Source organism: Morone saxatilis, unplaced genomic scaffold (assembly GCF_004916995.1).
Source record: "Morone saxatilis isolate NCDOM2014 unplaced genomic scaffold, NCSU_SB_2.0 Contig1, whole genome shotgun sequence".
Lineage (NCBI taxonomy): Eukaryota > Metazoa > Chordata > Actinopteri > Moronidae > Morone > Morone saxatilis.
The window spans coordinates 8,842,409-8,912,376 of NW_023339651.1; the positions used below are offsets into that span (position 1 = coordinate 8,842,409).

At 40.6% G+C, this 69,968-nt stretch overlaps 7 protein-coding genes across 11 annotated transcripts in view; 2 read left to right on the forward strand and 5 right to left on the reverse strand.

Annotated features, from left to right (window-relative positions):
* Positions 1–14,059, reverse strand: part of LOC118329217 (vinculin) — a 25,295-nt gene extending 11,236 nt beyond the window's left edge. For both annotated transcript variants that reach the window (XM_035663245.1, XM_035663254.1), the window contains exons 1-4: positions 13,892–14,059; positions 4,383–4,453; positions 1,813–1,963; positions 40–148 (exon numbers count right to left, since the gene is read on the reverse strand). In XM_035663245.1, coding sequence (XP_035519138.1) covers positions 40–148; positions 1,813–1,963; positions 4,383–4,453; positions 13,892–14,059 — 499 coding nt within the window. The remainder of the gene's footprint in view (positions 1–39; positions 149–1,812; positions 1,964–4,382; positions 4,454–13,891) is intronic.
* A 5,905-nt stretch (positions 14,060–19,964) lies between these two features.
* On the forward strand, positions 19,965–24,962 carry LOC118331694 (C1q-related factor-like). The gene is made up of 2 exons (XM_035666763.1): positions 19,965–20,955; positions 23,927–24,962. The coding sequence occupies exons 1-2, from the start codon at positions 20,308–20,310 to the stop codon at positions 24,104–24,106; spliced, it is 828 nt and encodes a 275-aa protein (XP_035522656.1). The 5' UTR covers positions 19,965–20,307; the 3' UTR covers positions 24,107–24,962.
* A 10,045-nt stretch (positions 24,963–35,007) lies between these two features.
* dcakd (dephospho-CoA kinase domain containing) lies at positions 35,008–39,076 on the reverse strand. The gene is made up of 5 exons (XM_035666368.1): positions 38,798–39,076; positions 37,818–37,929; positions 37,034–37,237; positions 36,498–36,585; positions 35,008–36,239 (listed from the first exon to the last, which is right to left on the reverse strand). The coding sequence occupies exons 2-5, from the start codon at positions 37,927–37,929 to the stop codon at positions 35,954–35,956; spliced, it is 690 nt and encodes a 229-aa protein (XP_035522261.1). The 5' UTR covers positions 38,798–39,076; the 3' UTR covers positions 35,008–35,953.
* Positions 39,077–39,659: 583 nt separating this feature from the next.
* pus3 (pseudouridylate synthase 3) lies at positions 39,660–42,729 on the reverse strand. 3 transcript variants are annotated; one of them, XM_035666335.1, is made up of 7 exons: positions 42,604–42,729; positions 41,879–42,281; positions 41,518–41,795; positions 41,255–41,438; positions 40,890–40,999; positions 40,592–40,764; positions 39,857–40,128 (listed from the first exon to the last, which is right to left on the reverse strand). In XM_035666335.1, the coding sequence occupies exons 2-7, from the start codon at positions 42,278–42,280 to the stop codon at positions 39,857–39,859; spliced, it is 1,419 nt and encodes a 472-aa protein (XP_035522228.1). In that variant the 5' UTR covers position 42,281; positions 42,604–42,729. The 3 variants fall into 3 exon arrangements, with proteins under 3 accessions (XP_035522248.1, XP_035522228.1, XP_035522238.1); XM_035666345.1 differs by having other exon boundaries at positions 41,879–42,284; positions 42,604–42,723; XM_035666355.1 differs by lacking the exon at positions 42,604–42,729 and having other exon boundaries at positions 39,660–40,128; positions 41,879–42,280.
* Positions 42,730–44,458: 1,729 nt separating this feature from the next.
* LOC118333717 (CD63 antigen-like) lies at positions 44,459–48,258 on the reverse strand. Its single transcript, XM_035669496.1, has 7 exons — positions 48,202–48,258; positions 47,070–47,258; positions 46,662–46,736; positions 46,474–46,578; positions 45,423–45,560; positions 45,241–45,324; positions 44,459–44,696 (listed from the first exon to the last, which is right to left on the reverse strand). Exons 1-7 carry the CDS (start codon positions 48,256–48,258, stop codon positions 44,625–44,627), a joined length of 720 nt encoding a protein of 239 aa, XP_035525389.1. The 3' UTR covers positions 44,459–44,624.
* Positions 48,259–53,047: 4,789 nt separating this feature from the next.
* On the forward strand, positions 53,048–61,404 carry LOC118331816 (myosin light chain kinase, smooth muscle-like). The gene is made up of 17 exons (XM_035666900.1): positions 53,048–53,421; positions 54,254–54,403; positions 54,536–54,688; positions 54,810–54,944; positions 55,330–55,368; positions 55,464–55,594; positions 55,703–55,859; positions 56,156–56,467; positions 56,565–56,661; positions 56,783–56,986; positions 57,169–57,386; positions 58,068–58,191; positions 58,769–58,921; positions 59,218–59,347; positions 59,496–59,577; positions 59,744–59,884; positions 60,736–61,404. Exons 1-17 carry the CDS (start codon positions 53,256–53,258, stop codon positions 60,939–60,941), a joined length of 2,598 nt encoding a protein of 865 aa, XP_035522793.1. The 5' UTR covers positions 53,048–53,255; the 3' UTR covers positions 60,942–61,404.
* A 164-nt stretch (positions 61,405–61,568) lies between these two features.
* coasy (CoA synthase) lies at positions 61,569–69,385 on the reverse strand. Of its 2 annotated transcripts, XM_035666919.1 has the most exons (10): positions 69,211–69,385; positions 67,248–67,988; positions 66,931–67,145; positions 66,327–66,458; positions 65,109–65,298; positions 63,955–64,019; positions 63,774–63,858; positions 63,302–63,399; positions 62,957–63,103; positions 61,569–62,834 (listed from the first exon to the last, which is right to left on the reverse strand). In XM_035666919.1, exons 2-10 carry the CDS (start codon positions 67,933–67,935, stop codon positions 62,775–62,777), a joined length of 1,680 nt encoding a protein of 559 aa, XP_035522812.1. In that variant the 5' UTR covers positions 67,936–67,988; positions 69,211–69,385; the 3' UTR covers positions 61,569–62,774. The 2 variants fall into 2 exon arrangements, with proteins under 2 accessions (XP_035522812.1, XP_035522803.1); XM_035666910.1 differs by lacking the exon at positions 61,569–62,834 and having other exon boundaries at positions 62,894–63,103.
* Between the last annotated feature and the right edge of the window lie 583 nt (positions 69,386–69,968).

The window sequence follows — 69,968 nt, forward strand, 5'->3', positions numbered from 1 at the left end:
AGCAAAGTAATCTTACTCCTGCTGTATCAGCAAACTGACCTGGTCCCAGGTTCTTTGTGTACGTGATCAAGTCCTCCATAGACTCCACCACCTCTGCCACTGTCAGGTACTCCAGAATGCCTTTGCACACACGGATTATTTTGCGGACCTATGATAATAATGGGAAAAAACAACAACAAAGGCTAATTGAAAAACTATTTTGCATTGCCAGAAAAAAAGTGATTATGCAAACAACCCCCCACCCCACTTTCCATTCACATTCTCCCTAATTACACCCTGATAATGCTGCCTACTGACATTCCAGCCTCTTTGTCTGCTTCACTCCAGCTTTATGTGGACTGCTGGAGTCACCACCCCACTATACAGAGCGATGCCTGAGCTGCATTGGGAAACATGATGGCACCGGTGACTGATGACTCTTGCTGAGTCTTGCTGACTGCTGCGGACAGCGCTGGGACGCCTGATGTCTGCTCCCAGAGAGCTGATCTGCAACTTTTTTATTCTACTCTCCATCCCTGAGAGGAAAAGAAAGATGGGCCTGATAGATGATACTCCTGCCTGGTTCAAGATTTAGGAAGGCTTTGTGCAAGAAATATGGAGGAGTTACACTTGCAGCGTATTTATCTACCTCTCTGTGTTCTTTATAAGCTGTACAGTACCGGGAATAGATACTGTCCTTCTTCAGCAGGGCCACTTGCAATGCTCAAGTGGCTGTTAAAAACACATTAAAAGCCTTTCAGCTCAGCTGCTGCTCAATTAAAATGGTACAACCTTTAACGCCGTTACAAGCTGTAATAGTTATGTTCTGTCCATTTCTTTTGCATAGTGGTGTTTTGTTAAAGTCAGTGTTGGTAGGTCTTTTGCACTATTTCACGCCCATTACCCAGAATCTATTTACAGCCTGACCTATACTGGATTTTTGAGGCCGATTTCATTATTTGAGAAAAATAAAAATCTGTTAACAACATAGCAGATGAGTTACTTTTTTGTAAGTAACATAACCATTCAAATTTGGTCATTAAGAGATAGGGTAGAGATATGTCTCTGAAGCAGAATATTTTAAAAACTAACTAAGAAAGATGAACAGCAAGCGTCAATGTAAATTAATTTAGGTTAATACAATTTTAATTAAACTTGAATTAAAGTTAAAATAAACAAATATGCTGTGTAAAAACTATTAACTGCTGCCATTTTGTGCATTGCAATTATTTTTTGCATGGTCAGGCTCTAAATTTGGCAGCCTTGTTGAGCACATATTTGACTCCTTGGTGGTGAAGTCGTAATCCCTAGCGTGGCATTTTAGTATGTGGGTGCAACGTAGTTATCGCAGTAACACAAATTCTGCTTCATACTTATGTTTATAACGAGCCAAGCACAGAAGAAGTGACGTCATATTGACGTATTTCCAGTCGTCTGTAAACATCATGCCACTCCAGGTGGGAAAAAATAAATAAATCAAAGCACATGTAAGCCTACACCATTTTGCACCAATGCTTTATTAATACACTGGGAGAACTCCAGAGCACAAGATGCAGAGAAATCAATTCTTCAACCATCAGGTGACTCAATAAACCATTATTAAATTCACATGTGTTTCTGAAGTGTAGTTAGGGGCACAACAACATCCTTATGCATGAAATCACTATGTGAGAGATTTGTTAGCTAGAATACAGTAAACCTCTCAAACTGATGATATCTAGCAGTGTCAACTGATCAATATTTCTTTCCTGTAACAGAATCTGCATTCTGACCTTGCTCAACGAACTTCTGCTGGTGAATAGATAATAAAATGAAGAATGAAAGAATGAATACCTCGGCTTCATCAAAGGTCAGGAGCAGGTCAGAGGTCCCAGAGAGGATGCCCCGGGAGCCATCGATGAGGTAATCCCGAGCAGGAACAGAGTATGGATCGGCTTTCAGCATGGAGGCGGCCTGTACCAGCTTAGTGCATGCATTCTCCACTCTGTGGAAGACAGAAGATGGTTGATTTGAAAGGCAGAAAAAAATAAATAAATAAAAATAAAAACAAGTCATGCTGATGATATGAAGCCTTTAAGAAGCCAGATGGACATTAGGCATGAAAACAGTAAATTGCCTACAGCAAAAACAGATGGAAGCCTGGAGATACAGCTCGCCATAACATACAGTAGCTGCTGTCTAAGTATGACTTTGTGTCATTTGCTCTTCTTATATTCCTCTCGTCACATTCTAAGCAAATGCTGAAGCCAATTTAGATGGATTACGTTTTATATCATATCCCACACAGGGGTTAAATTGGGAATAAGGAAGGGGGCAGCCCTTATTTATATACTGATGCTGGGTGAAATCAAAAATAACCAAGGCATGAATTAACATATCTTAGCCCAATAAAAAAAGGCTGCTGACAAGATTTCATGTTTACAGGGAGTTCACACATCATGTGAGCAGCTCATCCTAAAACTACTGTCAGTAGTTTCCTTCCTGTGCTACAGCTATGTGTGTGTGTGTGTGTGTGTGTGTGATTATCAGCTTGTACGTTAACCAATCTTGTTCAAAACAAGCACGGCATGCAAAAAGACCAAACTTCGTTCTTTCGTGAACAAATTACGAATACATACTTTTACAGAATCATAAGGATATTGTGGAGTTCCTAGTAAGTAAACATCTCCTGCAAAACACAGTTAATGTGCTATATACAGCCAACTGATTGTGAAAATACATTTAAAGGAGTTAAATATAATATATATATATATATATATATGAAGGAGCATTTTTGGATGATTTTTAAGAAATGTGCAGATCTATTTTGGGAATTAATGAAGCATGAAACACGATGTTTTCACAAAGTAAACTGTATGTGTTGTAGTATTGTTACTGCCCTGAAGAAAAAACCTAATGAATTGAGCTTCAAGGCTCATTCTTGACCTTGGGAATAGTATCTGTGTGTGTCTGGAGCTTTCAGTTGCATTTTGTGAGCTGAGAGCTCCAGAAGAAATCTACTGAGACAAACCTGAGTTTATATTTTTTGTCAAAAGGTCAGTGGAATAGATATTTAGTTTAAAGTGGGATAAGGGGAAGGAAGTTTGGGCCTGGTTAAAAATGAAGCACACTATTACTGTACATACTGTAAAGCAAATTTGTGATTTAGGGCTAAATAAAAGTGACTTGACTCTCACAGGATGTGATTTGGACCTCAGGAGGCAGAGCTCCACTCTAGCTGGCTCCAGCCCAATTTAACCCCTGTTTCCACAGAAATGTAAATGATTGATAGTTGCTTCATGGGTGTGATGCACTCAGTGAACTCCAGAGCAGCAAAACCCGCAGGCTCAGTCCTTTGATTCAGCATCACACATGCCACCTGCATAGTATCATAACAGCCATATTCCACATAGAAACGGGCAACAAGCCAAGTGTTGAACACATGTTCTAGTTCCCACAGTATACTGTCCCAAATGTTACTGCAGTAACAAGAGATCACTACTGCTTTTTTCCACATTTTTAGGCATTGCAAAGGGGCCAAACAAGAGGTGTTCAGTTTCCATTCTTCCTGAAGGAGCAAGTCTCCTGCAGGATAAAAGCTAATGTATGTGCATGACATCAAGGCTGACATGAGTGTGTGTGTGTGTGTGTGTGTGTGTGTGTGTCTTTGCAGAGCCAGCCAGCAGTGTCCTTCAGCGTGCACTAGCGAGAAACAGCCATGCATTAACCGGACCCCGACAGACACTATATTTAGTGAGAGAGTCGCATTCCAGCACATGTGCTGATGGATGACGACAGGGTGACGATGTGACTTCGAGGCGCCAAATGTGTTGAGCCTGATGACCTGTGCCTGCCAATGCGTTTCATCCCTGACCTTGGGGGGCTCCCGGGTCCCGCCTCTCCCTCCCTCCACTGTAGTCTCTCATGTAATAAGGATCGGTGAAAGACTGTGATACGCACAGACAGCAGCTGGGGACAAGTTAATGATTTAGCCGATGTGGTGTGAGCCAGGGAAACAAATACATTGATTAAATATGTACATCTGTCCTTTGCTACGTCAGTATGTAAACTTTTTTTGTTTATGTTTAAACATGAACCAAAAGCAGCAGCAGCCAGCGGCTCTTATGTATAATGACATGTACAAGTTTGTGGCCTTTCTCCTTTAGGGTGAAGGAACTCCTCCGTGTGCAAAAAAGTATTTATGTTACACCGGGGCAAGATTCTGAGGCACTTAACATGCCATGTCTGACCTTTACTTGGGCACAACCAGCCATTACTGCAACAGATAAAGAGAGAAAGAGAGCCAAAGAGAGGCTAGTGGGTTCCACATACTGTAGAGAGAAAGAAGTACTTCATCTAAATACACTTGAGAGGTTTGTTACTGTATGAAACTGAGGGCTGCAGAGAGATCCTTCTGTGCTTACTTGATAAAAGCTGGTTGCATGTCCCTTTTCATGATCTGATCTTCTGTGGTTTGTACAGTCTCCTTCCCCACCTGGAAAACACAGATTATTTATGAGTCAAAATCATTCTCAAGTAATGTATAACCACTAACACACACACACAGACATTTGCAAGCAATGATTTAACATCAAAGAAATCATGAGATTCCATTTTGCATGCACAAATTTGTGACCCAATTCTTCCCAATAAATCATAACAACAAATCGAAATAACAACTGAATCAATGTTAACCTGTTCCTCTAAAACAAGTGCTCAATTTGACTCATCGACTATGTGTTTAACTTACTTCACCTGTTTGTCATTTGTTCCTTTTGTTTTATCTCTAGTGTCACAGAGGGACAGGGCCAGTCCCAGCATGCACTGGGCATGTCATTTGGTTCATTACAGTGTCAACACGGATATTGCATCACTTTCATATACCAGTTTAGAGTTGTTGGTGGACTGGAGGAAGAAACTGTGGTATGTAACCACCGTGTGACCACCCACCATGAAACAAAGTTTGGAGTAAACTCAAATGCTTAAAAACTGAGCCACCATACGTGTTACTAATATTATGTTATTAATTTGACTGAAAACATTCACTTGAATCAGGCTTTCATTAGTGTCTAATTTGTTGATTTTTTTTATTATTTGTTTTATTTCTTTGGATGCTTATCAGAGCATTGTCAGTGCTGATAAAACATGTTGAGAAAACTGTAAAATTGCAACAGGAAACGGTTGTTTCTGGTTGGTAGGGCAGAGTCAGTTGCAACTCAAATATAGTTGAGATATTTAATAGTCTAAATGCCTTTTCCACATGAGTGCTTAAGGTTAAACTACAGTAACTATATAAACAGCACAAATGCGTGTGACTAATTCAATCATGAGCTAATATGAGAACACAGCTTCTCCTTTTTCCTTTGATTGGTGACCATGGTATGAACCTAATAATGCACCCTGTGGTTTAGCAATAAAGAAACGAATGGAGTAGAGTTCCCTGTCAGGAAATATGACTAGGGTTACAATTTTGATGATGATTTTGATTTTAATGAATTTCTGTTCATTACATGGAATTACAAAAGAAGTAACGCTTTAACGTCACTGCTTTTATCGTTAGATGACACATGTTCTTCTTTATTAATGGCAAGCCCACTCGCTACTCATATGTCATATTTAGAAACTGGTAAAGGCGGCAGCAGGAGTGGTCAAACAGTCTCCAGTGGAGACAGGAAACACCCCCCCGGCCCCACCGCAGCCCCAGCCCTGATGACTAGCTCATCAGTCATGAGGATTTTGTATCACTCAACACTTAAAGCTCTAGCAGTAAGTATCAAAGGAGTTGTGCTGCCTCAGTAATATTCAATTCCAAAGCTTTAATGCAACTTGGATGCATATTTTATACATCAATAGCACGTCATACGCGTGAGTAAAACACTCCACCACAACTCTCCCCCTAAGGGAGTTTTGTCTTTAATCATAGTTTTCCAGAATGATGTCCTGTTACTTGTCCGGCGGACCATTATTTCAACGAGGCAGCTGCTGGGGGGACGCCAGGCCCCTTATAATGTGTAAAGCAGCTGAACGCCTCCTCTGCCTCAAATGCCAAAATGACTCACCTCCCCCGTCGTGACCTCAGCTCTGTAGAGAGGCACAACTCACCCACGTCGAGTTGCCATGGGCGAGAGATCAGACGCGTTCATACAGGGACACGGATCACACTGACTGGGCTAAATGAGCTGCATCTCTGCCCAGTTGGGAGACATTAAACCTTTATATTGTTATTATGACAAATATTAACTACATGAGCGATTACCTCACCGTGACATAATGTAGCACTATATAACATTTGTCTCACTGTGCTGCACAACCTTGTACCTGCTAAGTGATGGGGTATAAGCCAGCCAAGGTTTAGCCGATATTCATTTTAGGCAACCGATCATAAATTATACAAGATGGAAATAAGTGCTGAAACAATTAGTTTATTAGTCATATGGAAGGAAAACCTTTTTTATAGGCAATTAATTGTCATTTATATAATTGGAAATTCGATATGTTTGGGTTTTGGACATACGGTTTGATAAAACAAACTATTTAAAAGGGCATTACTCTGGGGTCTGGGAATTAATGGCACCGTTATTGGCACTTACTTACAAATATTTTATAAACTAAACAACTAATTGATTAATCTAAACATAATCAAGCAGCCCTGCTGGAAATTACAAAAAAGAAAGTAGGTTCTGCTTTCATTCTGGTGCTTGGGGATGTAGTCCTGATGCTGTGGTGAGCACGCCCAGTCTGCTCGTCAACGTGTCCCACTACATGCAGAAGCAGAGCCGTTCCAGGTGGTTGACGTGGAGGCTGTAGTGGAGCGGAGCAGACGTGCATCTCCTCGCTCTCTTTTCACCGGACCGGAGGGACTCTGAGCAACTGAGGGGTTATAAATTAGGGCCAAAGGTTGTGCCAAACTAAAACAGGAGCTTAGCAGAGGCTGTCCGTCTCAGAGCGTATATATGCCACCCTGACATTCCACCAATGAGTGGCTCTGAACAAAAGCCAACAGCAACAACTAAAGCTGTTCTGTCCCGTTCAACTAAAGGGCAGCGGGGCTACAGGGCACTGACAGTGTAGTAAACATGAGTGAGGGGGGGAAAAAGTAACACAAAGACCTTATAAACTCCTTATAAACCTCTAAGATGTATGATGGTACATGGATTTACAGCTAGAACTATTAATGGTAAAATCAATCAATGGCAATTTTGATACCAGTTAAACATTAAAGACATAGAAAGCATTTGCCATTTGTTACATGTGAGGGTTTGTTTGGCTGGTTTCTGTTTTTTTTTTAATGTTGGTCAGGCAAAATATGCGATTTTATGGGCTCTGGTCAAACTTTAAGGCTAATCACAGATTGGCTTATAATTAAAATATCCACTTGCCGTCGTAAAATAACAGCACTTCTTCTAAGCTGCTAAACTGCAGTTACAAAGATAAACTTTCTCGAGGAGTCGTAGTAAGATTTATACGAGATCAAGTCAAGTTTAGACATGACCTAAACTGAACAAATGAGAGAAGACAGACTGCACCATAAGCCAACAATGTGGAGGCTAAAAGAAGAGCGCATACTGCGTTTAACGAGTGTTGAGTCATATTCTCCCCAAAGCAGCATGCAGGAGCGTCAGAAACCAAGTCGAGCTGAGGCCCTTGGTACTGTATTCAGGTCATCACTGTCTTCCATTTCCTCCTCCCTGCGTAGCCTCTTCCTGCTGTCTGAAGTTCAACAACAGTCTCCAAAACAATTAGCTGCAGAAATAGAACTGAACCGAGTTTACAACTGCTGTTGTCAGGCAGTTCACGATGCCTGGCCTTATTTGCTATTTTGAGCATCTGTCCAAATTCTGTACCACATGCTTATGAAAGTAACCGACCAAGTTTGACATTAAGGCTGGGAAAGGATTATTTGAACGACTGATTCATCCACATGAAAGTATATATTTTTAAAAACTGTAAATAAAATGTTTTGTCTGACCAAAACTGATGAAATAAGTGAATTATTGGCATTTAGCCTGAACTGGTAATTGATAGTGAAGACAGGGAACATGTGGGAGAGAAGATAAAGATGACGTGAGGACGGACTATCCCGTTCCTTGAATAGTTTCTAGCAGACCGCTTTAAGGAAGGCCAGTTGTTCACTTCCACCTTCTTTTTAAAAACCTTTCACAGATTCAGTGTCATCTTCTTCCAAGCTGTCACATACCACGCTACAGGCCGGCGGTCTCATTTACCATTTGTGTCTGGAGTGGAAACACTGACACTCCTTTTACCATCCAAGAGTGCTGTGTGGAAACCCTGTGTTGTGAAGGAGCTTGATAAAGTAGCTGCTCCTTTGGAACAGACTCGGCTTTGTTGACGGCGGCCCATCGCTCTGCCGGGAGAAGAAAGGCCACTCTGAAAGCTGCCAAGACACAGCCTGCCTTTCACATGTTGGGTAGTTTTAGCACAATGCTGTGTTAGTCATGGTGACCGCAAAGATCTGTAACGGCGAAATTCTGGCAAGCGCCGTCACTGCTGCCCTTAGCAATGTCCTACAAATAAACTGTATATCATTCTGCGCAGAGGTTTAGTTCGTCAAAGTGCGACTCAGACGCTGACTCGCACTCTAAGTGACTTTGTACTGCGATCTGATGAGACGTGTTCACACAAATTGATGCCGCAGCACTCCATTAGCTACTTTTGATCAATAGTCTCTGGCGTTCTGAGATATTAAATTACTTTTGACTCGTCAGAGGTTGTGCTGAAGGTCAACGACTTCATCGTGCATCTGTCAAGTGGCGACGAACGTGGTTTATCAGTTTGGTTCAGGAAGTGGCAACCTGCGGGGTGTCCGAGGCGATGAAAGTCACAAATCAAAACGGCCTGCTTGGGCATGGCGATACAGACCCTGCAGCCAGAGAGAATATATCACAACTATCTATCTCAAGTTACAAGAGCTTAGCAGCTCGTACAGTGTTACTGGGGAGGGGCACTCATGAGGGCGAATCCTCCTCATAAAAAAAAGACTGAGTTGATAAAAGGCTCGTCATGAATGAGCTGGCCTTTTTTCTCCAGAACAAGGATTGCTAAAGAACAGAGATAACAGGAGATTACTTTTATTTTTATTGTATCTACTGAGAGTTGTGGAGGAAGTTACATCAAACCGAAGCATCCAATCATGTGTTTCTCCTATACCGTTTATACTTGAGAGCAGTGGCTCCTTTTTCTTTATTCTCCTATGTCTCGCACGGGATAAAGACTTAAAATACAACACAGCAAACCCGGGTTGTGACAGCCCTACTGCTTTGTATCCTTTGTCACGGTCCGCAGCTGTAAACATTGTCGAGGGAGAGGGGTTTCCCTTCACTGGCTCACACTGTTCCTGAGTGGGGCCAGCAGCTGCCGGGTCTTCCTGACTTGGCTTCCTGCATTTCCTCATCAATTCACCACTCCTCCAGCTCCCCCCTCTCCTGACAAATTCTCATCTGACTGATGACAAAAAATAGACTATCGGCGCAGTACGAATCCATAACTCAACAATGCACGTCTGTGACGACGAGATTATCTCTTTCGTCGGAGACCACGCGAACATGTCAGACTCTGCGATCCTTGCATTGTTGCCAAGATGACAGAATCGAATGGTGAGCAGGATGAAATGATTTCCCTTTGACAAATTGCAGGAAGCAAGAGTACCAGGTAATAGGAAGCATTTTCTTTTGTATGCCTTTAAGCACTTTAGTTAATGAACACATTTGTTTCCAATCTGTAAAGGATTTAAGAAGTAGGTGCTTGAAACGACAGTTCGAGAGCTTGTGTGTTTAAAAATGTCCTTGTGTTGTATCAGCAGTATTCCTCTCAAAGTTTAAGAAGTTGAACACTAACAACACTTCTATGTCGAATGAGTAAAAGGAGACACAGACTACCGTTAAGCCCAACTTCCAGTATCTGCATTTCTCTGGTGTTGTTGCGCGATGATGAACGATGCACAGTGGTATTTTGAAACCTCAGAAGTATTGCAGAAGATGGAAGAAGAGTTGTTTTTTTTTTTTTTATCCAAAGATCAGCTGTACAGTCACTGAGTGTTTCTGCACACAGGATCATCTCTACGAGTCACGTGAGCCTTGTGATCTGTGCAAACAGGAAGACCAACACTTACTACTTGATCCGCTCCAGGACCATACATCACTGGCATTCTTCTCTTTATCCCACGACTATAAAAAAGAGCTATAAAAGTAATGAAGTACAACAGGCCTGTGTAGTCAACTCAAAGGAATGACTGCTGACACAGAGGAGCGTAATTTTCATGCATTTAACCCAGTAAGAAAATATCTAAACTCTCAGATTCACTTAATATGCAGTATAAACATTTAAAATATAACTTTACTCTGAATGTTTTAGACGTTTCATTATGATTCAAACAAAGAAGGATCCCCCCTCGAGCACTGGAGCCATGGAGCTGGTTCTTTATGTGCAGCTGAGCTGGTTTTAAGCCTTGCGACTAAGTTATTGTTGCACAAGCCATTTGTGCAATGAGCACTAGGCATGGGTGTTGCACAAGCATTGAAGAAATATTTCAAATACACAATTTACCCACAGGTTCACTGACTACGGTTAGCCACATCCTGCTGAAGAAGACATTCACCAGCTTGAAGCTGTTGGTCAGACACGTATCGCAGACGAATATGAAGTTGACACAAAGACGTGAGAACGCAGGCTTTTCTCTGGGATACCTTGTTGATTGATAATCATACTCAGTATTTCAATAAAACGGTTCATTCAAAGGATTAGCTCAACCCCCCCTCTGGGCAGGGATGCATTCCTGTTTGCTGGGAATTCCTCACATTCCTCACATTCGTCTTTAATTGAGGCCTGGCTCATTGTTTCAATCAGGAAACACGGACGTGAAAGATGCTGAGTGCTCATGAGGGGTCTCGGTTAGACCAGACGTATTTGACTCGCGATGGTTTGTGGTCGTGCTAGGCTTAAAATACTGGCTCGGCGTACAAGGGCTGCAATTTTATCTCCATGCATCTGGAATAATAAGATTAGGCCCTTTCAAATGAGTAATTTAAAAGGTCTACGCGTTTGTCACAGTGCATCAGATCTCTTTAGACAAGCTTAAGCATCCTAAAAGCTCATCTTCCCGTTCTCTGTCTGGACACAACCGTAAGTATACGTCATTCGAAAGGTGCAATCATCCGTCATCCAAAATCCAACCCGTGTTTAAGCTTCTGGCTCAAGAGACTTTGAACAGGATTCAGGAGGGAGGAAGTCTGTGCAACATGTGGTTTTCTGGGCAACACGGACAATGAAGTAAATAGCTTTTCTTTGACAGAGCCCCGCCCTGAGGATGTCTAGAGAAAGGCCATTAGACAGCTTCATCCCTTTCCCTTCCGAGGACGATCCTTTTCCTTGACATTTGCTCTCAAGTTATACGTTTACTTTGTTCAACAGCCTCACTGAAACTGCGTGACTTACAACAGGTGCAAATATTGAAAAGTCAAACATTCTGTAGTAAATAAGTGAGTTTCCTGAGAATATGCATCGCCGTCAGTAACAAAGAAGTCAAAGAAAAGATCCACACAGTGCGTTGACTTTCTCATTTGCGATGTGTGACTCACGGGACTGGTGGGATTGAAACCAGAAGAGAAAATTACATCTGATCCCCGACTTCAATGAAATCATAACACTGTCCATGTTGCTAGGTTGCTACGGCAACTGGAAATAATTACAGGCCCTATCCATTCATTCATTCACGCCACAGCTGGAAACATCTGATCACGATTCACAACGTCCAGAGAGCCTGGATCAGTTCACCCCGAGCTGCACAGGACGTTTCATCTGTCAGGAAATGATATTATTTAATCAATTATTAGCTAAAATGTGATGTTTCTGTATTTAAAGCTGCATTAATCAGCTGAAATGTGATGTTTCTATATTTAAAGCTGCATTAATCAGCTAAAATGTGATGTTTCTATATTTAAAGCTGCATTAATCAGCTAAAATGTGATGTTTCTGTATTTAAAGCTGCATTAATCAGCTGAAATGTGATGTTTCTATATTTAAAGCTGCATTCGTTCATTTTCTAGCCACTTGGGGGGCCGAGCTTTAGACAATAGTGGAACTTTTAGCACAACTGCGATGTTCGGATGATGTTTTTTAATGTTGTTTTAACTGAGCATACGTTGATTTCGCGTGTCTGCAGTATGTATCTAAAGTAAGAGGTTGTGTGTATAATTTAATGTCACGTACCAATCATTATAATTCCTTTGAAGGACAGACTAGTACACGCATCTTCTTCAATGAATCTTTATTAACACGTTCGATTGTAATGCAGCTCACCTCCCCACCAGTTGTTGCATCCGATTACAAAAAAGAAAAGTAAAGTAGGTAACGAATTATTAGAATAGGTTCAGGTCTAATGTTTTACTGTGTAACCAAGGCATTACACAGCAGTATGATTTGGTAGATGGTTGTATGTCCAGACTTATAGTTTGAGAGTGGGCATTGAGGAAAAACAAAGGCACAGAACGAAGTCAACTGGCTTTAAATGGTTACATGAACCCTAAAACCTACTAAATAAACTGTGGGGCAATGGTAGGCAATCCCTCGAAACAAAGAATTCCTTTGCTGACACGAGACGCCAGAGCAATTTTCCAAATTTATCGCCCAACGACTGCCAGGGTTGTGCTTGACCAGGCCGCCAGAGAGAACACCGCACAGGAACCAAGTCCGCCTTAATTTAGTCTCTATCTCTTCCTCTCTCTACGAGACACAATATCTGACAGCCCCTTCTTTCCTCTCTAGGAAAACTCTCCATGTATTGGTTTGTGTTTCGGTCTAGAGTTTGAGGAAACAAACATTGTCATTTCCTCACTTGACAGTTCTGAGAACACCACTGGTTTTTAAAAAAAATCTAAATATACTTGAAACCACAGCTGCAATGTAATGTAATGTTTTCGAAAGAATAGCCCCAAAGACATTTTAATTGCTCTGCGTGGGAGGAGAACATCACGGGCACCAACTCGATATGAGCACTTGCCATAGTGCATCAAGAGTGAGTCAAGACTTATAGCTACTGTATCACCAGGGAGGTTATATTTTTAGGTCTGTTTGGTTGGTTGTTAGTTGGCAGGTTCTTGTGGTCCTAAGCTATGAGTCCAAAACAAGTTATTAGTGTATGTTTTTGCGCATATTCTTAGTGATTTCACAGACAGACCTGCAGCACTCACTAGTGACGACACGTCTCTGCAATCACGGCTCTAGAAAGGGAGTCACACCTTTTTACTGACAGCAATCAAAATGCAGTTATGTGACCACAGCGGAAAAAGTAGAGAAGTAATAATATAGCTGAGCGTTGACAGCTGCCATATAATATGTTACGACTTCAATAATCAATCATTTCTCCAAGCCTGTATAGATCTGCTTTGGAAGTTTTGGTTGCAAATGCTATGTAAATGTAAATGTAAATGTAAGTGCAATGAACTGCCCCCACCTTACTGACATGGTTTCAGTTAGTTCCTGAGCTAAAACAAAAAAATATTTCAGATTCATTCATATTATATATATACACATAACTCACAGTCATATTAAATGTTACCCCCCAGATGAAGAGGATTAAAGAAACAGGATTTCTGCTCACACATACTAGCAGCAGTGCCTACGTCAAGATATGGCAGCTACAGAGGAGGCAGGGCATATTTTCAAGGGGAAAAGGGCGTCACTGCCCTTTGCCCCCTCCGCCCCGAGGCAAACAACTCCAACAAACTTTAATAGCATGCATTCATTTCCCTTTCTATTAAACCCATAGCGAGCTACACCCGTCTGTTTATACGGGTTCAAGTGCGTTAAGAGCAGGACGGTGTGGGACAAAGAGCGACAGGTAGCGTACCAAACACCCGCCGAGTGTGAGCCACACTTTGCCAGGTACAATTTCACAAAGGGAAAGAGAGTTGCTCACCCGAACAAGGTTGCTAACAGCCGCCTGCACGGCAGCCACCGGCGCCGTCAGATCTGGGATGGCTTTCCCGTCAACTTCACCTTCTTCGTGCATTATCACCAGATGGGATATCTGCTGAGCCACCGGCTCCAGGATACTTTCTATCGTTTTCGTGTGGAAAACCGGCATGGTGACAACTTTAGACCACTATCCAAGAGAAAAATAAGTGAATATCCTACCACCTAAGGCAGTTTTCTCCCAAAACTCCCGCTTACAAAAAGCCTAAAATAATCCCGATAGCTTTTCCCAGGACAGTTTCACCCTCCGGTATGAAGACTACAACTACTCCCGTGAAACCATCAGCGTAAAAAAAAAAAAAAAAAAACCCAACTGCCAGAGGAGGGAGCTCAGGCACGTTAAACGTCACCCACGTTGTCCGCACTCTGACCAATCAGCGAGCGAGAAGGCGAGTTCCCCGGCGTCTGATTGGTCTAGCGGGGTGCCGCTCTGTCTTAGCACCTCCCCTTCAACACAGGCGAGTTTGCTAGAGATCCGAGTGCTCCCTAAATTACGTAATAGATTCTCATGCCCTAAAAAGGGAAATATGTGTCTACTGTTTGAGGGGAGTAGAGTCAGCCGCTATAAATTAAACTAGTCAGACAAGCTTTGGGCACATATATTGAAGCTGTGACTGATGTTAGATCAGAATACAGACCTCACTGGAAAAAAAAAACAGGATAGAACAGGAATATTCTCAATAAACCTCAAACTGATCCATTCAAGTATCCATGAAAGAGGATATTGACATAATTAAACTCCTTAAACTCAATCTGCTCCTTACAGAATAATCTCTTACAGTCTATTTGAACATGAATCTTGACTTGGAAGCAATGGAAGTAAAAACAAAAAATAAAAAATGAGGAGGATGTGCAAGCATCAATGAGACACCACAGCGCTCTGGAAACACATTGGTGTCACTTTGCCAATTGTAGTGTTTCAGAATAAGAGACTGAATTCCTTTGTCACTTACTATAGATCACACCAACCACACAGAATTGTTTACAAACTTAACAACAGCGCTTTGTTAAAAGTGTCCAGAGGCAGCATCGCACATTTTTTCAATTCCTTCTCCGTCCCAACCTCACACCCTAAAATAACAATATTTGAGGATTGAAAAACCAACTGCCAAGTAAACCAGCTAAGGAATTCCCACAGAATCCCAAGAGGGACTGCAAGGCAGCGGCCCATTTCCTAAAAAGGAAGAGTCCAAAAAGAAAGAATCAAGGAAGTTACTCTGTTTGAACCCTTGTGTAAACATACAAGGGGCTGATATGCTTTTCTTTTTATATAAGGAGCTGTTATACCAAATGCCAATAACAGATAATCACATTGAAGAGATCAGGATTCCTACATTATCTTAACTTTGCTGTTTGGCCTATGCGTTACACTTCACCACAGACACCTACGTTTTGTTAAATACCCTCTTTTATTAAGTAAACATGGAGTGCAGGATGTAATTTCTCACTTCAAAAATATAGTTTTTATGTCTACCTTGCTTATACCTTAATACAAAAAAAAATCAATAGACTTATTGACAAATATATTTCACCCCACATCTCCACTAAAAGTCAAATAAATGCACTATCCAGTAGAGTCCATCCTGAATATAGACATCAAAGATGGTCTGCCTGTTCCTCTGCTCTCAAGTTACTGACAAGGCCGTCCCCGTGTGTCCATGCTGGAATGTGAGCAAGTCTGCTCACAAGATGGGTGGTCTACACCTTCCCTCCCTCACTGTAGGGCTGATAAGACATGGTTCCTGCTGTTGTGTGGAGGTGGTATAATGTTCTGACATGACAGTGCAAACAGTGCGTGTACTCAGCACCGTAAATCTTGAATTTGTAGTGCACAAAAACATGCTGAGATAGACTTGTTCTTGGATGCTTTATCAAAATACAATATAACCGAGAGAGTTGTAATTGTTGCTCAATATGATGTTGTATGACAAAAAGTTTTTAATGTAAGGTTCTTCATTATGGTTCAGTTATTAGTGTCTTGCTTCTTTTCTTTTCTTTTCTTTTTTTAAATATCTTCAAGAGTGAGCAGTGGGCGCCATCCTCTGGTTGAAAGAAGTAAATGCACTCAGTAAAAGGGGAACGTAGAGAAGAAGTATATACTATATAAAGGACAGAGGCTAAACCGAGTGCACGTTTTGCCCGAAGAGTGTGAAAAGAGAAGAAGAAGTAGTTTATTTATGATGATACTGATTCTGTGTGGCAAGACACACTTCGTAAGGAAGTGTTGTTGCAAGGCCAAGGACAAGTAAATATATGATAACATATTGTAATTTCAACAGCTTTAGTACAAACAAAACATAGTGAATTCAAGTTATTTGGTAGATACAGAACTAGTAATTCTAAAGTTCAAGAGCAAGTGAGTGAACAGTGTAGCAACAATGAGAAGGATTGGAGGATTTAAATATTACATTTTGGTATTATTTTTTCTTAAATTAGTTAGGACGCCTGCTTCTGAATCACAGTGTAAGTAAGATCAGTTCATTAGCCCTGAATGTTTTCATATAGACTTTAAATTGAGACATTGAGGGGTATTTAAAGTTTGGTCCCATATCAGATCAATAAAGAAGTCAGTAGGACTTAGTAGTACTATTTGTGGTGCAGAGGATCCCTTACTGGAAAACTTTACAGTTAAATTAGAATTAATATGAAAATAGTGAGTTGGAATGGAAGTTTGTGAGGGGCATCCAGACAATTCATCATCCAAAATCCATTCAATTCATCTTTATGATTACATTTGTTGTTGTTTCCACAGTTTTACAAATTGCTTCCAAAGCCCTTAAGGTAAACTACTGTCTTGAACATGTATTGAAAGTGTGTTTGGCTCGCTGTTGGATCAACGTGCAGTATTGAGGGCAGAAGAAAAGTGCTGTGTGAAAAACGCCACATGAGGGCACTAAAGTCTGCAAATAGAGCAAAGTCTTTGTGTATCACTTCATAGAGAAGGCTGACACACAGTATATACTGTTTCAGAGAGTGATGCAATTTATTTTAAGTTTTTACATTTAACCGTTTTAAACAGTGTTATGTCATTTTTTTGTTTTGGTCAATTCCTCTTTTTATCCCATGACAAATATAGTTTATATTGACCTTCTATGTGATATACCTGGGCACAAATCTACATACTCTATTATATTTAGGATAATTTTCATCATAAAATATTTAAGATTAAAGATTTCCGTCATACTGACCATGTGGTCATCGCTCCGATTTAGTGTATACTGTCATTAACTGGGGAGACTCAGCAAGAAAGCACTGCTCGAGGTATCTGACTCAGTACCATTGTCGTGACCTGTGACAACAGCAGCATCAAAAATGTGGAGAAGACTCACAAAACTCTCTGCTTATAGTATTCTCATGAAAGTCTGATATCACAGGATGATTCCAACATTTTCAGTCATGCTGTAGCGCACTGTGGCACGTAACTCGCTTCAATGTGACTTGGTTTGTTTTGGTTAATTTGTAGGAGGGTCATTATTAAATGTGTATAAAATTGACTGTGTATAGTTGACAGATTAACAAAACATGAGCATCATGTTCAGTGCTTCATCGAGGCCTTTATGGAAACGTGTGGGCATCCTGAAATACAATGACAATGAACCCAATGAAGGGTCTCTTTGGTTAAAAAGGTTTAAGTTTTAATACGTCAGCCAACAAAGGAAACTGCTATCTGTCTATATTACAATTTTAGTCAGATAGCAGATAGTTTACTGAACATATTATGCTTATTAGTATATTAATTAATTAACATATAGTTTTACTTTTCTTGTCTGGCCATTCACATGACCGATCCATCATGGAATTATTAAGAGACATTAAAATACTGTAAATCATATCAGTAAATCAACTTAGTTGAGTTTTGAAAATTGTTGACTGAACAGACTGCTGGCAGTGGTTTCTGAATCAAGCAGAGTCGTCTCTGCCAGCACACTGAGTTTGGGCAAGTATGAGTTTATTCAGCCAACTCATGTGGAACGGGTTTATTTTGTTAATACAGAATATGTACTGAATTGATCATTAGCGTTCAGGCTTGGAACACGAGATTTCTCAAAAGCATACACCAAGCAAAACATAGATTAGACATTAGATACAGAGTCACCAGCAATTAGGTAGAAGACACCAGTCGCCATGAAGCCTTTCTTCAATAAAATCTACAACTATTCCAATGAATATACCATCTTAGAAATGGAGACTAATACCCATGTAAACCTAGAAGTTCACCTGAAAATGTAGCAGCAGACTAATACTCACTCAGATATAATAAGCAGCAAACAATCTTTGCTTATGTAATGTTATAACTCATCATTAATAAGCAGTATGATTACTAGCATGACAATGAGTCGAACAGGTGCTCTGCAGTTTAGGTGTAATTATGGTAAAAAGTGAAATAAGTTGAGACATAAATCAATGAATTTTGCCTTTGTAAATGTGTCTATTTATCTTGTGCGTGACAAGTCTATGTTGAATTTCTTATTTCTGCAAATATAAATAACATAAAAAAATACCACTAATGTTTATATTGCTATAGCCAAAACAATGTGAGCTAATAGTTTGTTGTGAGCCAATAGAATAGGAATAAAGGCATCAACCTAAAATATGTGCTCAACTGATACAATACTCAAACATAAGTTTTTATATCAGCATGAAAAGCTCATAAATAATAAAAACAACAACTAATGCCACTGTAAATATTGTTGTTAGCTTCAGCAACAAATACTTAGCTTAACTGGTGAAGGGAAGCACAGGTCGCCTGCATACCAGAGGAAAAGTCCTATTACTTTTAGCTGAAATAACATGTTAGCTTAGCTTCCCAATGAAACGCAAGAGTAGCAATTAGCAGCAGTGTTTCTTAGTGAATGGTGTTTTTTGATACATGTTAGGCAAGTAAAGAATATGCCAGCTCCAGTTGTCTGCCTAAACAAAAGTTTTATTCTATTTAGACAGAAATCTGAGAAAACAAAGATAAAGTTTGTCTTGGTTAATTATGTATGTATTTATAACCACCTGTTGTAAGTTGTTAAGAGTATTCAGCTCACACTTTAACATGTTATAGCAGGAAAAGCACAGGTGTAGCCTCATTATTGATATTTATAGTAGATGAATGCTGTTGAGGTGCCAGCTGTGAATTCAGGCTCACTGGTATGGCTTGCTGTAATATTTCAAAGCTGGGTTTGGATAATATTATAATAGTCACCTTTGATTTCAGTAGTGGTGTCGGACATCCGTTTCATTGCCGGACCACCATCTTGTCATTTGCTCTACTGATGTCTAATGATATGCAACAAACCAAGGTCTCAGCAATTAATTGAGTGAGTAAAATAATTTCGTATCCAATAGGAATTATAATAACAATGTTGTAATCAAACTGAATTTTAGTCATTTTAATTCTGAACTGCCCCTTTAAAAGTTTGCAGATTTTGTGAAGGTCGCAGCTTGACTGACCACAGATGCTTGGAATCATTCCAGTATACAAGAGCTCCCGCTACATACACACACACACACACACATATACACACGCAGGCAGATAAGGAAAAATATAAGCCTACACATTATGACCTTGATAAACACGGAGTCTCACATTAAACTAAGAAACTATATCAGGCTAAATCTATATCTATGTCTGGCTGCTGGCTATTAAATGTCTCAATTGAGTTCTTCTTGCACTCAAAATAAAAGATTCTCTTACATAAGTGCACAAAATCAATGCCAACTGTTTAATATTATTGAAAAATGTACAGCACATGACCACAAGAATCGAGTATATCAATTTCAGTGGAAGCAGGTCTTCCCAAAACATTCCTTCTGATCTAAGCAAACTTCCCTCAAAATCTTTTTTTCCATCTCTATCTTCATCATCCCAACATGAACTGATTGATTATGATTTGATTCTCTGTGCTCTATATATCACACTCTGGCTTCCCTGGCTTTTCACATCTGCCAGCAGGAAAGTGCCCTCCTCAGCCCTGACTCAGATGGCTAGTGAGTGTATGTTGCTCACTCTCTCCTCCCCTCGCTTCTTTTCTTTTTTTCCCCTCTCAAGCTGTCTTACTCTCTCCCTCCTCCTCTTCTCTTACTCTCTCTCCTCACTCTCTCAATCTCTCTCTCCTTTTGATCACTTCGGTCCCTTGCTCCACTCCCTCTCCCTTACTCCTACACTGCTCTGTCACTCACTCACACACTCATACCAGCTCTCCCTGGGCACCATCTCCACCATCGGAGATCCTCAGTGTGTCTGCGTTTTGCCAGGTGGACGCACTCCCCGCAGTCACCATTTCCACCCCGGAGAGTTCCACGGTGGCTGCACAGCCCCTTCCCCGGCTGAGCATCGGGCGGAAGACCCTGGTGGCAGCTGCTGTGGGGGTCATGCTGGTCCTGGTTCTGGTGGTCCTTATTCCTGTGCTGGTCAGCTCCGTTGGCACAGGTGGCATAGATGACAGTGCGAGCCACTACGAGATGCTGGGTACCTGCCGCATGGTTTGTGACCCCTTCCCCAGCACGGGCACGACAGGCACAGGTGTGCACCCAGGAACAGATACAGCAACCACAGGCCTACAGGTGGACAACGACGCAGATCTGAGTGACCACAGCATCGGCCCACCGCTGCCTACTTACAGTGCTCATGGCCCACAGGGCAAACCAGGACGTCCGGGCAAGCCTGGACCCCCAGGCCCACCTGGAGAACCAGGTCCACCAGGACCTAAGGGACCACCTGGAGATGGTGTGGACATTGTACGGACAGGGATTCTAGGTTTAGGGGGTAAAGGGGCAGTTAGCACAACCACGTACAACACCACGCCTCGCGTGGCATTTTACGCAGGACTACGAAACCCTCAAGAAGGTTATGATATTCTACGATTTGATGACGTGGTCACTAATATTGGTGGCAACTATGAGGGTGCAACGGGCAAGTTCACCTGTAAGATTCCTGGCACCTACTTTTTCATCTACAATGTCCTGATGAGAGGAGGAGATGGCACCAGCATGTGGGCTGACCTGATCAAGAATGGCCTGGTGGGTAACACTTTTAACTCTTCAGACACCTTCTCAAAACACAACCTAATATTTAATGATTTACTGTTGAATTTAACAAGCGTAATGAACACAGATCAAATAGTCGAGAATTATCCATTTACTGACATTATGAGTTCCCTGAATCATACACTGGGATGAACTCACATCAACATGCTCAAGGAACAGTGTAACCAGTGTGCTGGCAGTCTAAATTGAGTAGTCATGCATTCATGTGGATAGTGATTTTAGGTCTATCTTGTTTTGGTGTTATAGTCCAGTATAATGACAATGCACAGTGGCACGCTGCCAGATTGTATATCTGTGCATATTACACATCCAATGATGTACACGTTGAAGTGAGTGGAAGGAGTGCAGCGCTATCTCAACTCTGCACACATCAAAACACAGCCTGGGGTAGTGGCTAGTTCAAAGCTGGTGCCCTTTGAAATACAACAAACTTCATGGAGCCATGATGTGCTAGTATGTGTTATCAGACTTCGCTGTCAGGCCCAGGCGTTTCAATATCAAATCATAATATTTGCTATGTTCATGGATAATTTTATAATGTCTTTAAAGCCGCAGGTGATGACACTGATCAAACACCAAGTGAATCTAAGCCTGCACAGTTTCCTGCAAACATCTCAGCCAGGCTGCAACAGGCAGCGCAGAGTGGACACACAAATACCTGTACATTAGTACAGTACTAGTATATTAGTCAGTTCAGTACAATGACCACACACACACAGTATATGCCATATTTGTTAAACTAATAGAGATTCATTTTTTAACTCTGTGGCCATAGTTGTCGGTGTTTTACTAGGTTGGATTGCAAGATAAACCAAACAGATTTGTCATATTGGACTGTATCATACTGTAAGGTGTCTTTTGTCCCTAAGGAACCGAATGGACTGCAAACAAAGACAAAAACACCACATCCTCCCCACCAATCTCCACTAAAATAGTTATGAATGGTTAAAGTAAGATAGATTTTTTGTAAATAGGGTTACAAGTAGGGATGTGCACCGACGTTTTAAGAGGCAGTGGCTAAATTTAAAAAAAGGGCACCCCCACCCTTCCCCTCTCCTCTTACCAATGTTGATACACTACATCATATAAAATGTATGTCCAAACACAAACATACTGCACTTCTTACCACTTAGATCCACTTAAATTGCAAAAAAAAATGCATAGAAATTAAACTTAAAAAGCAGCAATAGAAGATGTAATAGAAAGGTAATAATAAAACAAGTATTAAACGGACAAATACACTTAGTGGAGACACAGAGTATAAGAACTGGTAGCTAGATATTCTAATCATGGTGATTCACCTGTCGGCAGACTATTGCTCTGTAAAGACATCCTTAAGCGGCCTCCTCCAGCTCTTAACCTCTCTGCCTCTGTCTGCTTTCTTTAGAGGGCAATGACACTGCAACACCAGATATGAAGTTTCATATATAGAGCTACATTTACTTTGTTTACCACAGTCGAAAATGAATCCATTACAGTCTCACACTGTCTTAAGCCACTGTGAGCACTAAGATATCTAAATGGAACATTGAATTAAATAGCTAAAGAAAATAAACCATCAGAAATCCCTCTAACATTTTGCCAAATCCTAACACACATTACAAAGGTTCATGCTAATAGTTTCACAATCCCTATGTGGTTGAGGACCAATTAAGAACGAATCAGTCATGTAAACTTCAAGCTTCAGGCAAACCTGCAAAGAAAAACTATAACTGCTGATTAAATCACCTACATAATGATAAAACTTAATTTGTGTTTATTCACACATTAAGTAAAAAAAAAAAAGGAAGGTCTAAAGGAAAAAGGTGCATATAAATTAATGAACAGCAATCACAATAATGTGATGATTAACTGTGTAATTCATTTCGATCCATGAGTGGGGGAAAAGACAGGCCACTTTAGCCACTATACTCTGCACGTCCCTGATTAAAAGTATACCGTTACTCATACAAGTTAGTCAAATTTTCACTTTTCCGACATACAGTATGATACCGTATTACTATAAATTCCATTTTCATTCAGTGGTGGACATCATGCTGTTGCAATAGAGCTGAGAGTGGACACAGGGAGGGAGGGGAGTTTAGGCTGCGTTGCCCTCATGTCTCAGAAATCCATCATCATGCTGTCATCTGTGGCTCAACCTCTCCTCTCAGAGCCTGCGGCCTCTTGACATACACTTTTGTACTCCATTGGCACTAATTAGAACTCCATGTTCCTATTTTGGCTCTAACAGAACCTGTCGTCACAATCTGGCTGTAGCAGGGATTACATTTTTATGGTCGGTCCGGTGAAGTTGCAGCGTAACAGCCAACCTGGCAACCCAGATCATTATACACGAGCTAAAGCTTAGAGGGGATATGTCCTTTCAGTGGCTAGCTGTACACGCAAAGCAACTTCTAACACTCTCAGTAATTACCCCCGGGTTGACACGATGACACTTATATTCGGGAAAACGTGGCATTTTCAGAGCTCCTCCCCAAAACAAGGTGGCTGTACTGTAAGAGTAGAACATGAGGCAAAGGGGTAGTGTGTGCTGCCATCCTTCCTCGGAGGCAAACTGACTCAAGCCTGACCCTTTCAGTTGAGTCATGAGAGAAAAACAAGATATTCACCACAGGGGACACACTTTACACCAACTCTCAAATTCAGGCCACACTTTTTTATGGCAGCTCATACATGGCGAATAAGTGCAACTCATGTTAATGTTTGCATCAAATTAGTATCATCATTGACTCCAGTTATGTCTTAATATTGTCCTTTGGGCTTTATTAATAATAATGTATAATTATGAATATCATTTGGATTTTATGATGATGAGTGAATGCATTTTTCTAATATCTGTTAGATAAGTAATGCATTATATTAATTCTTCATTGGAAATCTTTTCCTCCTTACATTTCTTTGCTTCCACTCTCCTTGTCTGTCTGTGCATGTCATATTCCAGGTCAGGGCCAGCGCCATTGCTCAAGACCAGGACCAGAGTTATGACTACGCCAGCAACAGTGTCATCCTTCATTTGGATGCAGGCGATGAGGTTTTCATAAAACTCGATGGGGGCAAGGCTCACGGGGGCAACAGCAACAAATACAGCACCTTCTCAGGATTCATCCTCTATGCTGACTGAGGAGTGGACAGGACGCGGGGTTCAGAGGTGAAAGGTCGCAAGCCAGAGGACATTCACTTCCTGACTCTCACTTGGCTCTCGCAGTAAGGTTAATGTTGCCCATAGCCACTGATCCGCAGGCAGATTTGTTTGTACAGATGTTTAAGGTCAGCGTTGATACAGCGATTAAGGCTGTGGGTCTGTGGTTATGGGTAACTGTCTACCTCCTCATCCATACGTTCCATTGTATACAGGGTGCCTATGCCACTATTCTGATGGATGCGAGCAATGTAACAGTGACAGTCACTGCCATGTGTCATGTTGAGGTGCAGTAACAATTCTGACAGTGCAGAAGCTTCGCCATCATTTCTGAGCTGTCATTTCAAATTCAAGTCTGGAAATCCAACAGTTGTGGCGACTGCGGTGTTTGTAAATGTGCTGTTTAGATTTATGTTTTCTCATGCTGTTTGTATGATAAGATGTTGTGCTTCAGTGACTGAGGAGATATATTCTGTCCCAAGAAATGCTAATTTGTCAAATATTGGACGCCAAAATGAGATTATGCTTGTGTTGAATGGCAGTGTCACAAAATGTATTGTGTCTCAGTGTGATGATCCGGAAAACCATGTCATATCAGCCCATTATACTTGGCATATTGTTAGTGTATAAACTGTACATTTGATATTGAATCTTGGTGTCTGAACACAGTCAAAGTAGTCTACATACACCATATTGTGTGTCTATTAAAGAATATAGCTGTTGATAGATAGGTGTATAATTATATCATGTAACTGTTAACGTGCTCATTTGTAAAGATTTATTTATTTAATTCATGCATGCAACACTTGTTCAAATGTTCTGTATGTTTCCACAGATGATAAAGAGAAACTTAAACAACGTTTAAATAGCTAGATGTGGGCTTAAGGAACATCTATTGCTGTTGCTTTTACTTTTAATGTCCATGATTTTTCATTAAAAAATTGGATTTTTTGCATTTCCTCACACATTATGTGGTTAATGTCACTCACCTCATCTATTCCCTGATCAGCTGTTCTGATCTCTCATTTTCCAGTGAATCCAGCCTTTAGTCCTGCAAATGTTACACACAAGAGAGCCACGCCAGCTCAGCTAGAGGCAATCAACGCAGAGATGATCACTGAGGGAAAGGGAGAGGAAATCACAGCTGTGTTAAATGCCAAATGAAGCGGGAGATGATTGTGTTTCACAATCAAAGGAGAGATGTGTTTTTTCCCTCTAATGGGTGTGGAGACGCTGAGATATAGCGGGAGAAAGTCAGGGGACGGGTGTTAGAACGTATCATGACAAAGCTTAGATCAGTGTCGAAAAGTAATCCAGGGCAAATTAGGCTCTGCTGTGACGGCGACACAAGTGTCAGAGACAAGAAAATAGCTTCCAGGCCTAAACTGTAAAAACCAATATAGTTTTCTGTTTTCTTAAGAGCTCACTTTGATATTGTGAAATTCTTTGGACATAATTCGCCTTTGACATGGGCCACGTAAGGTCCAAAACTGTCTCTAACATAGTTTGCCAAGTAAAGAGTTCAAGAACAAAAGTTTTGACAGTGTGAAGAAATGTAAATACGGATACCATGTTAAAATGCACTTTTATTCATTCACTGAAGCTCACAAAACTGAATGTCAGCCCAATGTTTCCTCTCAAAATGCCACTCGAAGCTCAATTAAATTCAACATTTTGCTGTGAGCTGTAAATTGGTGTAATAGTGTAAAGTTGATTAAAATGACAGAAAGAGACTAGATTGCCACACTGTGTAGTGTTAGAACATCCTGTTGTAACTGCTCTATGCAGAAAAGGCCAGGAAGCCCTCTGGTCTAAACTTAAGCTTCTCTTAAGACAGCAGAATTCCTCCAGACACAATTAAGACTGAGGGTCCATGCCTAAGCAGAGGTCACCCGAGCCACAGGGCAGCTGAGCACTAGCACAGGCTGTTTTCTTCTTGCAGGGTGTATGAGCACATCGTCAAATTAGAGACTTCATGTCACAATGTCAAAGACAAACGCCCCCGGTCTGCGAGAAACAGCTTTCACTGCTGAAACCATTGGAACTGAACGTCGCCCGAGAGTCTGCAACATCTGTACTTTTTCTAAAGTCCTCGGGGAGAAACACAAACCAAAATCATTCTTATATAAAAACGCTTAAGAAACCTTGAAGATTGAGCCAGAAATTCAACAGCATTTACCGTTTCAAAATGTGCAAGTGAAGAGAGTGAAATAAAAAAATGCCCCACAATTCATTTAGTCAGTTTGTTTGCGTTTGCTGTTCCCGCCTTCTTTCCCAGAACATTAAGTACTTGAGTCATGCCATAATGTTAGCAAATGAAACTAATTATTGCATCATATTGCAAAGATGGAAAGGAATCCCTTATTTAGCCATCTAGCCATCTTTTTATGAGGCATTTATCGAGGTCAGAGTCACACTGGCAACCGGGGTAAGCCCAAAACCGTCACAAACATAGATAAATTCTCTTGGCAGCCGCTGTCTTCGCCTCATCCTGCAAAACAGGGTGATCCTTACTCAAGCTATTGTGTAAGCGATACAAACCCCTCCTCAGGGGTGTATGGTTATGGTTTTGATGGTGACTTTAGCTGAACAACCTACCCAACAGGACACTCTGGGGCCGGTGTGTTTTAATTTGTGATGAAACAGCATCTGGACTGTACGCTTGAACCTTTGACTCACATTTCATCTCATGTCCTCCCTGACTTTAAGCAGGTCCAGAGTTTGAAGATAAGCATTCCTCTGAGAAGCGCCGTAAGCTGCTTTTTGTTGACGCAAGCCTCGTCTCTTGGACTCGGCTGTGGGGATATTTTGAGATTTTCTACTGTACCTCTTTTCACCATGTGTAAGTAGAGGGATTTGAAAGATTATGCCTCTACTGCAGACTTGTTTTAATTAAGCTAATCTCCAGTGTATGCACATGTAACTGAAGGAAATTTTGATTCATTCACTCCCACCCACTCCCTATCAGTAAACTGAGATGGCTTCAGCTTGACATTTGCAGGGGGCCAGTTGGTGAGGCGTGAGGCTTATCAGGCAACTGCAGAGTGCGTATGCATGTTTGTGGGTCTGTGTGTGTGTGTGTGCGTGTTTGGGTCAGTGTACGGGTCAGCGTGCGCGTGAGTCACTGCATGTGTCTTTAGTCTAAACGAGACAGGCTTGGAGAGAGTACCTCCTCTGAAATGTCTGAAGTGACGTTAATGAGCCCTTGGTGTTGTTATCTTGAGCGCCCCCACTTAACTCACCAGGGGAGATCCAAATTAGAGATAGATGCTTTAATTGTCGAGCTAAATTGCCCTTCGTGCTCATGTACGCTTCCTCCCACCAAATGTACAGCCGCCCTCATACACTTGGTTTTACTTGTGTCAGCGTTCACCTAAGAAGATGTTTTCTTAGATTTAAACACGACGACAACAAACACGACCTAATTCAGTTATTTTAAACCTTTTTTATATGGCACAAACAGCGAGCACACCCTGGAGAACCTGGAGGAACTGACTAAGAGTCATCTCTGTGAGGTTGCAGTCCGAGCGGGCTAACAAGTTCACAATGATAATGTTAACATGCTGATGTTTAGCAGGTATAATTACCATGTTTGCCATCTTAGTTTAGGTTGAGTTGTAATTAGCGTTAAACACAAAGTGCAGCTGGGGCTGATAAGAATGTTTTGCAGGTATTTAGTAAGCAGGGGCAGATGTAGAGGCCTTGCCACCCCAGTTTGGTGTCAAAATTAACAAATCAATTTAGATTAACTTTAAAAATAATGTGTTCAAAAATGGAACTTAATTTGATCTGTTATTATCACATTTTGGACTAAGTGATAGGCTTAAGTTGAATGAAATTAAATAAATTAAGTATTTCTATACTATGCTTTACTAATTTGCCATTATAATGTAATTTAAAATGAAGACATCTTCATGTGGAGGGTTCTCCAAGCAAATATTGATATATTTGATTGTTTGCCATTAAATCAGGTCCCCCCATGATTATTTTTCTAGATCTACCCCTGATAGTAAAACACAAGAAATTAAAATTTTGACCTGATGATGGTGCGAGGTGAAGTGAATGGATTACCAAAGTTTTATTACACTTTAGAGGCATGGGGACATGAATATGTGTCAAAACCCTCAAAACTACAAATATGAACCTGGTGGTGTATATATTTTATCACTAAAATTATTAGGATTCATCAGCTGGCAACAATAAATGTCTATACAAAATTTCATTGCAACCCATCCAATATTTGTCAAGAAATTTCAAGAAAAGCCAAAAAATGTCAGCCTGCTAGTAGCACTAGAGGAAACATCAGTGGCTCATCAAAGTCACAAGGCTTCATCCTCTGTCTGTACAGAATTTCATGGCAATCCATCAAGTAGTTTTTAAGATATTTCAGTCGGGGCCAAGGTGCTGAACTGACCGACACACTGACATTGCCATCCCTAGAGCCATGCTGCTAGCATGGCTTAAAACACTGTCTGGCTGTCAATAACTACTGACATCGAACACAATCTTTCCAGCTGCCCTGCCATCTTCCTCAGATCTGTTATCTCAAGGGTCACCACAAGCCTGTATATATATATATCTCATACTATATATATATATCATCCTGAATACTAAAAATAAACAGCAGTGTTATATGTACACTAGCTCAGCTCATCCTTCAGGCTACAACCAAAAATACAGCATACTCTGGAACCTCTCTGGATTTTTTTACTGACTGTAAGAGTTTGCAATATTACTATAGAGTTTGCAAAGATGTCAGAGTCATTATTTTGTGAGTGGGGACATGCCTGGTCGACAATGGCATGTTTATGCATCATTGTATATAAGGTGGGTTACCATGCAATATTCCTTTTATACAACATCATGACAACAATCCTGTCATACCTGTGTAATGAGGGCCCTGATAACATGGAAACCCAAAACTTTCAGTGAATACAATAAAAGGCATGATTACAAGGAAGTAGCAGGTAGTGATTGATCTTTGTGAGACCGTACTATCTATGTGTGAGACCTTAAATTTTGCCTGTATTGTGAAGGACAATACTCTCATCAGTTTCTGCTGCTTTCAGTTTTCTCAGCTTTGTGGCAGATTGGTCAGCAAAGGCAGAGGGGGGGTTTGTAATAAGCACTCACAGTGCAGTGCTTTTTAAGTGCAAGTCATACTGCTAATGCTTGAGAGCTGATTTCATATGATTAACAGAAAGTTGTTATAAAATGTATGAGCCTGTGTATTTTTGTAAATACTGCATAACCACAAGGTACAGTTATGGGAAGCAAAACAAAACAAAAACATTGATATTCTGTGAAACCTACGAAGGAATTATGGTATTATATGCTTCACAGGTATTATACTGTGTGCTACCTGAACGATGGGGGGTAGCGTAAGCTAACAAAAGGGACCTGAGACGAACTCAGAAGGAGGGGGTCTTGAAGAATATGTAAAATATTCTGGTTTTACAAATCTTAAATAATAAGCTTGGATTTGTTAATCATTGGAGTTCAGGAACCAACTTACAGGAGCCCATTTCATCTGCGATTTAGCCTACCAGTTTATATTTTTTGGACTGACTACCAGTTGGGTGCTGTTCCTTATAGTAACATAATACAACAAATGGTTGTTGCTTACCCCAATAATACACGAAAAACAAGGATATAGGACAGACATACATGTGCAAAATCATCACCTTACATCATAGTAGATAACGTATGCTTGGATGCATTACCCCTTGCCCTCACACTCTTTGGGAGAACACCACAACGCGCATTCCCCACTTTCCTCCCCATCACCGTGCTTGATCTGGGGACTGTCCAGTTCATCAGTGACTCAATACCAACGTCCTTGTTCCCTCATGGCCCTGACTGAGCCAGGGCTAACACGTAGGGACAGGTTGAGTCATGTGGCTGGGGATGCTCCGCTGGCGAGTTGCCTGTCTCTTCACCTCACCACAGTCTCGTGGATGCAGCCTGACAACGGGCTACGGAGGCGCTGCGAGTGCCCCTTCCTCAGCATGACACCAGATGCCAGAGTTCAAGAACACTACAGTCGTTACAGTTGCTCAGGCCAGTTTATTCTACCCGTTGGTGTCTAGCTGCATTTGTGACCTCTTGTGCTGAGGGAGAGTGGGCAACCCATTGGGTTTTTCATCATTGCTCTTTTTGTCAATTTGTGTTTCATCAAAGTTAAATCATCAGTCTTGAAGAAGTGGTCCTCAACAGTCACATACTCACAGATTGTCATGTTAAATATTGATTAAAATCAACAAGCTTTGACATACGAAACATTCCAGGAGATACAGCATTTCAACAGTTTTTTTATTTTAAATGGTAGGACTATTACATTTGTTTTGGGTCCATCTTTTTTTAAAATTCTGTCATTCACTGTCTTCAATTAGATATAATTGAAGATTCCAAGAAAAACCTTTGTCAACCCAGAGAGATGACACTCTCTTTTGTGTGTTCCTTGAATCTACATGAAGACAGGTACAATAAGTGTAACTGTCTTGTCAAAGCAAGTTTTTCCTGTCAAGAAAAAGTGCCAGTACAGAACAATGTGAAACCTTGGCAATTATATATATAAATATATAAAAAAAAGCTGTCAGACTTAACAGATGTGGGTGCTTTATATTGCGGTACATCGATGGTTGCTACAGGTCTTCCATGTAATTTTTTTTTTGGTGGTGATTTTTACAGGTCAGTTTAGGAGAGAGACAAATACATTTACTATCGCTAAATTGCTATTGTTTTAGATGGCTAAAATATGAATCAAACATAGCACCTACACAGGAAATGTATTGATGGATGTCTTAATTCCTGTTTCAAGCCATGCTAGCAGCGTGGCTCTTGGGATGGCAATGTTGGTTGGACTGTCCACTACTCTGGTAAATATCTCAACAACTATTGATTGGATTGCCACGAAATTTGGTGCAAGTATCAGTGGTAGTCCAACAATGAATCCTGACTTTGGTGATACCCTGAATTTTCCTCTAGTGCCACCATGAGGTGGATTTTTGTGATTTTGAGTGAAGTGATAGTGAAGAACTACTGAATAGGATTGCCATGAAATTTCACACACACATTAATGTTCACCTCCAGATGTAATTCAAACTCAAGTTTTTTCCTGTAGCGCCATCATCTGGTCAAAATGAAAATTTGTTTGTATTTGAAAAATACTACTTAGTGCTAATTACCAAATGTGAGCGTGCTAACATGCTAAAATGTATGTTAACGGTGTAATTGTGAGCAATATGCTATATTAGCATTGACATTTAGCTGAAAGCCTTGCTAACTTGGCTGTCGACTCGCTGCAGAACGTATACACTGCTTTGTACACAAATGACTTCCCTGCTCAATAAACTCCACGAACTAAATCAAGCCATTTGTTTAAAAAAATAGAATCAAATGTACAAAATCTATCACTCGTCTATCTGCCCTGCTAATAAGCAGCTGGCCACTCTACAGGAACTGGTCCTAATTACGATCCATAAATAATCACGCACTTTGTCAAACAGAGCAGACATGGATTAATAGGGGCCACGTATACAGCAGCTACAGGATGTTTTGTACTGAATGATTAAAACGTGTTCAAAGGCTGTCTGATCTGTAAATGCCAACAGTGAACGTGGACGCAGGTGTGCTTGTAGCATCTATGTAAATGTGCAGAAGCAGCAGGCGGAGCAGCTCAGCATGAATGCCTTTATGCTGTCTATATGTCTTGGTGATAAAAGCATCTTTATTTGGAGTAAAACAACTTCATTTTGGATGTTTGTTTATTCTTTCATTTATTCTTTACTATCCTTCACCAGTAAAAATGTAAAATTATATTCATCTGTGACCTATGTGTTAATTAATCCGGCAGGGCAGATACTCTTATCAGCACCTTTAATGTGGTATTTCTTGTATTTAGAACTAAATTAATCATGTTGACAGGACAGATGTAGTTCACAAAATCTTACACCTTTAATCAGCTGTGGGCAATCTTGCATTGTCATATTGCAGAGGACAACAAAAGTGCTTTTAACAGCAACAACAAACCATTGTTGTGAAAAATAATAAAATGAATTGTTAGTTGAGCTAGGATTAGGGTCAACCAGGTTGAAGCTGCAAGAGCTGACCAGTGAGGGAAATGTCAATCAAACACAACCTGTAAATGCCCACACAGTCCTGAGAGAGGGTCTGTTTAGTGAAATAAGTAGGAAATGTGTAAGGACTTTAGATCCAAACAAGATTTGAAACCCCATTATTACTCCTACATACACACTAGTCACCCTCCTCCACACACACTCACTCACACATAAGTATTAAAATGTGTCGGACTGCGAATGTCTCGTGTTAATTGATAATTCACAAAAATGGCACAAATTAATTGCTTTTAACAAACCCTGATGAATACTAAAAGCCTATTACCCTCTGGGACGGCACATACTTTCATTGTTGTGATTAAAAAAATAGCCCCTTCAGTAAGCAATTCCAAACTCAAAACAAGACCGACTAATGCCGTGATTATTGAAAATTAATTCAGACTGTCAATTAACCAGAGTTTGGTTCGAGTTTGGTGCAAAGCTGTTTATTTTGCTTGCCTTTGCCCAAGCTGTTTTACCTTCCCTGACGGCAGTAGGCGGGGGAAATGATGAAAAACCACTCAGACAGGAGATTCCAAAATGTCGACACACTGTGGTGCCGTAGGCCAACTCTCTGAACATGATGGCGAGATTACAGAAGTCTTTACCCCCTGCCATCAGAAAATTATTTGCTCTGCTCCCGGAGAGAACCCACAACACGCAATAAAGTGGCGGATTGTGCCGGCATCCACACACTTTTACAAAGCATAACAAGGCAACTTAAAGTCTTTCACCTTTTAGCTTGACACCTTCAGAATTAAACCCAATTTATATTCAGACTGAGACTTCGCCACCATTCTGTGCCTAGGGCATTCACACTTGCTGGTACAGATATAGTCTTCCTCTCATGCTCGGTTTCTGGCCTCTGTCTGTGTCTGAGAAAGAGACTGAGAAAAAGGAACACTTGAAAAATCTCTGTTGAACAGCTGGCTGCTTAGTAAAGCATGTTACCCCCTGGATCACGGTGGAGCCAAGTTTGAAAACAAATACTAAGAATAGACCATATCCTTCATCGTGGCTCGGACTTGACTGACAACCCTGGACTGATTATGTTACAGTGCGATTAAGTGGATGCCGTGGACACTTTATGTACTGCTTTGCACGTGAGATTACATTGTGTTTGTGGCTGTGATTTTTGTGTATGACATATTTATCCGAATGTGCAGCCATGCAGCCTTGGTTCACTGCCCCCCCGCCCACCTCAGCCCAAGTCACTTTGCATTAATTCTGCAGCGGCTTGATAAAAACAAGGAGCAGACCAGTAGGGGCTTCAGACGGAAAACAAAGTGAGCCACACAGGCTAGTGGGACCTCAGTGCCAGGATGATGTCACCACGCCCGCCTGTGGGCTTGATTTTCCAAGCCTAAGCTCTAATGTGGACAAGAGCAAGGACATCTCAACTGACCATTAACATAAGTCCATTATTTTCTTTTCCTGAAGTACTGTCATTAACACATTTCCCCTGTAGAATCCAATTATGTGATCTATCTTAATATGATCTAATATGTCTTTTGCTGAGAATATTTGGGTGGTTGATGCATTTTAATATGATTTATGTTCATTTTTAGAGAGTGAGAGCAGCAACAGTTGGTTGATTAGCTGAACATTGGTCTTAACCTAGGGCTGTGGGAAATTTACTTTTTCACTACTTTTGATTATTTTATCAATTAATTGACATAATAATTGACAGATTAAATCCTGATGAAAATAATCGTTGGTTGCTCCCACTGATAATACGCATGTGAAAACAGTTGTATAATGTCTTCTGTGGCTCTGAAGGGAGCTTTCTAAAGTAAAGGGGAAATAGCTCTAATTAACTGATGTTACAATATCATCAGTTACCCTGGGTTGCATTTTAAAACAGAAAGCATGTATTGAAGGTGTGGGGTTTGAAAGATGTGGGCATTAACCAGGCAGGGAGATCTATAAAACACTACACTAAGTTGAATTATGGGAAAATGTAGGATCCAGGAGTTTTATCCATTCTAGTGACTAAAAGTCAGGATATCTCTGCCTCTGTAGCTTCAATTTGAACTTTTCTTTTCAAAATCTGTTGTAGGTTGCAACTAACTCAATACTGCTGACCTTTCAAGCATGTAGGAGAGAAGCCCTGTCTAGAGCCAATGTTTGGTTGCTCCCTTCTGGGCTACTGTAGAAACATGGCGGACTCTGTGCAAGAGAACCCGCTATATGAGATAAAAACAGTTAATTCTAATAACGAAAACACAATTCTTATTTTCAGATAAAAACATACCTATGAATATTATATTTCTGCCTAAATGTTCCACACTAGACCTTTAATGAAGGTGTAATGCTAAATCACTACAATAAATCTCTAATCACCTCTTTAATTTCTGCTTAACTTTTGACAAATATCTTGACTATAGTGGATCAAAGTAACACCCCAATTCCCCTCCAGACATGTTTTAAAACATAAAAATACTATGAATAATAATTTGAGTTGGATATGGTTTGACAAAAGTTAAAAGTTACTACAAGACAATATTAGTGTCCTACTACACCATTAAGTATATTCTCAGTGTATTTGCACTGGAGACTTTGAGTTTACAAATTGCATTATGTTATATTATTATTAGTATTTAATTTAAAGTCATCACAGAGGAACTTCCCCCCTTCTTCAGATGAATCTGAAAACAGACGTCCATTGCCAAAAGGAAGTCACAATAAGCGAACCACATGTTTGGGTGAAATGTCCAGGATGAATCCAGGACTTCAACTGAAATAAGAAAAAAAACTGACATGATCTGACAGTTGTTGTTACTTTAAAACAGTAGTATTGTACAATTGTATCATCATTTCAGCAGCTAATGTTACAAATGTTGTGTTTTAGTTACAAGTGAGTGTGCACAGAAAACAAAAGTTACTGACTTAGTAATTACAGCGGACAGCTTCAAGTGTAAGAAAATACAGTGATAAATACAAAGTCTGTTAATTCATGTAGATTCACACTGTTCCCATTAAAAATGGATTGTCAAGTACATTCTGTCATATAACTTCACTATACAGGTCATTAACATACAATCATAACATATTATGTAAGCATCAGATTGTTCCTATTCAGCATTTTAATTTTTTTTGTTGGTGCTATGATGAGTTTTCAATCCAATTTTAAACATATTCATTGCTGAGGAAAGCACTGACAAATAAATGTACAGCCATTTACTTCTTCATTTGCTCTCTCTACTGTCTGGTGTTTGTATTTACAATCTACAAATCACCCCAAATGTCTAATTTGGATAACTTCATACGGTGTAAAAGGTGTAACAAAATAAAATCTATATATATTTATCAGTTTTTAGATATATATATTTTTAAACTGATGTTAGTTATGAGTTGACTGCTGAACCAGTTTTTAGGCCCCAAGCTGTGATCACTGTTGAGAGCAACTGGGAGCTTGTACAGTATCTGAGCCTAAGGTATCACCTTCATGTGTCTCTGAGTAAAAACAACGGAAAATTGCACATACAAACCTTTACTCCAAACCACAAATGTCAGTGCATGTTGTGTCAATAATGTTAAGTCTGCGTTAACTGCCAACAAAGCACGTCATACCTCTGAGCTGTAGCGGTGGGAGCTGTGAAACTAATCTCACAGTAAATTGCACCAGTACCCCTGACGTGGCTTTCGCTTGCTTCTATTCACACCCTCACCACATCCTGGACCCCCTTCTTACCCCATCATCTGTCCTCTGTTAGGACAAAAGGATCTTTGTTGCATACAGCAGTATCCCACCCAGACCTGCAGTGGCAGCGATAGCAATGACCCTCACTAAGAGGAAGTCCATGGAGTCCTCCAGCTTCGTGTGCAGCCGCAGGACCTGCCGGTGGGTGTCCTCTCGGCTGCCCGAGTTCTCGATGACGTGATTGGCCAAGCCGCGCTTTTCATTGAGCGGCATCTGCGCAGCCACGCGCTGCTCTGCCTGCTCCTGGGTCAGGCCGTCCCTCTGCATCAGGCGCGATAGCTGAGTGGCAGGGTCACTGAAAAGGAACAGACAATGGAGGTTATTTATGGTGCAGCTAGGGTGCCTTGTTAAAAATTGCAGAGGCGGTGAGTCATGCTAATAAGGCACAGAGAGAGCAATAACTCATAGAGCTGGGCTTAACGGGCAGTGTCTGTCAAAAAAAAACAACCTCCAAACATTTAATGATTTAAAATATGAAACCTGTAAACAATCTAAAAGTAAAACTCTATAGCGATTCGGGTGGCGAATGGAGAATGCTGAGCAGTGGTCTTACCAGTAAACTACGACAGTGTGGTTCAGAAACTGAGTGAGACGTCTGGTTTCAAAGAGAAGGGGTACATCCAGCACCACGTAGCGGTACCCTAGGGAGACGGAAGAGAAGAGGAGGGTATTGTGAAACAGAATGAATTACTGTCAACACATTTAAACTCCAACATTGTGAAAATACCGGTAACAAAATGATGTTAATTACTTTTCACAACATGCAACAAGTGGTGTATGATATGTTTATTTTGAGGCACTTGAGATATCTTGCTAAAGAATTAATGTAGCCAGTGGAAGTCACAGCTGTTGCAGTATATATATTTTGTTAAGTCAAAACCAAAAGAGCTGCTGTTTCACTATTTTTTATCTCAATTATCTTCATCTTCTACCGGGTAAAATGTTGTGAATATTCTCAAGTTTCTTTCCGTTTGGCTCACAGAGATTCACAAAGCCTAAATCGCTGCAGCGCAAAGCAGCTTTGGTTGACTCCCGGTAAATCGTCCTCCTTTCCCCTGTTCACCGAGCCAAATTCAGTTCCTCCCTCACCTCTGAGAAAGTAGAACAGGATCTCTTTGAGCATTGCTTTATGGATCTCCGGGTGGGTGATGGAGTTCAGCAGCTTCCTCTTCTCCTCACTGGCGAAGATGAGCTGACCGAGCTTCTGCCGGTCGATCTCCCCGTTCTCGAGTAAGATCTCCGGTCCAAAGTGGTACACGATGCGGGAATAGGCGGGAGTGTGCGGCTCCACAACTGTTGTCAAGAAAAAAAGGTTTCGTTTATATTATAGCATCGCTTCAATTAACAAAACCATGTATAAAACAAAGAAATGTGGTTAAATGATTGATTTGTGGTCAATAATGCGACACCAGTTACTACAAGAAGTTAAGAAATGGCACACCAGACACATAGGAGGGAGAAAAGTGGATGAGAAAATATTTAAATGAATTCTGTAACAGACTCATCAACCACCTGAGTGTAAGTAAAGCCCAATGCTTTTTATTTGATCCTGCATGCAGCTGTGAGCTGTTCACATAGTTCTGTGACCTTTTTATCTTCGCAGCATAACTAAAACATCGTCCCCGCAGTCAGCACAGACAGCCGTCATGATTCACGCAGTCGCTCCGAGCTTTTGTCTTAATGAACCTCCTACTCTTTTCTACTCTCTAACCTCTTTATGTCCATTTCAGTAGGATAATAAACGTTATTACACCAAGCAGTTTGTAGTTGAACCCCATTTCAGAGTTTCTTTTGAGAGGCTGTCTCCTGGAGAGGGGTTCAGCTGGATAACAGTAAATCTGAACAGTTTGCAAGGGGAGAGATTTTCACTAACCTTTCCTGGCCACGACATCAGCATCAATAATGGGGCACCCAAGCTCCCGCAGCATGGAAGACACTGTGCTTTTCCCTGAGGAAATACCGCCCGTCAGCCCCACCAGGAACATCTTAAAGCAAAAGACGTATAAGGAAGATGCATTCAAGCAACGTCGGTACAATGAAAATAAAGAAAACACAGACACTGCCGCGGCTTATGGTGACTCATAGAAACTTAAGAGATATAAATAAAAAATGGTGGCAGTGGATAAAGCTGGTTAAAAAAGTAAAAACACAAGAAAAATTAAATAAAAGCTAAGAAATAAATATCCTATACATATATTACACCCAGTATATTCCACACATAATAGAGTTAATGCACTTTAGAGTGTGCACAATATGGTAAAAGCGTCATATTGCGATTATTCTGACAGATATTGAGAGATGATCCATGATTTGTGTGTAAAAGCACGATGACATGAACTGTTTTGGAGGGTCTATACCTGACACATACGTTTTATTAAATCTGGAGAACAGGATCTGTAGACCAGGGAGTCTCTGCAGCACTACAGCACTGCATTAAAAGACTGTTTTTCTCACACATTTGACCTTTTATCATGAATTAACTGCGCAGCCCTAATATACAGGGGATTACTACAATCATACACTCACAAACACCAAAGCAATAGACACATAAAAGTGCTCTAGGTGTGTATATTGGACAGACGCTCGCTGCCAAGCTCAAAATACGCGTCTCTTTCTGGTTGAAATCATACAGTCAATGGGTGAAACTGAGTATTTTATAGCTTTCCCGAGGTTTAACAACACGCCCCCTGCTGTGGAGGGGCTGAGCTACACTCGGACTACCTGCCAAACAGGGAGTCAAATCCCCTTTAAAGTTATTCTCGACCAAACGCCAACACAAGCCCTTAACGAGGCTCCACAGTGACAGAGTGAGTTACCCACGACCAGAGACACCTGTCGTGCATTTTGCTTTACCTCGTGAACGTGTGATACTCCTCAAATCCACTGTATGTGCAGGGGGAGTCGGTGCAGAGCCACAGTGTTGGCACAAGTCTGGATCAGGTCAGAGCGAGCACAGAGACGCAGTCACACGAAGCTGCCGCCATGTTCAGCCCGTCCTCTTCAGTGTGCGGTCGGACGAGCAGGTTGGAGACGGTCGTGTTGCTGTGTATGTCGCTGTTTGTAGCTCGGACTCTTGCTCTACTGACTGCTAACGACCTAGCTTCTTAGCTTGACGGGCGCCACTGTAAAAGTCTTCCGACTGTGGTTCCTACTTGGCGTTCGTTCCGCCTCGCTCGTTTCAACTTGCGGCTCAACTTGAGGCGCCACAGCCAGAAGTATTCAGATGTTTTACTACTTTTTTTACTCTTGATATCTTGTTTTTTTTTCCTATTTTATTTTGTTATATAATGTGCATTTCTTTTTTTCTTATCTGCTATGTTATTATGGAGCCCCAGTGTGGGATCAATAGTCTCTTATCTTCAAAATTGTACTTAAAAATACTAAAAAGAGACTAATTTTGAAGAATAGCCCAATTCAGAATTATATAAATATGGATTATTATTAGTGATGCATTAAGTGTACATCAGATGGAGCTCATTTTAATCACTTTATATACTGCTGGGTAGCTTTAAAATGTATTAGTTGATGTATGTTTTGTATTAATAATATAAATATGCAAAGTAAAGCTGTCAAATAAATGTAGTGGAGTAAAAGTATAAAGTTGCATAAAATGGAAATACTCAAGTAAAGTACAAGTATATCCAAGTTCAGAGCAGTACTTTATATTCCAGCATTGACTACAGTTGTGTTATAGACCAAACTCAGCGACAGCCACTGTTTCCAACGTGTATTTAATTCAAAGCAAAAACAAAAATTTGCATGAGTAAAAATGTAAATACACTGTTTTTATGAAATAAAAGAGATGCATCCATTGTTTTGTTTCCTGAAATAAAAATGTAAATACAATGTTTTACAAGAGCAAACATGACTACAAAATAAACTTTGGCAAGTCCATTCCTCCGGGAGAAAATATTAACCTTCTGCCTTCTGATCTGTGCTTTGTTTTGAAGGCGGTATCTCTGTAGAACCGGGCAGACTGGGGGAACTGTGGAAATGTTTGGACCTCTTTCCTTTGTGCACAGTTTCCCCTCCGTTGTCCCCTTCCTCCCGCTCCAGCCTGCCTCTTTTGACGAAGTGGTTTATCCTGGACTCCAAGCTCTCGCAGCATGGACGCTCCAGCAGGGGCCGGTAGTTTCTCTGCCTGCTGCCTTCTACTAGCCAGCAGTGGTTGGACGATACTCCCCCTGTGGATGGAGAGAAGGGAAATAATTCGTTCTACCTTTTGTTGTAAGCCTATAAAGTACTGGTTAGCAACTCTCCTCAAAATTCTCCCCTTATCTCAGAGGGGTCTATAATCGACCCTTAGACCCTTCGTTCATACTGCAACAGTATAAGGAAAACTTAAACAGGAAATAAAGGAGTTAGTGAGTCCATTCAGGATAGTTCTGGTCGGACTGGGGATGTAATTTGAGCTCCAAAAGTGCACAAAATTTTATATATAAACCCTACAATCAAAATAACATTATTTATAAAGAGCACTTTCTACAACCTAAAAGCAAGAACGACATTCAAAATATAAAGTAGTCCCCCCAGCGATCTGTCTGTTACGTGGATACTGGGCCCTGCAGAGGTCCATTTATAAATCCCTGTTATTGTAAACAGGTTTATGATGAAACCTAAGTCTGTCGATCTCATTGAACATCTCACCTATGGCTTCCAAACCCTGGATCATCCCATGGAGGACATGGGTCTTGACTGCACTCTGGGTCCAGTGTTGCTGTAGCGCAGACAGGACGTGGTTCACCTCTTCATTTTCCTGTTGCCAGCTCAAACCTTCAAAGTGACAGTCGTACAGTACCAGAGGGTAGTCTACTGCCATGCTACAGACCAGACGGGAAGGGAAAGACTTATACAGACAATTGTAGTTTAACGAATACTGACAAGAAATCTTTCATGTATGCACAAAAAAAACCCCACAATGCCTCTTTAACCGCAGTTAATTCACCTGTATTGAGGTTTCCTGGGGTTACTCTGCACATCCATTAGCTGATTAATTATCTCTGGGGCTTCCAGTTTCTGCCCAATTAGGAGAAGCAGCGCCATCATGCATCGTACCTGCAGCATAACACAACAGGAAGTTCACTGCAAATGTCATTAATCAAAGAAATCAAATTAGGAAAGATATTAGCTCCACAAGAGATGTTTTTAAATCTAAATTGCAAAAGTCCAAACCAGTCTTGCTATTATTGAAACTTTGCATTAGAAAAACACAATTTCTATTGTTATTTGAAAATGTATACGGATACAATGACTTGAAATGTATATAATTTACTGCTAAGCAGAGCTGTAAAAACATTAAAACCCGTATACCTGGTGGTAAAGGAAGGCTAGCCCTTTGATCTCAAACATGAAGAGCTCATATTGGTCTGTGCTGGAGACGTGCTGAGGCTGCACAGGCTTGACCGACGCTGACAAGATGGTCCTCTCAAACTGCAGGACCCCGTTGCCCACATCCATTTTGCACAGATTGCGAAAGTCATGCGTGCCCTCGTACCTGTTGGGTGTAAAAGAGGTCCTCAAATCAGAACTTCGACGGCTGACATCAGTGTTTATCACTCAGCGTCTTCACCCACCTTTTCGCAGCTTCTGCCATCAATGCCACGTCCAAGGATCCTCGAGGGAAGTAGTAGCGGTACGTGCGGGACTGACAGTCGAAGCGTGCGCTAAAGCCCTCTGCCGCTGGTGCCCAGTCCAAGATCCGAATGTCCTGGGGCAGGACTCTGTTCAGCATCTTCACATACGGAAGCTCAGAGCCAGAAGCTTTATTCTTGCTACTAACATCAACGTTTTCAGGGAGTGTGACGCCCAGTCCGCCACAAAACTGTGTGGAGCGCAAATCGATGGTTATGACCTGTGGATGAGAGGCAAGTTTAGGAGAGATTTACAAGGGCCCTGTATTGTTTTTGTTTTGGAGTGAGTCTCAGCGACACTCACTTGGGAGAACGCACTGACTCCTTTATCAGTGCGACCACACCGGTGGTAGTTGGAGCTCTGTCTGTCCCGAATCAGCCGCGTCTTTAGCAACGCCTCGAAGAGTCTGGCTTCCACAGTGTTGTCTGTGTTCTCCTGAACTGCGAACCCCTGGTAGGACCACCCCAGGTAGGCCAGCCGCAGGGCCACGTGGCGCCGAGGGTGGGCCGAGAAGTCGAAAGGACGCTCTTTGCTTGCTTTCTTGCCCTTTTTACCGCTGCCATCAGCTCTGCAGTTCTCATCCGGAGACGGGTTGGACACCAGCTCCCCGTCTTCTCCAGCTTCGCTCCTCTCTTTCTGCTGGGACCTGAGCTTCTCCAGCTCTGCCTCCAGATCCTTTATTCGCTGGATGAAAGCCTCTGACATGCTGCTTCATAAATAAGTGAGAAGAGAGACCATTTAAAGAGGAATATGTCTACAGATAATGAATACCTCTGGTAGCTGATACATCTCAGCTACATGCTTTATATTTCTTTATATAGTTTACATGGTAAAACCAAGTTAAGCAGTATAATTTGTACTTTTACATGGTTCAAACATGATCACAATATTTAGACTAGATTGAGTCTGTATGTTGACCGGCTACATGCTACACAGTCTGTTAGCAAGTGTGATTTGTTACAAAGCAAAAGGATATAATGACCAACAGTGTGTATCTTTATAACAACGCAATGAAACTGTTTCTTTACCTTTAGTTTTAGTCTCACTGTTGCTCATAAACTTGTGTTTTCAGTCAGTTTTCTGGGTCAGAGGAGCACACGTTACTTTTCGTGCTCATACTGGTCGGACATATTTAAAGAGCGGATGCATTTCCCCTTTAAAGGGTTTCTGGGAAATGTAGTTTACGACATAAATAGCCATTAGATCTATTTCAAGGTATTGCTAAATAGAAGAATAAAAATACGGACCATATTGTCACTAATAGGCCTATTTTTTTTCTTAAATATTGGATAATTTTACCTCTCCACTCTTAATTAAAAAGTTAAGTTATTTAAGTTATATTTATATCATTAAAATTAAAAAAATGCTGTTTTGCTGAACTGCTAAAAACTCATAAAAATACACAGCATGTGATGATAGTTTGGACACAAGTCAAAGAAATTGGGAACCAAACAGCAACACGCAATAGCGTCATCCCAAATTCTTGATATTCTGTCCCTTTATCGCTTTTCATAGTATCCTCTTAGAAAGAATTGTAGGTTGGTGAACATGAATGAGTTAAGTTAGTGAAAATAGTCCACTACAAGTAAAAAGTTCTGAATTCAAAACCTTAGTTAAGTAAAAGTATTTAAGTATTATTTAGAAATGCACTTAAAATAGACTTACAAAGAGTAAAAGTGCTCATTCTGCAATAAATGGTGCCTGTCAGTGTTTTACTATATATGATGTTTTTGGATTAACATTACTGCTGCATTAATGTGTGTGCTGCATTGTCCTGCTGTAGTTGTTTATGGCTGATTTTATCTACTTTATGCACATTTTATGTAATGTTAGTTTAATCTACAGAAATGCAATGTTCTATAAGATCATCATATTTTAGTAGCGTCACTGTTTAAAAAAAGACAACTTTTCATGAGCTCAGAAAAACAGCCTGTCTTCAGCTTCGTGTCAATGCATTTTTCAAATAATCCAGTAGGGTTTTAAAATAGTTTATTTGGCTTAAGAAGTAGCTATCATCATATTTAGAGATGCATAGTTTTTACCAGACAGAAAGGGTATAAAAGTGTGTAATCTGTAAAGTAACTAGTAACTAAAGCTTATAAAAATTATAATATTTGCTTCTGAGATAGTGGAGTAGAAGTATAAAATTGCATAAAATGGAAACACTAAAGTAAAGTACTCAAATTTGTACTTTCGTACAGTGCTGGAGGAAATGTATTTCCATTACTACCACAGTCAGCTGATTTAATTTTACATTATGTTGCGGCCATTTATTATTAGTTAGTGAGAGTTATTCAGATGAGATTCAAAGATGGCAATAATCTGATAACCTGTTGCTCTCAGACTAGTCTGCAGAGAGAGTAACGATGCTCAGTCTGAACCAAACTCCAGCTCAGTTCAAAGGTCCATGACGCGACCAACACAGTGCTCAATGTTCCTGGCTAAAAAGAAACTGTTACGCTCCTGAAGCCGTCAAGTCAAAGTACTGAACTCCTTATCTGTCACAAACCTATCCAAAATTAACACAAAAAAAACATCACATGAAAAGTCGGTTGTTAAAGGTGCACATTGAACCACTAAATCAGAATGTAGCACACATTTATTGAAAATATTCATAGTATGCATGAAAATTTAAAGTAAAGTTTTAAATAAAAAAATTATAATAAGAGGTGTTTTCAATGTCATAGACTGTAACAGATTCAATTCAATTAGTCAAATAAACATATCAATTCAATTCAATTCAATTTTATTTGTATAGCCCGCAATTCATAAGCAGAAGTTATCTTAGGACACTTTTCAAATAGAGCAGGTTCTAGACCCGAACTCCTTATAACATTACAGAGGACGCGCAAACAGTACCATATCAATGATCATAAGGACCACATGTTTAAACTTTATGTCAGATTTTATGAATCAGAGACAGTTTGGACATATTAAAGCACAGTCTAGCAAGAATAAACTGGAAAATCTAATAAAATAGATCAAATCTGAACAAAAGAATAACAGTCAGTGATGTGGGAAGTCGGCTGTGCTAGGGCACGATGACACATCAGCCCAGGTTCTCATAGTTTTTTTGTTTTATTTGCAGACACAAGCACACCCCAAGTAACACTCCGAAAACCTGCAACAGGTAAAAAGGTTATAAGTTACTGGCAGCAAATGAACTCAGAGACGGGTCAAAAAGATTCTTTTCTCTTTCTGTAAATTCTAATTAAGTCTGGATTTCACTTCCTGAGGCAAACAGGATGAGATAGGCTCTATTATCATTCATGCTATCCTCTTCTTACTTTTCAAATGTCTGCCTTACCATTGCTTACATGAACATGCTCTTATGAAAATTGTTGGAATAGTGCATATAAATAATTCATTTAAATAAATTACTAAATCTTGCAGGGAACGTGCAATTCTATTTTTATCAGACTGACATTTTTGCCTTGTTGCCAGGGACAACAGATGAAAATGGGTTAACTATGGCTCATCTTTTTTCCTGCTGATCAATGAGAAATTAACTAAACCAACGGCATTAAGAGGTGGATGACACACAACAAATATCTTAAACCCCCTCAGGAAAGTATAATGTATCACCTTTAACATGACTTTCTCTAATGCAAGACACATATTTCACATAATATTGAATTTGAAAATCAAAACCACCAACACTTTACCTCTGTGAGTCCAAGAGCGATGCAGACAGCCCCGACCCACACCAGGTTTTTCAACAGAAAGAGTTTGATAGCCCAAACACAACCCTGAGGAGAAGAGCACACATCATAACATAACTGTATCATTTGGTCACAGAATTGAGATGAAATGGTTATGAACTTTAAACTGAAATCTCCCAGCAGACCTTTGTGTGTACTTTCTCCTGGTTCTGTCCACAACCCTCGCTCTTCACCACGCAGCAGGAATCTGGCACAGCATCGTGGTTTTCCCAGCCCACACTCCTAGACCAGTCAGTGCTGCTGTCTGCACCGCAGCAGCGGAACTGTGACAGGGTATAAGCATGAAGATTGCATTGATGTTGTCTCTAGTGTTTGTGGATCTGTCTATTCATGGTGCACTGTAAAAAACTGTAATCATTCCTCCTGTTTGTACTGGCGGTGAAGAAATCCTGTAGGTAAAATTCCCACACAAACATTGAACTATGGATGTTTTCCCCCCTCATCTTTTTATATTATTAGGAAAACATCTCTTCATGGCCAGTATTGACAAAAAAGGACAACTACAGCGACCAAAGACTGTTTCAATGTACACAAGAGCAAGTGAAATGAAGTGTCAAATAGAAACAATCTGTGTACAATAATTTTAGTTGGTGTTGAAAATGTCTTAACAAAGGACACATTGTTCAGTACCTTACTGCTTCTTCAGTCATGATTGACACGGAGCATTTCATTATTATCCAAATTGGGTTTATTACCAATTTCATTTCAATTTGAATAACTAAACAAATCAGTTTATTTACCAGGACCTTTAGAAGGACTGGAGGCTTTAATAAGTGCCTGAAGGCAACACCTGCATTCTTACTTTCTCCCGTCTTGTAGAAGGGTTTTACTTTCATTCTGTATTGTGCTTACATGATGCCAATTCCTGAATATTTTAGTCAAATATGCTAACACACAGGGGCGCTTCCAGAGTTTTTGACTGGGACAAGTTAGGCACAGACTTAAGCAGGGGTGCCATGAAGTATGTTGGTCAGCTTTCCAGTCATTCCCAATTTATGGAAATCCAAAATTTGTTTATGGACTCAAGTATGCAAACACATTCAAACACACTAGGGGAAAACAACACAGCTTACGCTATTTTTATACCCTCTATAGTAGGTTAATTTGCCCTATCATGTATTACACATTCTCTCCAGTCATCATCAAACACAAGCACAAAGCATCTCTGCATGGCACCTTTTCCTGAATTCTGTTGATGGCGTGTCTGTTCTCCGGGCTGTATTCATAGATCACCAATCGTGCTTTAGTGTTGATAGCGCTGTTCATCTGCAGGAGGGCAGTCTGCAGACATGATGTGAGCATTTGTTAATGGCTTGATGTTGATCTGTAATAATGTCTTCATGGGTAGGATTTAAGTGTCTCACCCTGCTGCGGAATATGTAAAAGGCGGCCCCTGTGAGTATCTGCAATATGATGATCACTATCAGGATACAGATGAACTATTCATAAAGAGACCAAGAGAGCAGGGTTAGAGGTCAGTCACGTCCCATATCCCTTTAAAAAGAACCCTTAAATCAATTTTCCAACGTATCTTCTAATGATAATGAGTAAAACTGTAAATTATACATCTGTTGAAACCTCTCTGGTGGCTCTGACCAAACATTTTGGACGGAGACAGAAATATTTAATCTACTTCCAGCTGTTCAACCACAAAAATCCAGAACTGAAATATTGACATCCAACGTCCTCACAAGATTGACCCACAGGCATGTTCTCAATAAAATCTATGAGAAAACAATCTCAAACTCATTAAGGAGTGTTATGTTACTTACACAAGCCACCATAGAAGAATTATCAAAGAAAGCCCCAGCATGGCCCAGGAGGGAGATGAGGGCTATGGTGACACCCACTGCAATGAGGACTATAGCGATTTTAGATAGGCCGCTGCCTGCAAAAGTTCCCATCTGTAAGTAAGTCGTGTACTGCAGTGCTCCGATGGTGATTAGGGCAACCCCAGATGCCTGAAAAAGACAAACTTAAACTGGAGAATTAATGCTTTATATTGCAACATTAAACCCATGAACCAAGTCGACCGCCAACCTGCAGTAACATGGAGCTAAAATCATTGTAAGGAGGAAGCCAGAAGCAAAGAAAGGGAAGTTTTTTAATCTGTGAAAATTACCAAAATGAGAATAAACACTGAAATCTGGTTTTAAATTGTCCATCATCATATTTTCTTGTAACATTTTCTGCATACAGTTGGCTTAAAATGTTGACTTTAAACCCTCCAAATCGGCCAGTGTTGCTAAAAATCTGTCATTTTTCCTATAAACAAAGTATAAAACAAGTTTTCTCTAAATTAACAATAAAAAAAGGTTTATATGTTCTGTGCTGGTGGATTACATTTTTTATCTATACCACTTAATAATCAGGACTTTCCCATTTATTAATTTTCGTTTTGCACATGGAAGAAGCCCAGTAGCGTGCTGGGCTCCTGTGTGCTCACCCATGACACCCTGCCAGCACATCCGTCCATGAGTCGGAGTGATTATTATTATGACTTGTTGCAGTTCCCTCTGCTGAGGCCCCTGAGACCATCTATTATGAATAATGTTTGATATGGTTGGAAGAACAAATTAATCCTCTAATTCTCTTTCAAATGATGCAACAAATGACTTCCACTGTCCTGTGTCGTCTTTTGTATTTCCTCGCATACATTTTTAAAAATTAGACAAATGAAGTATTACAGTCACAGCACATTTTTTTCCATATTTATTAATTTGATGTACAATTCACTCATATCAATATAAAATAAATGCTGTAGAAGCAGTTTAGTAGAAAATCTAAAAAATAATAACACTACTAATAACATGACTTATTTTTAAATCCCACTTTATTTAACCTTTTTAATCATAATTGTTATCAATCATTGTTACCGATACTTTCATTCATTCATTAACTTACCAAGAACAGTGCATTGAAGAAAATGAACATGCATTTGAGGCTGCAACACTTGCACATTGTGAGCACTTGATGCGGGCAGTCCAAGTTAGTACTGTATTAAAAGATAACTGAGAACAGACAGAAAGTAGCAGACGGAGTGTGATGAGATACAGGCTGAGCAACTAAATGTAATACAGTGGTGAGTGTGTCACATGACTTTATGAAAATGCACAGGTAGCCCGATAAAGCTTAAACAGATATATCACATGAAAACATAAAGTCCCTGTTAGACTATTTGAATAGTAGCATTAATGAAGAGCAAAAAGTACTGTGTGTATTGTGAATATTATCAGCCAATTGGATGAGCTTGTTTACTATAATGCCTATAATATATCTGACTTTTATACACACCAACATCAGTTGTGAGATTTTTAAAGGGTCTGCTGAAAAAGCCAAAGCTTTGCATCATGAGAGGCCCTTTTACACATGCTCAATAACATAAAACAGTTAGTTGTATTGTTACATGAAAAGCTTTTATTTTTATTCTCCTACAGTTCAGATGATTGTCCATTTCCTTGCCTAAGTAATACAGATATACAAATCTTATGAACTATTCTGTCCCACTTTACTGCACAATTAAACTACTCAAACATATTTCTATATGTAAATAAAAAAATAACAAGAGAACATGAATCTTCTTCTTAAATAAATACAGAAATGCAGTTTCTTTCTGTCACAGCTTTACTCAAAGCTGTCTGACTACTGGAACTTGCTTCTGGGCTCCTTCCATCCTTTTCGAGGACCAAGTTTTTCCCCAGAGCTTCTCCACCAACATATGGAGCACTGACCGGACTCCACGTGCTGGAACAGGACCGAGGCCTCTGGCTGCAGCGCAATAATCTTTGTCACAGTAGAGCGAGCGGCCGGGATGCTTGTGACACACTGCCAGAGTGTCCTCTGTACTTCACATCTCTTTCTATCCAGTCACGTCTTTTTCTTCCTCCATCCCCTGCTCTCTCCCCCCCTTTTTTTGCTGCTTTCTTAGAGCTCGAGCCAGAGCGCATCAGGCTGTGAAGGACCATGCTGCTTTCTAATTTCAGACATAGCATCAAAAATTCTGTTCTCTACACTGCCCTCATTAACACAGCAGAATCACAGCAGGCTCTTTGAATGTATATGAGGGAAACGATCAGGACAAAACCGACTCAGTTGTTGGCTGAGTCACAAAGTTTTACCCCAGAAACTGTAATTATTAGAAGGACACACAGAGGGTTGTCTGTCTGGCGAGAGAATAGTTGACATGAGTGTGTGGTTTTGTCTTTCTATCTGCTCATCACAGGCTCTCTCTCCATGCGGCCTTATCTACTTGTTCTTATTTGCCTGCAAATAAATTCAGGCTGAGGAGATAAAGACGAATATTTTTGGAGTACGAGTAAGTTGAGTTTGCATCACTGTCTTAAAAAACAAATTTTGTTATTTTAAATGTATAGTTGTCTTGGTTTGACCAACGTCTGGGAATTGACGTTGGTTGACAGTCTTTTGGTTATTTCTGTAACGTGAGGTGTGCAACCACAGGAGGGCCCCATTCCACTTATTTTTAAATGAACAAATATCTTTAATATTTGGGTCGCCATCACTCCCCTTTAATGGAGTGATGGAATAGGCATGTGTTTGAAGGATTTGGTGGGAACAAGATAGCCTGTGTGTCTTTGAAGGACTTCATGGGAAAAGGAAGTAAAATTATTGCCATAATTGGAGTAAAGAGAGAGAACAGTGTCCTTCCCACTCTTTCGCTCTTCCTGTTTTGAATTCCATAAGTCTCCTTCAAAAAAACCTTGTATAATTTCCGTCCGATAAGGATAAGAAGTCGAAGTGGAGTTGTGCCATTTCCTCAACAGAAAATAAAATCCAATCTCTTTGTACAATAATGATGTTTTTATATAGTGGAAGGGTCCATATATAGTACCACAGAATCCACTACAGCTAATAGCATGTTCTGTGGTGTCTTTTCACCTTATATGGCTCTTTCTAAAGAATGTGCCAAAGCTTAGAGGACCTGTACACAGTTAGTCCACATTTTTCAAAAGTGATGTCATGTGCTCTGATGTTGTTTTATTTATTATCCTTATACACTGCAAAACTAATCAGATCCGACTCATTAATGTGAACCTAAAGAACAGAAAACCAGGAATAAACAGTCTTATAGTATACAAATCCAAAATGCTGTAAATACATTTTTGGGCTGTGAGAGCATGAGAGATTTTTGGGCGAAAAATAAAAATTAAGGAAACAAAAACAAGAAAAACACATTAAAAATGGAACTACAAAACAGGTAACAGCCAAACCAACCTGGTTAATCAACTAGCTTTAGTAAACTAAAACTAATTTACCCACCTTCCTGTGTTTCCTGTGATTGGAAAATATATTTTGATAATATATATATTACTAAATCTTGGTAATATAATTGTATATACCTGTAACACAGTTTAGCTAAGAGCCTTCGAACTTTAAACCCTTTCTTCTTAACTTCACTGTTCCTCCAGGGCTCTTTGCTTTACATCAGTCTTTATTTACTTTTTGAACCACATCTTTCTAAACAGTTTTCACTGAGAGAAAAAAAATTGCAAATGTTTGTGCTTGTGTGCGTGTTAGACAGCATTTGGGACTTTTCTTTAAATACTGAAGGGCGTAGATGTGAGTAGAGCGAGTCTGTCCATCAGTAAACAGTTAAGTCTTTGCTGATATCTGGTCCATCAATCAACCCGCTTTTAGTGCTGGGGGGCGATGTGTTTGTATTCTTAAGTACATTATGTGCCTCCCACCATATGGTACTACTTACACATACCATACCCGTGTAACTGCTTCCTTACATTCTTGTGACCACTACTGAGTGAAATGTGTCCATTTAAAACCACAACAACAAATTTGTTTAAGGGTTGCTTACAGAAAAAATATTATGCCAATAATGTTATTGTGGGAGTATTATAAGCAGGCTGCACAAGAATAATTTGTTGTCAGCCAGCCATATTTCCATAATTTTCATAATTTGTTCAAATATGAATATAGGCCCTTTGTGTGCAGTCCCATATCAGTATAAGGTCTATCCAAATAATAATGATCCATATATTACAATAAATGGAACCTTGCCTAATAAATATGCACTATAAAAGGTGGAATTTTATTTATCTCACAATCAACAGGAACATTGATTTAACATTTGAAGTGAGCCAATACCTGTAATTCATTGGGTTGATTGAAGGCAGGTGTGTCTGCGTGTCACAGACCAAGCTGGTACACCAGAGAGACATTTTTTAATTTAGAGAAGCAAAAAAAAAAGCCCCAAAATACTAAGAAGCCCAAAGAAGAGGTCAACATAACCAAACTAAACTCAAGCACTAACAGAAAAGACACTGAACAGCACAAACTAACCTAACAAACTGAGACATTGTGGCTAATCAGACCATTCAGACACACAAGGGGAAAGACAGAGACATGACCATGTAAACAAACTACAATAACCACAAAACATGTCAGTGTAGCATTAATATTATATAATATCTAACATCAACTGAATGAAAGAACAATTTTGAAACGCAGTTATCAAATAAATAATAACAAAACTCAAACCAAAAAAAAAAACTGTCCTTCCCCATGCAGAAAGAACATGGTGCAGTCCAATCTGAAGAAACCTAAAACAAGTGAATGAAACACGAGATGAAAAGAGTTGTCCTTTGGTTCAGTGTGCGGCTGCTGGTGTGACCATGCCACTGGGTGTGCCTCTGCTCTGTGGTCTTTATGCCACAAGCAGACACAAACACGGTTGGCACTCATTGCTCTGTGTTACTCTGCGTGCAGGCCAGGGTCCACTCCAGGTATTGTGGTTAAGTGTAAAGCTGCCAACTGACTGTGAGGAAGCAGGAGACCTGGACTTTGACTAGTTCCCCCTCTTTTTGAACAATTATCCACAAGCCCTGGTTATTCCTCTTTGATTATTAACATATTTTAAATGAAACAATAAACTAAGCTCTTAAACACTTTTCTATGATGCTGCATTTCGTCATCTGAGAATTTGAAGGCCCTATGCAAAGCACTGCAGTGGATGTCAAATGAGTGAAATAAGATTTAAGTCTGCGAACCTTGAGGGAACATTGTTTTTCAGAGCAGTTACAGAACAAAAGCAAACAAAATCAGCTACATTCACAGGCTTTGAATATGGATAGGAGAAAACCAGACAACCATTCAGCCACAAGTAAATGAGAGCTTACCTTGGATACACACCCAACCAGCTGCTCTTCCTTATACCCATATCAATAGAATTAATTTACAAATTTACTGTTTACGGTCACATGGTATCACTCCTCCACTTTCATTCAAAGAAACTCTACCCAGAAATCCACGGAACTTCACTGATGTTTTTACATGTAGCACAGCTACAGAAAGCTGCCCCACAGGCTCTTCTTGATTCCTGCGGTGGCTCTGGCAGAGTTACTCAATCTACAGTTTACCAAGTGTTTACAGGGGGTAAAATGGCTCAAAGTAGCTGACGGTGGGGATCTGTACCTATGTTCTGAGAGGAGATATAGTTTTTATGAAGAGGTCCACCAGGTAAAATGTGCTTTTTTTAATCCTCCTTTGGTGTGTTTCTTTTATCACTATTCACCCTATTGTTCTCTGTTTCTTTTCAGCTTGAATGTTTTGCCTCACCCACACGTTTCCTACCCTCTCTTACTATCTCTTTTGTTTCTATCACATGTGTTTCTGTCTCTCTCCCTCTGTTTTCTGCGCAGAGGGACAGAGAGGGCTGGACGTGTGTTTTTAATTGGCCTTCCGATAAAACTGGTTTCTGGTTTCCTGTGTACAGTGGGGCTGAGAGGTGGGTGGTGATTTCAGATGAAGCCTGAAAGCAGAGGCTCCTCCTGTTAGTATCTCAGAGGATGTGTGAACAGAGACATTCAACACATCAGCTTCACACTATATGTATATACTGAGTACAACAAACCACAACCAAGAGAAGAAGAGGAGGTCTGACTGATGAGGAAACTCAGCTCTTGTCTGGTTATCATTTCTGCTCAAGGATGGACAGCGACGATAGGAAGCCAAAGACCTATGTGTCAACTTTCCGGCTGGCCCTCAAGCCTAAAGCCAGACCTTTCTGTGTGGAGAAGCAGAAAAAGGATGGACTGGATACCACTAAAAGGACGTTAATGGGAAACGACAAACTGCAAGTCTCATCTGCAACAGGTAAAGACTAGAAGAACAGGGGAAAAGTTTACCTTTTAATTTTAATGATGTGGACTGATTGTTTAATACTGGAATATAAGTGGAATGTATTCAGTAGCCTATATTTAACACAGTGACACCCAATACAGAGCCTCAGCCCTCTGCAGCCCCTACAAGCGCTTCATGTTTTAATCTGAACTTCTTTAACCTGAATGCTTTACATGAGGGCATTGCAAAGGCATATCTGTAATTGTACACAGATGTAGTGAGCTCCCCTGAGGCTGGATTGCTACTTCTCAAAACAATAGTGAGGGTGCAGCTCTCTCTACTGACCAGGATTATTGTGAAATATATTGATTTTGTAATTAATGTGATAATGTTGTAGTCAGAAAGAGTGTATGACAAGCAAGCTGCCTCCCCTTTCCCCCCCAAATGCAAATGCACACTAATGGCATTCCACCATCAGCTGGTGACCACCCATTACCCACCCTGCCGGACATTCCAGGATCAAAACACACGTGTGCAAACACACATGTGCATGGGAAAATCTTGTAAACACCATGTAACATACTGCAGTAGATACAGCCACAGGGAACTGATGAACTAAAATACTTCTCTGCCTGAAGGCAAAACAGATGATTATCATATACAGTTATTTATTTAAATTTTTTGACATGGTGCATTTCAGATTAATCTACAGTTTGATCGGTTACATCATGTCTTTGCATGACATAACAATTGTTAGAGTTTTTGTGTTAAATGAGTTGACCCATCATGATTGGTCAGCAGTAGAGGAAACACTGGTGTATACAGTTTACAAACCTATTGTCCTCAACTTCTCCTCTCTGCTTAGTCTCCAGGCTGACTGTCCAGGCGGTGGACTCGCCTCACTTCAAGCAACCTCTCGGCGACTGTACCGTCACTGTTTGTGAAGGAAATGATGCTGCTTTTCAAGGTGTTATCACAGGAAGTCGGCCTCTGAGAGTTTCCTGGCAACACAATGGTAAATTACTAATTGCCTTACCTTTACAATGTCTGTCTGCTCTCCACTATGAATCCAAAGCAACAATATCCTGTATTAAGAGGAATTTTAACAGACAAACTGAAAGTATGCCTTTGTTATTTTGTCATTTAGGTGAGAGGGTGCCTTCAAATAATACTTCCTTTAAAAAAAGTGATGCCAGCCTGGCTCTGACTCAGTGTTCACCTGAAGATGATGAGACATATACTTGCGTAGCTGAGAACACTGCTGGGAAACAGTCAAGCAGTGCTGTGCCACATATCACAGGTAATTGTCGAGTTAGAAATTCCTCACAAACATCGAGCACAGTATAACCTGTCCTAAGGAGAACCATATTGAATTGATCTGTGTACAGTAAACCTGTTATACCCTGTTTGCAATGTAACAGCAACAAAGGAAATCCCCAGAACAAGCAAACACGAGCTTCACAGCAAGGTCACATTCAAGGTGGTGTCTCCTGAAAACACCCAGCTGTCCTCAGCCTCTAAAGATAAAAGCCAACACAGAGAAGAAGAAGACAAAGGTAGATTATAAACTTTTATCAGACTTCCTTTGTATTGTTACACACCCATTAAAATCTCCCTTCTTTCTGCCTTTCTTTGTACTACGTTTTTTAATTCATTTGAGGAAATAATGCAAATGAATAGGAAGTATGCTGATAACTGTGGACAGGGAAGCAGCACCAAAAATACATTGTCAATGACAGGCATTTTGTTTAGTAAATAAAACATGTAGTTGGACCTGTTGCAGTCTATGACAAAATGGTGTCCAGCAGCCACTTTTTCATTCAGAAGTGCATCGGCCCTTGATTGCAGTGCCGCTGCAACCAAACATGACTGCTCACATGTGATTGGTTAGATTCTTCTTAAGTCCGCCTGTAAGTCCACCTGTTTCTTCATTGTCCCCAGATATCACAGACCGTCAAACAAAAGTCTCCACTAGCAAAGGTGAGTGAAGGGGGAAGCCACAACATGTAAGCTATTTAGGTAAAAGCTTAATTTTAGTGCACTCCTCAATCATGTTAAACTCTGCTTCTCCTCAGGACCTCCTGTTGAGTTTCTAGACCCACCAGAGAAGGTGGAGGTTCGTGTAGGAGAGCAGGCCCGGCTACACTGTGAGTTCAGGAGCAGCTCTGTTCCTGTCGCATGCTGTTGGATTTACAACAAAGACAAGGTGGTTGTTTGTATTGTTTGATCCATCACTGTTTTACTCTCACTTTCAAATTGTGTGCCAGTAAAGGGTTTTGTCTTAGTGTGTGTTTTTACTTTGCCTCCTTTTCAGGTAGTAGTAGGAGGGCCGAGGATGTCTGTCAGGAGCAGTGAGACACAGAGCGATGTGGAGGTCTCTCAGGCCTGTCCAGCCGACACAGGCTCGTACACAGTCATAGTACGAAACAGAAAAGGCTCTGCCCAGCATACAGTCTCCCTCAGTGTCATAGGTAAGACTCGTTTCGGTCTACGGTTTAGTATTTAGATAATTAGGCAAGACAATTAAACAAGAGTTCTTGTGACTTGAGATGATGCAACACTGGTATTTGTTGTCCCTTAAATGCATGCTCAGACATGAATGCTCCTATTAGTCCCTCTTGTTGCAGAGATGTGGATTTATTTAACAAACTGACAACATATATTGAAGAAGGAAAAGGTGGCAGTTTAGGACCATAATATAAACTAAGAAAATGTGGCTACCTGTCAGTGATTCAAATGTAGATATTTTGTTCTTGGTTCTCTTCAGACCGACCTGACCCACCAGCATCCCAACCCGTTGTTTCCCAGCTGTCCCGTCAGTCCCTGGTCCTGTCCTGGACGGGTCCCAGCTATGACGGAGGCACAGCCGTGTTGGGCTACATCGTGGAGGTCAGACAAGAGGGCCTGGACGAGCCTGGTAGCTGGACTGAAGTAATAAGCCGTTGTAAAAACACATCCTACCACGTCCGCTCAGGTCTCGAGCCTCAGGGGCAGTACTGCTTCCGTGTCAGAGCCTACAACTCAGCAGGGGTCGGCGAACCAAGCCACGAGTCTGAGTGTATCAAGATGGCAACTGCAAGTAAGTGATTTTTAAAATAAAAAATAAGATTTGAGGTTTTACTTTTCTGTTGTCTGTCAGGAGGGATGTGCTTAATTATCGTTGTTTGTGTTTAAAGAGGAAAAGAAGAAAGCGCCTGAGTCGTACATCACGGTGACCATTGACACCAAGCACAAGGTCAAGGACCACTACAGTGTGCATGAGAAGCTGGGAGTGTAAGCATTGATTCTCTGTATTTAAACAAAGTTTAAACGCACCAGATGATACACTTCTGATAATTCTCATGTAAATTGACTTTCCAAGTGAAGTGAAGCTATAATGCCCTTATATTTCCAGTGGGAAGTTTGGCCAAGTGTTCCGGTTGTCCCACAAAGAGACGGGTCAGGTGTGTGCGGGTAAGTTCTACCGCGCCCGAACCTCCAAGGAGAGGGACGCAGCTCGTAAAGAGATCGAGCTAATGAACTGTCTTCACCACCCAAAACTGGTCCAGTGTCTGGCTGCCTACGACACACGCTCAGAGATGGTCATGGTCATGGAGTAGTAAGTAATTGTGGAGTGGAACAGTGAGTTTGATCTGGTAAAATCATACTGTATATGGAGATGATGCAGAAGATTTAGTGTGACTATTACAAAAAGACAAAAAAAATGCCAGAAAACCATATGGGAAATACTGCTACTACTCTCTGAAGCATGGCTCTGAATGGTGTTATTTGTCTTCCCAGTATTGCAGGTGGGGAGCTTTTTGAACGCATCGTGGATGACAACTTTGAGCACACAGAGCCCACCAGTGCCCGCTACATGCAGCAGATCCTGGAGGCCATGCAGTACGTCCACAAACAGAATATCGTCCACCTGGACCTCAAACCAGAGAACATCGTCTGTGTGGATACAACTGGTACACGGATCAAGATCATTGACTTTGGCTTGGCTAGTAAACTGGGTGAGTTTGCTGGATTTGTGGAAACAGTCTCATAAAGATCTCACTGGGATCTCTCACTGGGACCTATTTTTTTATAACTTTTACAATTGCTCACCAGGGGCAGTGAATAATGTGTGTACTCTAACGACTGACATATCCTGTTTGTATTCTAGTAAAAGTTACAATACAGGGAAATCCAAGAGTCCTTATAAGGCGTCAGGCAGTCGAACTTGGTGTCATTAACTTTGTGCAGCCTTGTGCTCCCAGCACGGAGAATGAAATGCTTCCTGTTCTTGTTGTTGTGGCTGAATACAACTTTGCAAATATAATAATATATCACCCTGTCAGTATGTGTTGAGAGGTATGATGTTATCTCGACAACACAGCAAGGTCTACAAAAGATCACTCATTTTAACACATGCCAGAAGAAAAAACAAAGATATCATCAAGGCATGTCGTCTCTAAATTCCTAGGTGTCTAAAATACTTATTACGTAATAGCAGCTCCTTGAAATAGACTACCTGAACTCAATAAATGCAGTAAAGCCTGTGAAGCCAATTCAAGCAGAAAATCTGCTGAAGCTCCACTCTGGGTGGTCTATTTAGAGATGACTAGAGCCATCTGTAAATAGGGTAATACAAAACATTCAGGGTGACATTTTGGATTTCTGAATGTGTTTCTTACTCTTGTTCTCTTCTTTAGAGGAGCATAAACCTCTCATGGTGATGCATGGTACGCCGGAGTTTGTGGCCCCTGAGGTGATCAACTATGAGCCTGTGGGCCTGGAGACGGACATGTGGAGCATTGGAGTCATCTGCTTCATTTTGTAAGTCGAACAAAGGATGTAGTGGTTTAAACTGTAGCCACAGTAATGTACAGTAATGTACACTAAAAGAAAACATTTAACTGGGGCTTCGGGGTGGAAGTGGAAGGGAAAACTGTAATCCTAGAAGGTGTTTAATAGTGCTCATAAAATGTGGGATATAAAAAAACTTAAAGGAATAAATAAATGTCTTGTATTTATTATTTCTTTATCATTTTACACGTTAAAAGTAATACATTCCCAACTAGGATTATGTCAATAATGCTAGTTAATTATGTCAACTCTATCCAAATGATACTACAAATAGATTTGGCGCCATCTCCTGGTGATAGTGTATTACTACAATCCTCCATAACAACATTAGTGCTACCATTCTTAAAGTATGCACAGTTTCAGCGATACCCAGTAGTAGCTTAAGGGGATAATAAACTCAGGCCAAAGTTAAAAATAATATTTCCCTTGTTAATGGTTACAAACACTAGAGATGAGGAAATGCTGTCTGTGGAGAAACCTGACACTTAGGTAAGCTTACATGACATACTGTATGTCTGATTCATTGTTATATTGTTTTGTGTCTTAGGCTCAGTGGAGAATCTCCCTTCCAGGGGAACAGCGATGCTGAGACTCTTGCTCTTGTGACTACTGCCTGCTATGAGTTTGACCAGGAGAGTTTTGAGGACATCTCTGATCAAGCTAAAGACTTTATCAGCTCCCTGCTGAAAAAAGACCGGAGGTTGGTCTGATTTTCTTTTTTCATTTTCATTTCATGTTCGCAAACTGCTACAAACTGTCAAGCTCTCTACCTATGGGAAATGGCTACAAGAGTAAGGAAAATTGACGATGGTGCTTTGATTCTCTTCTGGTGATAATGTCATATTATTAGATTCAAGATTATCAACATATTCCAATCACTTGCAAAAACATTTTGCACGGTACCAAACCATTTATGGCGAGCTCTGATATGAGTTTGGGAGTCAGGGTCTGGCAGCATTTGACAGCCTTTGTTTTTTCCCACCACTCTCACTCCAGATGCAGATTGTCATGTGCCGGGGCCCTCGCCCACCCCTGGATGGTCTCTTTTACCCCTATGACCCGCAGACCCACTAAGTCCCTCAATAAGGGGAAGATGAAACGCTTTTTGGCCAAGCGCAAGTGGAAGGTAACACTGACAAATTACCACTGGACAGATGTACAATTTTCTTATCAGTGTTTCCCTATTATGACCTTTTTAATCCATATATAGACCCGAAGGTTGGTTAGTGGAGTGTAGTTTGTCATCCAGTGCGATTTGTCCTTTAAACTTTTAGAAAACTGGCAAGGCTGTTTTGGCCCTACAGCGGATGGCTAACCTCTCTAACAGGCCAGACTCTCCTGGCAGCTCCTCAGAGGGTAAGACAGATAAAAAGACACGCACACACAATGGCGTCCCATGTCCTACAGCTACATACATATGGCAGATGACTCACAGTTTTCGATTGTCACTTCAAGTTTACCCTTATGTGATCAGTAAAGCCTTGTTTCTGTTTTATTCGTCATCATCCTTCCTCTCATCCAGAGCCAGGCTGGAGCCAAGAGGCAGAGGAGGCCATCCAGTCGTTGGATAAACAGCTTCAGAGTGAACCTCGCTTCCAGCAGGCCCTGAAGGACACCACCCTTCCCAAAGGAGCAACAGCTCAGCTAACATGCCTTGTCAATGGTAGAGTGACAGAACTGTGATGCACTTCATTTAAAAAATGCCCCACCGCATTCTACTAGGGCCAAAGGCAGACGCAAAAAAGACCATACTGTAAAATATATAAATGCTCTGATTGCAGTAGACCTACACTGGCTAAACTACAAGCTGCCATGATTCATATTTTTATATAGAATATGGATCACATTACATGTTTTTAAAAGGGATCGCTCATAGGGACAAAACCACAGATAATTATCGCCCTATTCTGCAGTTCCCATCTGTTCTATGGAGCGTTTCAGCATTTTTCAGCTCATTGTTGTGATTTTACTTTTTTTAAACATTACTGTTCAGAACAGCTAGCTGATTCTGAACAAAGGTAACTGATATCTACTTAGCAGATCACTAATTCACATGTATTACCCTTGTTTAATCTGTACAAAGTTAAATGTGGAAATGACATGTGGTCTTGTGGGAGTCTCTGCTGGTTGCCTTGCAACCTTACAGCGATGACAGGAAATCCTTTGTTACCTTTGGTCAATATTTACTCTATAAAGTGTAATGTACTTGGTCCTATCTAACTCTTGGCAAGAAAGGGAATAAGCATATTTTTCTAGATAGATAGAGGTTTTTCTATAGTTCTGAACTATCGCTTTAAAACATTTAGAACAGCTGTATCTTAACATTTTGGCTTGCTTGAATGGAAAAGCAACAGTTACAGCCATTTGTCCTTTCTTATAGAATAATACTAAAATATACTAAAACACTTTGTTTTATCATGACCACCTATTCTTTCATTTAGACATTTGATGTTGATATATTTGATGTCATGTTATTTTGAGTTCTTAAGTAATGTCTTAATGTCTCAATTCTAGGTTACCCAAAGCCGGAGGTGAAGTGGCTTCAGAATGACAAGCCGGTGTCTGAATCTCGCAGAGTGAACATGGCACAACATGAAGACGGGCTCTGTTCTCTGGTTGTGGCTGATTTGGAGCCTTCTGACTCTGGAGTTTATGTGTGCAGGGCCAGCAACAAGATTGGGGAAGCAATGTGCTCTGCCAAACTGAAAGTGGGGATGTGACTGTGAAGAACACCAGTGGAGGCAACCACTTAAGATTTTTGTCATTTGGAAGGAAAGGAGGAGACTAATTTCAGTGATGATGAATGAAGCCTGGACATGTCAGTATGGGTGGACGGTTATTCACTGCCGCATGAAAGGCTGCTTACACATAATTTCAAGGCAAAAAGGGGTGTACTGTGGTCTTGGTGATAGTAAGGTTTGGACACACACAGAGCCCTTTGTTTCACAAGTCACCAGAGCACTTACTAAGTCTGCATTCTTTTTTTAATGTTCAATTACCAATGCACAAGGTTTTGTTGTACTGAAAGAAAGTAATATCATGATACAGGGGCTGAACTCAACATCATACAGGTCACATAAAAAAATGTACATTTTGCACATACACACACATACATACTAATGTCATTCATATGTAAATGTTTTAAAGACATTGAAATTAAAGGCTGAATTTTAGAAAAAGAAATACTGTTTGAAATAATTATTGAAAAAGCATACTTTTTTTTCCCCCAAATTCAAACTAAGCATAAAGCCTGAAATAAAATTATCCGTGCTAATGAAAATGAAAACAAATTTGGTATAAGCCCACGCCTTAGAAATTAATGGAAAAAGACAGGAATCACTCAGGGGTTGAAAACATTTAATGCCAGTTTATTAAAGTATTCCAGATGACATACAAGGTGATAAAAATCAATGACACTATGACCACATTACACTTTATTGGACAGTCCTTGCAGTATTTAAAGTATGGCTAAAGCAATGAAGCAGGATTTTATTCTTGTAAACATTGGTTTATGATTTTATTGTAGGATCTGACAACATGAAATATACCATAATCTTAACACCTTTGTTTCCAATATGCTGTGCCCCTTGGCCGTCACGTACTTTCAGAGACATGAATATTTGAATGCTCAGTTTGTGTAGACATCATGCAATAATTGCCATTTTTCTCTTTTTCACACCAGAGCTTGACATACCTCTATGTATTTAGGTTTCATTTATTAATCAATGTGCCCAGTGTATTTATTTAGTGTCATTCAACAGGAAAGATACACTGATAACATCACAAACTATCCTCATCTTTTGCACATAATATTTCTACAAGATGATGTGCCTTGTTTGTTAATTTATAATTCCTCGTTAGATAATATTTTGTTCATATTCTCTCATCCCTGAAGCTCTAATGATAAACACATTTAAAACATTTATTCTATGATTTAACAATGGCAAATCGTACAATCTTTCAATAAATCTCACCTTTCCCTTACCATTAGTTGCTTTTCTTGCTACATTCATATTTATTAAACTTAGAAGACATGGAAAGAGGACAGAACTAAAGTGTTCGCAATTGACAAGGCGCCCAAAATATTAGACTTTGCTGAGCTTAGGTTTGATCTTAATATTATCGAGGATCGCTAAATGATGGGTATCTCAACATCAGTATCCATTTAAAGGCAGGTCATTCATAAAAAAGTCTTTGGATAAAAACAGACCTACAAATCTTGAGATAACACTTTATTAATCCTAAACATTAATTCCAGCTTTCAAATTCCATAAATTACTTTGTTAGGGATCATTCAAAGAGTTGTCTTTTTTTTCCTCATCCAACTAAACATCTTAAAATAAAACTAGTGTTTCAAAACCTATGGAAAGTAAGTCAGGCACTGAGTCTTGGTCGAAGAAACTCGTTGGGTTTGCTGCAATGGCACAGTAACCACTCTCTTTCTAAGGCAGCGTTTCATCATGCGGATCAGTCATTTGTGCGCACATGTCCCTGTGGCCCGACATGTGCTTGTTCTCTTACAGCTGAGATGATGCCGTGACCCACACATGTTCCTACTGTCCCTTTTGCCTCTGTTGGATTCTTTTCTGAAGAAGATCCCAAGCTTTCAGTACCTTTTTAAATAAAATACAAGAAGACTATTACAAAAACAAACTTTTATTATATTACAGAATCAAATTCTCTCATGTAATGCAAATGTGTAGACCCTATACTGATAGCGTGATGAGCGCCTGACCTGTTTCTGCGTGACCTCTGGCTCCCACAGTGTGCTGAGGACTACATTGGCGTGCTCTACTTGCTTGGCGTTGGACCACTGACTCTGCAGCCGGCGCAGGGCATCTTCTGAGGTCACACCGTCCCGCTCCGTTATCCTTGACACTGCCTGAGAGAGGAAACAAGGGGAGGCCGGTGGGTTAGGTTAGCAAGGTGGTGTTTATTTTGTTAAAGCCAATGAGTGTGGAATTGAATGATGTCCAACTTTGGTGCCCCCCAGTGGTAGTATCAGCAACTGCTTTTTTTGCTACATACAAAGGTTGATAATGAACCAAGGATACAGTAATAACTCATTTTAATCTATTACCTCCTCGTCGGGGATGACAGTGACCCAGATCTCGTGGACCATGTCCGTCCAGCCGGCCTGCAGAAGAACTGCCGCATCCACCACACAAACCTGTTTACCTGCAAAGAGCAAAGGATCACGTGAACACTGGGGGAATCTCTTCCAATACAAAGCAAGAGGGCAGTTTCTATATTATTTGTGCATCAGTCAATGAGCCCAACTAAAGGAAAATGATTAGAAGAGGATAAGCTTTTTGGATATACTCTAGCTTAACTGTTTCCTGAACACATTTTCAAGTCAAACAAATGAATACTGACATACATTTTGAATTCTCCACAAACTGTTGAAACATATGGGAAACTTTCATTGTGTACAAACAATTTCACTGCTACACAACGGCTAAAAACACTTCACCCTACATCCACAATAATTTGGGTCGTGTTTACCATCACATGGTTCTACAGTACAGTACTAAGATTAACACATACAGTACCTTCCTCTCTGGCTTGGTTGATTCTGCTTTTCACCAGAAGTGCAATCTCAGGCCATACGATGTCTGTTAGGGCTTTTAACCGCTCCTGCGTGAAGAAAAGTCATCTTTGGTAAACTGGCGACATACCGTGGTGTAGTCTGAGATGTCATTTTGCAAACGCTATTCATATTTGTCATATTACCTGGTTTCCAAAAACCTTCCTTCCTAATGCACGTCTGTCGATTGTTTTATCTCCATTCAGGATATCTGTGATAAAAAACAACAACACTAAAATTAACATTAAACATTAAAATCAATCCTATTTTAATTTTTGTAACTGCCAAGATATTACAACTTCATATTTTTGTCATCCAATTAGGGCACAAGCCAAAGGACATTATTTGAAGAGGAGCTTCAGGTCAGAGCTCAGACAGAGCATTTATGGCCTTTCAATGCTTCAGATTTTAACATTTCATATTCCCACCTACATCAGGTCGAATATCAATCAAATGTGTTTCCAAAGCAAAGTCAGGAATTTGCAGCGGTAATGTCTGAGAAGGACTTCGTTTTTCACACATTCAAGGACACTAATCTGAACCTGAATCTTTAAACAAATATAATATTTATCTTAAGTAAATAGTAATACTGTAGAGGAAAATAAACTATGGGACTTTAAGATTCCCACAACAGTGACGAGATGGATTGGTTTTTAAGAGAAGTGATGTAAAACTCATGACCTTTTAAAATGTTAAAGTTTGACCTCAAAAGCCAGAAGTCATCCCGTCGACTTTCATCATAATCAAATCAGTGGTTTTGGAGATATCACAATTCTGACCTTTACTTAATACTGTGCACTCATTATGTCAATCACTAAAGTGTTTAAATACAAATGTCAGTCTGGGATGAGGCATAGGTTGATAGCTTACAGAACACACACCAGTTTGAGTTGGTCAATTGATAAAGACACTCCTGTGCATTTTTTTTTTTCATTTGTAGTTTAATTGTAACTGTTATATTACTCTACAGCCACGGCCTCTAGTGAACAAGGTTACTGCCTGAGTTTGCTTAATGAAAAGAAAGTTTTCCTTTAAACACACACTGAGCAGAGGACAAATATTAGCGCTTGTTTCCCCATTTATTTTTTAAGGTTACATTGTTCTGTTGTAATAATATAATCATATTTCTTTTTATTTATTTATTTTTTTTATATTTATACTTGGTGTTAAGGTAATCCAAAATTAACGTAATGCAATCAATTTATGTTACTTTAAAATCGTGATACTTGGATTAGGTTGCAGACAATATCTCTAACCATAGCCCAGCACCTACAATAATCACATGTTAGTGTTTCCTCACCTGACCCAAATTCCTCCAGCACTTTGTGATAGGCTGTTGTGCCAGACTGGTACACCTCATGGCCCAGCTTGTCACAGTCAATCCGGACAGCACCCAAAGCCTCCAGCTGCTTGGCGATGGAGCTCTTGCCACTGCCGCTGCCTCCTGTCAGGCCAATCACATACGGAAGGGGAGGGAGGTCGGATGTGTCCTAGTGCAGAGGAAACAGGAGATACAAGGGTGCAGGATATAGGAAAAATTAAAAAGAAATATTGCAGCACTTAACGTGAGAGGATCGAATCAATGGGTGGAGGTGATGATAGGACAAAAACTGTACATTAACTAGTCAGGCCCTCAGAGATACTCTCCGACCTCACTGCAGGAGATCCTGTGACAGAACAATATAAATCACATTAATCTTTCACTCCAGTCATCTGTAAGCTCCGAATTGAAAACTACTGCGTGTTGACTTCCATGGAGGCTGCCATGTTTCAACAGTAGCCCAGAACGGGCAAACCAAACACACATTTCGCAGCCACCATAGTTTCTCCATCCCACTTAGAAGGGGTGGGTGAAACGAGGAAGTTGCAGTCTGCAACCACGCCACTAGATGTCACTCAATTCCACACACTGGTCATTTAATGAAATGATCTTTCCCAACACACATCTACCTCTTTTCATTAAGGTAGGTGTTATGTTGCTTAACACTTTAAAAAGACATTGTACTTTGGCATATGCTAGTTATTCTTTTACCTGAGTAAGAAGTTAATTAGTTAAACAATAAAATATTCTGATCTTTAAGTTTGACCCTTGTTACAAAATGCTCAGCTGCTCTTTTATTTTTGTCTGAAAACACTTTTCCTCACCTACTCAAATGGTCAGAAAACTGCCGTTAAATGTTTTGCTTCAGTGAGTGAATAAAAATCAAATGGACTTTAAAGCACAATTTGACAATTACTATTTTACGACTGGAGGCTCTGCAGAGCTTCTTTAACATTTAAAAATGATGTGCCCCTTAAGAAAAGCATGATTATACCCCCACCACCAACAGTTATTAAGAGTCCTTTAATAAGCCTCAGATAGGGAAAGAAAGAGATAAAACATGTTTTATTTCAATTATATTTTCTAACCTTTTCCTATTTTTGTGATTCCCTGAATGCATTATGCGTTGCCACAAGCATCCATCACCCTGCACTGATATCACTTATCAAAATGGAAACATTTGTAAACATGACTTACTTTAGGTGGGGTGAGGAGGGTGCCCAGCAGACGAGAGCGTAGACTGGACGAACTGATCTTCTCCTCCTCTGTCTCAGTGTGGTGGGCATCTTTAAGTAACTGGATCTCATGGAGGATGAGAGCTGGAAGGCCCTGATTCAGAAAAGCACAGAACACAAAACATCACATATGTGCTAATGTATACCGAGGCTTGGGTCAAGGACAAGCTCCTCTGCTGTGACAGGATTCAGATGTGCAATAGAAGTGTTTTCTGTGTTTTCCTTACACTGTAAGCCTTTCAGTTTTATTATAACAAGTCACAATAAAATCCGGCAAGTAAAGCTCTGTGACACTCAGAATAGACCATGAGGGATAATTTGAGAATTGTTAGGTAATAAAATGTGCTGTGTAGAAAGCAACATTATATATCTCCTGACATAGGAAAAGATAAAAGGACAAATCTACATTACGATAATCTGTGAAACTTGATATGTTGATAAAGAATTCAGCCCCAGAAAACTTCAGTTAAGAGACGGACCTTAAATACACTAATGTTATAAATATAACCATATCCACTAACTGGGAAAGCCCAGCTTAACACGTATTATCAGTTTTCCTAACTTACATTCTCAATGCGTTTTCTGTTGACAGCCTCGCCTCCCCTTCTAGTCTCCTCGCTAACCACAATGCACTGCAGCAAGGGGTCAACCACGGACACCCCAAAGGGGTCGTCAAGGGGCACGATCTCGACCTGCAGCGAGGGTTTGACGTCCTGCAGGAACTCCTGTAGTCTCTGGACCCGCAGGGAGTAAGGCTCGATCAGCTCCTGTAGCACTTTTTCTAAAGCCGGGAGGAAAAGGATCTGATCGTTGTTTTCACAGCCTCAGAAATATCACACGAATACACATTCCTCAGTGGAAATACTGAAAACGAACTACTCACTTTTCAGCATTGCTTGGTCACACACACCAATAAGGAACCGTCTATTGGCGAGCAAGCAGGAGATGTTGAGCAGCGTCTTGTGGGCCCCGTGGAGTCGGTCAAATGTCCCTCCCACCACCACATCACTGTAGGTCTCCAAGGGTTCTGCCTTTTCTTCAGGCTCTTTCAGCCCTTCATCTTTCTCCTGCAGCCTCATTAGCTGAGGGTGAAGCAGCACCGAGGGCAGGCTGGGGCTACAGACGTAGCAGTGGCCCGTGTACCTCTGCAGACACTGTGTAACCTGATGAGACTGACCTGGGTCCTGCAGAGCAAAGTCTGTTAGCACCACATCCGGGGAGTGAGACAGAGATTGTGGTGTGGGAAAGGGGCAGTTTGGGATTGGCTGGGTCCCGCTGCAGGCAGCTGACTGAGCGCGAACATTGGTCAGTAAAACACGAACATCGAGGTGCCCGCATACATCAGCTGCATTGCTATAAAGGCGGGTAATGAGCGTAGACAGGTCCACCACGGGTGGAATGAAAACTGGCCGTGGCTGGCTCCCACTTCCCAGGTTCAACCCCGGGTGGAGGTGGACGTACAGCGTGCGCTCCACAAGCTGAGCAGCTGAGCTAAGCACTGGAGCGATGCGCAGGGGGAGGGTGTGGAGAGGAGACGTCAGCACCAGGATGCCCGTGCTGAACATGGACATGTTAGTGGCTGATATCACAGGGAATCACAGCCGGCGCGGTGTCTGAGGAGTCGCTGTAAGAGAGAGGGGGAGGGTGTGGGTAAAGACGGGAAGGGGTGGAAAGTGGAAGACAAGTCAAAAACAGTAGCAGCTGAGGCTGTGATGTTAGAAATGTCTAGTTTTGGATTACATTAGAACCAAATGACAATGTTATATACACACTTTCTCAAGCAGTGGTGGCTTCTTTTTCTCTTGTAACAAAATACAGACTACACCTTTAAGATGCCAGAGAAGACGCACACAAAACTGAATCAGCTACAAGGTTTGAAAATACTTGTATATTATATGATGTTGTTCAGTGTTTTAGTAATTCCTTCGTTGCTCATCTAGAATATTATCAACATTTTCAAAACACAAGTATTTTGTCCTGTCTCGCAAACATTTTACACACAAATCATGTTTATTACATTACATTTTTCTCCTTTTTTTATTGCTACACAGGGCTGTTATCACACTGTGCATTGTTTGTAAATTGCACAGCTCATCCACATACTTGCAGTGTCTCCGTGGGCGCTCTGTGTCTGCAGTATCGGCCTATAATGGAATGATTTACCAGCTTTGACAATAGCAGTCTACCTTCAGCTGATGCTACAACTCAGCCATTACACTGTAACAAGTCAACACTGTGCAAGCTTTGGTTGGCATTTATAAAAGGAAGCACTCATTTCAACAGAGGTGAAGTAACTTAAAAAAAAACAAAATCCCCTAAATTTCCTTGAAATGCAGCAGCAGAGTCACAAGATTATATAGTGAATACAAGTCCTTGTGACTGTCACACTGTTCCTCAACCTGACCACACTATTGAAATGGAGCCTGAATACACAGTCAAAGGATTTGAGCTGAAAGTAGAGATCACTGTTTAGCTAATGTGACTTCTTGTCAGCAGACTGGGAAGCATAGCTGCTCACACAGTGTTTGACATCGTAGCTGTTGAATCTGAAGTCACTCTCCCCCTCAGCTACACCTCACATCAACTTACTCAAAGTCGTACCAAGCTAGTTAACGTTAGCTATGTAGTACTGCCATCACATTGCCCGCAGAAAAAAATGCAGTAACAACTCATCTGCAAAGCGATCCTGCAGGATCAAAACAATCCTGTAGAAGAAACCCTTGATGCTGTAACCCGGAGCAGTCTGTGTTTAGTCCCAAACCACATTTACTGCGGCCCATACACACACACAGAGCAAGTGTTTACAATCTGGCACATAGGCAACCTTGCAGTTTAGCATGGCTTACCTGTGTTGTTACAAATACAAAGCCACGTGATGAGCGGGAGAGGAATCGTGCACTATATCGACAACCTCGTCCTCATATCTACTATATCACCAGATCGTTTCCCCCCTCCGATAATCTCCAAGGAGGAACTGTCTTATCCAGTCCACACCAGTCCAAATAGCTGTGCACCCACTAGTGGAAGTCACTCACACATGAACAGGCTTGGATGATCACGTGATATTTTACCTGCACGCTGATTGGTTGAGGGGGAAAGCGGTGAAGTGTGGGACATGTAGTCATGTAACTAGGACTTCTCTGATCCACATTTTCTGTTTTTCTACACGTTTACATGCTGTTTGTTGAAATGAATTATGTATTAATCCCAAACATTAATTCCAGCTTTTAAATTCCATAAATTATGTTGTTAGGGATCATTTAAAGAGTTCTCTTTTTTCCCCCTCATCCATCCAAATTTTAAAAATAAATATAAATAAAAAAGTTGGAGGAAATAAAGATATAAAGCAATAACACACAGCAAAAAGTAATTCATGAAATATATAAACAGCTAAAAACCTGGTGACAAAAGTCCATTAAAGTGTAGGTGTGCCTGGTCCTCTTTTCAACAGTGTAGGTGTGTAAAGAATGAGCTTGATTGACATGTCCCTGTCATTGTTGCTGCACCTGTTAAGGCGGGACAACCTCCACTTTCTCACATTCTGATTGGTGATCTCAAGTCTCACCTCAGCAGATGAGGTCCAATCAGTGAGGGTATTTCAAAA

Excerpts from the sequence above, each read along its gene's own strand:
- LOC118331694 (XM_035666763.1), top strand. The coding sequence starts at position 20,308 with ATGCTGGTCCTGGTTCTGGTGGTCCTTATTCCTGTGCTGGTCAGCTCC. Across the intron at positions 20,956-23,926 it reads ACCTGATCAAGAATGGCCTG|GTCAGGGCCAGCGCCATTGC; the intron begins GTGGGTAACACT and ends GTCATATTCCAG.
- dcakd (XM_035666368.1), bottom strand. The coding sequence starts at position 37,929 with ATGTTCCTGGTGGGGCTGACGGGCGGTATTTCCTCAGGGAAAAGCACA. Across the intron at positions 37,238-37,817 it reads TGATGTCGTGGCCAGGAAAG|TTGTGGAGCCGCACACTCCC; the intron begins GTTAGTGAAAAT and ends TCTTGACAACAG. Across the intron at positions 36,586-37,033 it reads CCTGTTCTACTTTCTCAGAG|GGTACCGCTACGTGGTGCTG; the intron begins GTGAGGGAGGAA and ends CCGTCTCCCTAG.
- pus3 (XM_035666355.1), bottom strand. The coding sequence starts at position 42,280 with ATGTCAGAGGCTTTCATCCAGCGAATAAAGGATCTGGAGGCAGAGCTG. Across the intron at positions 41,796-41,878 it reads GAGTCAGTGCGTTCTCCCAA|GTCATAACCATCGATTTGCG; the intron begins GTGAGTGTCGCT and ends TCTCATCCACAG. Across the intron at positions 41,439-41,517 it reads ATGGCAGAAGCTGCGAAAAG|GTACGAGGGCACGCATGACT; the intron begins GTGGGTGAAGAC and ends TACACCCAACAG.
- LOC118333717 (XM_035669496.1), bottom strand. The coding sequence starts at position 48,258 with ATGTGCAAGTGTTGCAGCCTCAAATGCATGTTCATTTTCTTCAATGCA. Across the intron at positions 47,259-48,201 it reads TCTTCAATGCACTGTTCTTG|GCATCTGGGGTTGCCCTAAT; the intron begins GTAAGTTAATGA and ends TGTCTTTTTCAG. Across the intron at positions 46,737-47,069 it reads ATTCTTCTATGGTGGCTTGT|TTCATCTGTATCCTGATAGT; the intron begins GTAAGTAACATA and ends CTTTATGAATAG.
- LOC118331816 (XM_035666900.1), top strand. The coding sequence starts at position 53,256 with ATGGACAGCGACGATAGGAAGCCAAAGACCTATGTGTCAACTTTCCGG. Across the intron at positions 53,422-54,253 it reads GCAAGTCTCATCTGCAACAG|TCTCCAGGCTGACTGTCCAG; the intron begins GTAAAGACTAGA and ends CTCTCTGCTTAG. Across the intron at positions 57,387-58,067 it reads TGGCTTGGCTAGTAAACTGG|AGGAGCATAAACCTCTCATG; the intron begins GTGAGTTTGCTG and ends TCTCTTCTTTAG.
- coasy (XM_035666910.1), bottom strand. The coding sequence starts at position 67,935 with ATGTCCATGTTCAGCACGGGCATCCTGGTGCTGACGTCTCCTCTCCAC. Across the intron at positions 66,459-66,930 it reads ACAGAAAACGCATTGAGAAT|GGCCTTCCAGCTCTCATCCT; the intron begins GTAAGTTAGGAA and ends TTTCTGAATCAG. Across the intron at positions 63,104-63,301 it reads CTGTCATCCCCGACGAGGAG|GCAGTGTCAAGGATAACGGA; the intron begins GTAATAGATTAA and ends TTCCTCTCTCAG.